Source organism: Panthera tigris, chromosome A2 (genome assembly GCF_018350195.1).
Source record: "Panthera tigris isolate Pti1 chromosome A2, P.tigris_Pti1_mat1.1, whole genome shotgun sequence".
NCBI classification, from domain to species: Eukaryota; Metazoa; Chordata; class Mammalia; order Carnivora; family Felidae; genus Panthera; species Panthera tigris.
The window spans coordinates 130,535,993-130,608,081 of record NC_056661.1 but is presented as its reverse complement, the minus strand read 5'-3'; the positions used below and the strand labels follow the sequence as shown (position 1 = coordinate 130,608,081).

Sequence of the window (72,089 nt, the reverse complement as noted above, 5' to 3'; positions counted from 1 at the left end):
AAGACAAATACCATATGATTTCACTGATACATGGAATCTAAAAAAACAAAACAAAGGAATAAACGAAAAAGCAGAAACAGACCTATGAATACAGAGAATAAAATGATGGTTGCCAGAGGGGAGGAGAGTAGGGGATGGGCAAATGGGTGAAGGAGAGTGGGCAATACAAGCTTCTAGTTATGGAATAAGTCACCTGGGATAAAAGTACAGCATAGGGAATATAGTCAATGGTATTGTAATCATTGCATAGTGATACATGGTAATTACACTTGAGGTGAGCATAGCATAACATATAGACTTGTAAAATCACTATGTCGTACACCTGAAACTAATATAACATTGTGTATCAACTATACTTCAATAAAAATTAAAGTGTTGATGTGTATATACACATACATATTCACACACATACACACTTCTAGGTAAGCTACTTAGCATAATTGTTGAATCTTGGGGTAGGGGAATACTATTATCATATATATAGATAGATAGATATATAGATATATATACACACACACACACACACACATATATATATACACACACACTATATATATATATGTATGTATATAATGTATATATGTATATATAAACATATATATATATATATACATATATATATATGTATAAACTGAACAAATGGGTTTGATTCAGATTTTCCCCTGGTAGCCACCTCTCCACAAGAAAATAATAGTTTTCCTACACTAAAACCTGTAAGTTATTTTTCATCTCCATGTGAATTTTCATTACCCTAGTATGAAATATTGAAAATGAGACATTATTATAGAAATACTACATAACTTTCTCCTATCCAGCAGTGTTTAGAAATTTCAGAATGATTTTTGAAAAAAGATGTGATATTAGGTCAGCAAACTCAGTCATCTGTTGAATGCAAATGCAACTAAAAAGCCTTGCATTCTCCCTTTATGCTATGAAGGCAGACATTCAGCAAATCTCGGTAACACATCTTAATATCATCAAAAGCAGACTTGGAAAATTTCTCCTTTCCTATGGAAAATTAATCCCCTCCAAAGAGATCCTGTGGGTTTTCACATGGTGGTTTTGTAAATGTTAGAACAGCACAGGTAAGAGTAACAGGAAATCTAAAAACAACAACAATAACAAATAGCAACAATAAACTGACTTATACAATGAGAAAATGTATTAGTTCACATACGTAAAGGTCTAAAGACTGACAAGGGTCAGGATAAACTAAACGTAAATTACTCCAACCTGTTGTGTTGCGATGCTCTTATATCCACCTGCCTTCCTGACCCAGCTTCATCCTCAGGATGGTAGCAAGACTGTGGCACCAGTTCTAATTCTCACATCTCCAAAGACAGAGAAAGGGCAACACTTCCACAACTGTACCAGAAGCACCAGGAAAAAGCATTCAGATGCCTTGTCACTTTATTAATCATGTGTTTTTGATGCTTTGCCATCTGACACAATGCTGACCTTGGAGGGTACTAGCTAATTCCTGAAGATAGCAAAAGACTGGCCTGCAAGTACTTTTTACATACAAACCAACCAATCCTAACCCCTACCCTCAATCACCTCTTTTACTGAGCTCTTCCATTCAAGGCCATTATTCCCCTGCCCTATCACCCCAGGGCTGCTACAGGACAACTAAGGATAGACCCTAATGCCCTAGCACCCACTAAAATTATTCAAACTGGCCAATCCTAAACCTGCTTATACTGCCTTGTCTGTTCCTCCATATGGAAATCACAATAAAGGATCTTGCTCACATTTTCCCCCTCATTCCCTCTGCCTGACCAAACCTGATGCTTTCCCCATGTGGTCCCCCATGGCAGTGTGTGCCCCCTCCTCTTGGTATCTGTAAAATAAACTATCTTTTCAACAATCTGTTGGCCTCACCACACAGGAATAATAATTTAAATCTACATTTTTTAAAAGGTCACTATTTCTGCCTTAGTTGCTAAAATTAGACCACATACCTACTCCTGAACCAATCCTTAGCAAAGAGTACAGAATTACACATAGACATGAGTGTACCAAAACTGTGTGAAAGAGCACTCCTGAGTAAACCCAAAAGGGTACTACAATATATTTCATATTTTTGATAGCAATACAGGGATACTCAACATCTGCAGGACACCACATAAACTGTTAGCTCAAGGTAATTCACTAGTTCAACATTACATCCCATTACATTCTTTTCAATGATGTCATATCTTTGAGAAGCTGGGTTCTTAGCAGTTACTGTTGTAAGAAAAACAAGTATGGCATGAAAATCAATACAGCTGAGGTAATGAAGGTGGTGATATATAATCTGATTCCAGGTTGAAGAAGCTGTGCTTGGAGCTGTGAGGTATTCTTTTCTGCCTAGAGACATTATGATAAAATTACTTAGATACTAAGGGCCCTGGGAATCAAGAAATTTGGGAGTCTCTAACTTAGACAAACAAGACCCAAGTTTGGTTGGGGTGAAGTCAACTTCCCCTCAGGAGCATGGGCTTCATGGAGCACATCCAAAGAAAATTGTAGTTCTGTCAAGGAGGAAGAAATAAGTGTCTACAACAGTGTTCTCCTTATGGAATTACTATTATTTCTCTTCAAATTATCAGGTCTGTTTCCTCAGCTAAATTGTTATGAAAGAAAGAAAGAAAGAAAGAAAGAAAGAAAGAAAGAAAGAAAGAAAGAAAGAAAGAAAGAAAGAAAAAGAAAGAAACCAAAACACTTTATCCTTATAGTTTAGGTTGCTTAAAACAGTCTGAAACTTTTCTAGAAGTCAAAAAAATTTCAGTTATGCTTTATTACATGCCAATTATATGCAGATACATTATATTACCTCTAATGTCAACAATAATCCTAAGAAGTATATATTGCCACCATTTTACAGATAAGTAAAAACAGCCAAGTAAGATTAAAGTCATTTAGCTAGTAAATGTTGGGGCAAGTCTTCGTGGTTCCAAATACGATGTGATGCCTTCCCATCTTAATTAGTACATTTTTGAAGCACTAGTTCACTTTTTTGCTTCAGATTTTACTAATTCCTCTGTGAATGCCCTCCCCCTTTATCCTATGTGACCCCAAACTCTTCTGATTGGTTCTCACTTTAAGCCTGTTTTATACTGTCACCTTTAATGTTCTATTCAAAATACCCCCATACCTGTTTTTATGGTCCTCTTTCTACTCCATCCCCCAAATTAAGATTTTCCTTAAAATTCATCCCCACTTTCTTTTTCATTTCTGTGTTTGTAATTCTCAAATCTCTAACTTCTGTCCTACTATATTCCATACTTCTAACCGAACATTTCCATTTGGATGTCACACTTTTACACAGAATCGACATGTCTACACTGATCCCATCGCCTTCCTTCCAAAACCTGCACTTGTCCTCAGTCTCCCTTTTTATGATCACATTTATCCCAGACATCTATTCTTGAAACCTCAAAACTAGAGTCAATATTCCCTTGCCTCTCACCCTCCCCAAGTTCATCCTCACTATGAATCCATCAAGCTTCCCCTTAGAATCAACTTCTCCTTTATTCTTCTTTATAGTTTTTATTTATCTTAACAATTTTATTGTTAACATCATTATGAATTATGGATTATTTAATTTATAATTGACTAAATATTTCCTTTATTTTCTCACTTACTAAAAGAAAACAGGTTAATGCTTAGTACCTACTTCTAGGGTTCATAACAATAGGGTATAATGGTGCCATGACTCTCAAAATAGGTAATAATGCTATATTGGCATGAACTATAATGAAGAACAGTTTAATTTCCTTATAAAGTAAAACTTTCATATAGAGGTATATAGGTATAGAAATAGAGATGGTACTCAATTATATGTTAAAAGAATGACAGAATTAATTTAAAATAGTTCCCTTGGGGTGCTTGGGTGGTTCAGTCATTTAAGCTTCTGACTCTTGATTTTAGCTCAGGTCATGATCTCACGGTTCAATGAGTTCAAGCTCTGCATCAGGCTCTGTACTGACAGTGCAGATTCTGTTTGGGATTCTCTCTCCCTCTCTCTCTGCCCCACCCTTGCTTACACTCTCTCTCTCTCTCTCTCTCATTCTCTCTCTCAAAATAAATAAATAAATAAATAAATAAACAAACAAACAAAAACTAAAATAAATTGGTTCCCTTGTTTTCTTTAAAGGACCTTCAACTATTTGAATTATTACATTGTATTATTGTTCTCTGCTTTCCTCCCCAATATTATTTTAATAAATATTATTGCAATGTTTGAAGTGTGATTTTAAATCATCTATAGAAAAAATTTAGTGAGTCTACTTCTGTTTAATTGATAATGTTATCTTTTGTCAGATTAGTTTTCTGCATTATATTTCCATTTTTGAACTGTCAGCATTTTAAAATTCCCCCAGTAATTAAATATCTATTGGATTACTGCCTTACAAAAATATGTATTTGTTTTTCTTACCTCACATTTACTACTCATTAGGAAAATGGATGCTGTATATGATACTGTATATGATCTAATCTAGAAATTAGAGTAGATCATTTGCTTTTTACAAATCTCCCACAATGCACCTCATTCTGGTTATGGCTAAGTAGTATTTCCCTCAATTCTGTCATTAACCAGAGGTGCAAAATTAGATAATATACAACTTCAGAGGGCCTAGGCCTCTTGAATTATAAAATGAGTGTACTTTTTAATCCTAATGACATTTTTGGAATGAAGGCGCTGGAGGAGAGCTCTCTTTCAAGCTCTAACAAAGTCTTAATTAAATGAAATAAAATTTAATGTCACTTTATTAATGACATATGATCCATAATTTAAAACTCTAATATAAAGAGATATTCTTTTGAAGAAACCAGGTATCATCAGACTTTCTCTTTAACATTACCTGTGCCCTTTTAAATGCCTTCAAATTTTGACTTCCAAGACTAACATGGTTCTTTTAGGATTCTTCTGTACTGATCAGATAATTATATTTTGGCTTTTTCAGAGTATAAAGACAATGGACTTTGAGGTCAAAAAGACCATGTTTTTAATCCTAAACTTTCCATTTAGCAAGGTGCTGATGAATTAGCCTCTATGAACCTCACTTTCTTCGTATATAAAAATGAGAATAATATCTACTTTCAAGGGTTTTTATAATTAGATAAAAAACAAACAAACAAACAAACAACTCATGACACAGGAAGGCACCTAGCTCTTCTGGGTACTCAGTAGACATGTCATAAGTATAACACACCTGAACAGATTACTGGCACAAAATGTGAAATGAGGTTACGACATGGAGCTTTTGTAAAGGCCACAAGAAGAGCATAAAGCCAAAGTTATACAATTCATCTTTGTCTGTTTTTATCCATCCATTGCAATTAGTCAATAATTTGCTGAGTGCCTTATGTGTGTAAGACTGGGTGCTAGTGCTAAAACTCCAAAGATAATATATAAAGAAGAAAAAAAGTAGTTGTAAGAACAAATGCATGAGAATAAAATTATAAGAAAATGTAGTAAGAAATTCTTATTCTGGATACTTCATTACACTGACCAGATATTTTGGCCTTATGTGGTCATTTTTCTATTCAAAAATCACCTGATCACACCTCAAGACTTATGTGTACATTGTACAGACTTCTGGTTTTCAAACTGAGGTCCTAAAAGTCAGTATTACTCTAAGGAACTACAAAAAGGATAAGCAGGTAGGAATCTGGTTCCTCACTCCTCACTCCATCCCACTGCAACCAAAGCAGTCCCAATTTTATCGTTTTTACATAACAGGGTTCAATAGCTTATTGACAGAAAAGGTTGTCCAGAGGAAACAAATAAAGCTTGAAAGTCACTGATAAGAATAGTTATTTCACTAAAGCAAAATACTCGAGTTAAAATACCATATAATGGTGCACATGTAATTTTTGAATTTTAACAAGAGTATAGTGAGAAGATCTCTCTGCACAAGTAACATTTGCTCTAAGACGTGCAGAATGAATGAAAAGAAATAACTATTTAAGAACTCAGGGAACAGCACTCCAGATGGAAGGAATAAACAGTACAGAAGCTCTGAGTCAATAAAAGGTAGAAAATAGTTTCAAGGAGAAAATAGGCACCCAGTCTGGCTAAAGCATTATAGGTCAAGAGGACAGTGGGACAAAACCATGCTGGAGAATGAGGTAGGTTTGAAATCAGGCAGGACCTTGACAGCTACTGTAAAGATTTCGAATTTTTTCTACAATGAGAAATCACTGAAAGACACAAACAGGGAAGTCTTTTCAAAAAATTACTGTGGCTTCTAAATGATAATGGATTAGAAAGGAAGAGAAGGAAGGAAAAAAAAAAAGAAACAAGGTTAGAGTACTGGTATAGTTAAAAGGGGAGAACATGGCATCTTGGATTAGGGTGATAGTAATGGAATTGCAGGTATATATCTTGAAGGTAAAATCTTCACAAAAATTTTGATTAATTTTGGTTAATCCAATTTTGGCAATGGATATGGTGGGTCAGGAAAGGGAGGAATCAAAGATAATTCATCTAACTTTGTGAGCAATGGGTAGGGTGTCATTTACTGAGATGGTGAAGACTGGAGGGGAGACAAGTACAGGGTGGGAAATCAAGAGTTCTGGTTTGGCTATATCAAGTATGAGATGCCTGTTTGACAACCCAGTAGATCAAGTAGATAAGTAGATATTGTAATAATAACATTTCAGAATTATTGGGTACTTCTTCTACATATGAGGTACTATTCTAAGTGCTTTGTATATGTCATTTACATTATGATTTACCCGTCAATACTTAAGAAGTACTGTTAATATTATCCTTATAATAAAATAAAGATTTATTTTATAAATAAGAAACTCAGATGCAGAGATGCAGAGAAAGTAAGTAACTGGATCAAACAATGGGTATATGGTAGAGCTGAAAACCAAACCCAGATGGTCAGGCTCCAGGGCCCATCATTTTAACTTCTACCCTCTATGGCTTACATGACTGAGGCCCAGGAGAGTAGTCCCAGTTGTAAATAGATATTTATGAATTCTTTATTAATGTATAAACTTTTTCATTCATTCAACATGTACTTATTGAACACCTGCTATGTACCAAGCTCTGTTCTAACGAATAAAACAGATGTTCAGATCATATATTCAGATCAGAAGGCTCGTAATACATCAAATGGTGATATGTATTACAAAGAAAACTAAAACTGTATAAGGAATATAGGAGTACCTGGAGCTTATATAGCATGACCAGGAACAGGCTCTCTGAAAAGGTGACATTTGGGCAGAGAGATGAAGGAAGTATAGGTGTGAGTCATGCATATATCTGATCGGTAAAAGCGTCACAGACAGAGAGAACAGTCTCTCTGTCTTAAGTGCAAAGGCTCTAGGGCAGAATTAAAAAGAATACAGAGAATGAGACTGGTCCCGGTGAGTGAACTTGTTCTCTTAAGCAGAGATGACCTAAAGCACATAGAACCAAAACTTGAAAAAAAGCTGTTTTCCTACCATTGTTTGACCGTGTGCCCCTCCAAAGAGAGAAATGCCAATCCAGAGCCCATGTCTCCCAGATAAAGATGTAAGAGAGCCAAGGAGACATGGGAAGCATTCTCCATTGTACCTCTCCATGGCTGATGGGGCAGCTGTTGGTAAGAGGAACTGGGAGTGTAGTTTCCAAATCGGAATTACTACAAACCTGTGGGAGAGGAAAAGCATCTAAAGAGAGAAAAAATAAATGGCCACAGATACTTTGAACAACTCATGCCTAATTTTCTGGAAGGAATAAACAAGAGAATCCATGCCCATCTGTGCTCTGTTTTTAATTCTTTTGAAAGTTCTACTTTCTAGTACTATGATCTAATGAGGGCCCTTAAACTTGTTCTATCTCTTTAAGGGGGAAGAAACAGTTTGGGAGCTGGGAGGTTAGGGACAAGTGGAGAGTATAATAGAAAAGAGCCACAGGCTCCCCCTAGAGGTATGCATGCCCCAGTTTGCCTAACCAGTTTTCTGCCTTGTTCTATAATGACTCAGTATTGATCTTAAAAATATTCTTAGAACTAGAAATATACCACACTCCCTCCATTGTTTTCCCTTTCCACCTGACCAAGATTAAACTTTCCCCTACAATCCAGCTCTGAAACCATGCCTTGCTCACTTCAAGATTTGCTGGCAAATTTCTTGGATGCCAACTGCCTGCCTGCCCGGACATGCGAGATTAGTGATCTTGAATTATCTCTCACTGCACGTTCTCACTGATCACTGTGTTAGACTCTCCAGAAATGACTGTTTGCCTACTTGTTGCCAGAGATTCCAGATATCATTTTTGCCTCATAGGCTGGATTTCCTCCCAGCACCTGCAACTCTTTTTGTACCCCAACACCTGCTCCACTCCAATTGTTGGATCTAATTTCAGATTTCTGTTCCTCCTATACAACACCATCCTGTGGCAGTGGATGAGCACTAACTGGCCATATCCTAATCTGCATCTATCTCTATTCTTGGAATTGATTTGAATATGTTATTTACCATTAATGAAAACAGTATAAAGCAACTATTACTTTAAATTGTGAGACCCTGGAAAGCAACGTTATGTTCTAATTGCCTTTAATCTGCAGGACCTAGCCCACCACCTGGGATATAGCAGATGCTCAGTAAACATCTTTGGATGAACAAAACAAATGAATGACATTTCCAGGCATGTACAGACTAAGCTAAATGTCATGGGAATAATAGCACAATCCTGACTATCTGACTTTATTTTTGAAGTAATTAATATTAGACCAGTGATTTTTCCAAATTTTAATCCATCAATCTAACTTATTAAAGGCTTTTGCTACTGCCCTTTCTCAAGAAAAAGCAAGAATGGTCAACGTATAATTTAGAGGTTCAAGGGCTTATATGGTCCTTGAGAGAAGAGAATTTATTTTTTTAATTTTTTTTTACGTTTATTTATTTTTGAGACAGGGAGAGACAGAGCAGGAACGGGGGAGGGTCAGAGAGAGAGGGAGACACAGAACCTGAAACAGGCTCCAGGCTCCGAGCTGTCAGCACAGAGCCCGACGTGGGGCTCGAACTCACGGACCCTGAGATCATGACCTGAGCTGAAGTCGGACGCTTAACCGACTGAGCCACCCAGGCACCCCAAGAGAAGAGAATTTAAAGGAATGAGGCTCCGGGCACCTGGGTGGCTCAGTCGGTTAGGTGTCCGACTTCGGCTCAGGTCATGATCTCACAGCTGGTGAGTTCGAGCCCCGTGTCGGGCTCTGTACTGACAACTCAGAGCCTGGAGCCTGTTTCAGATTCTGTGTCTCCTCTCTCTGACCCTCCCCCACTCATGCTCTGTCTCTCGATATGGAATAAATGTTAAAAAAAAAATTAAAGGAATGAGACTCACATAGCTTTGAGTAAACAGAAAACTAGTTGCAAATGACGTACAGTATCATTCCATTTTTGTGATAAAAAGAAACTAACAAGCTTGTGCTGGTTTATGCTTAGAAGAAGTCTAGAAGGATACTGATGAACCATTAAGGAAGACTCCCTTTGAAAAATGAGACTGTGGCATGACAGGGTAGGAACAGGGCTATCTGCATTGTTTCATTTTTATAAATGACTATTATTTTACATTTTTTAAACATCTAACCATTCTTTTCTTCTTCTCTACCAACAGAGAAGAAAAAATTTTTAATTTGATAAGAAACTGAAACCACATGCTAAAAAGTACTTCTCATAATCTTCAGGCTATACATCTCTGCACTGATGTACACATGTAAAGTCTCTGCGCTCAAGTGCCATGCTTTGAGAATTGTGAAGAGTTTATTGCTGCCTCGTTTGCACTTTGAGAAAGTTGTATGGCATTTCTCAACATGATCACTACAAATTGACTAACAACACTACCACAAACCTCCTTGGGGCGGAGTGAGGGGAGAGGGATACAACATAGCACACAGCCAGGTAAGAATATGGAGAGAAAAGAACATCTGAAAACATACCTGAAACGGTGGTATCCTGTATAAGCATTAATTTATTCACAAATGCTAGGCTATATTTAACCATGAAAATTAAGAAATGAACAACTCAGGACACCTGGGTGGCTCCGTTGGTTGAGTGTCTGACTTTGCCTTGGGTTATGATCTCGCAGTTTGTGAGTTGGAGCCCCATGTAGGGCTCTGTGCTGACAGCTCAGAGCCTAGAACCTGCTTCAGATTCTGTGTCTCCCTCTCTTTCTGCCCCTCCCCAACTCCGTCTCTCTCTCTCTCTCTCTCTCTCTCTCTCTCTCTCTCTCTCTCTCTCCCTCCCTCCCTCCCTCCCTCCCTCTCAAAAATAAACATTGAAAAAAAAGAAATGAACAACTCATGAACTTAAAATTGTGTGAGAAGAACCCATTTCCATATAGGAACAAATATGCACAAATAATAGAATTGTCTTTAAATCTTCATAATTTTCCTCTTGTCTGTTATTTTAAGCTTTCCTACAGACATTTTCAGACAAACAGATCTCTGTTGTATAGAAATCTAAAGGAAATGTGGCTGTCCTTTGAATCTTAACACTTACTTTAATTTAATTAAGAATTCTTTGTCTTCATTACATTGTAGATAGATTTTTTTCAGTCCTAACCAATTTGTGGTACGGTGTTCATGTCTTGATCTACATTTGTCTTGGTATTTTGACTGAGAAACAAGTGATTAAGCCAAGAAAACTCTAGAAATCAAAAAGATTGGAGTTAAAATCTCGACAGGGTATCTTTTAGCTGTGTATTTCAAACAATGAATGTATTCAAGTCTCAGTTTCCTTGATTGTTATATACTTAATAGTAGTGCCTACTTAATTGGGTTGCTATGTGGATTCCCTGAGAGAATACAGGTAAAGGGCCTGGTGTGCAGGAAATGTTTACTGCTAATATAACTACTCCCCTCAACTAGAGAATGTAACTTTTGTATATGTTTATTTCTTTGGAGAGAGAGAGTGAGCAGGGAAGGGCAAAAAGAGAAGGAGAGGGAGAGAGAATCCCAAGCAGGCTCTGCACTGTCCGTGCAGGGCCCAATGCAGGGCTTGAACCCACAAACCGTGAGATTATGACTTGAGACACAATCAAGGGTCAGATGTTTAACCAGCTGAGCCACCCAGGCACCCCAGGATAATGTAATTACCTAATGTTCATTAGTTCACACAGGGATATTATATTGGTTAGTCTTCATCTTAAATAAGTAATGCAAAACATATTATACAAAAATAAAAGTTTTTTTTTAAAAAAAGAAAAACTTTAGCTAATTGTTTGAATGCTTTAAAATACCAGAGAGAAAGAAAGAAAGAAAGAAAGAAAGAAAGAAAGAAAGAAAGAAAGAAGCCTAGAAATACTTGCTTCTTAAAGTTTAAATGTTGGCAAGAGATACATAGATGAATCACTGTCTCTGAAGAGGCAATAATATACCTCCCCTTTCATTTTGACTGATTTACTATGATCCAGGCTTCTGAGATATCTACTCCTTCCCAGCAGGCCCCCAAATCTGTTCTCAGTGGATCTAAATTAGAAAGAAACAAATAAGACAGGCAAATGTAAACAAAATTAGATGACAGGGTTAATTTCCATTTCCCAAGCCTGGAAATAGTCAGCTGCCTTGTTCACATTCTCCTCCACAGGCAGCTATGTCCTCAAGAATGGGAGAGAAATTAGAGTTTCCCTCCAGCAGTTGGCCCAGCTGCACTCCCCAGGATCTGCTGTTTCACTGTTCCTGAGGTATGGAGTGAAATGTTATACCCTACAATGGGAGCCACAGCCAAAAATTTCATCACCCAATTTGATGTTACCAAAGATTCGATAAGTGGGACACAAAAGACCCCAGCAACCTTATCCTTTTGAAGCATACTTGAGGAATTTATACACAAACACATTTCTGATTTGTGGAATTCTCCTTTTAAGATTATAACAAGATGGCTTTTGTGAAGTATTTTTTTAGGCTGCTAGATATTTTTGTCTAGAAGTAATCACCTGTAAGATCTTAAGGTGGGCAAATTTATAAATTTCTTCCTTTAGCATCTTAAAAAAAAGTCACGTGTTCTTTTTTCAAATTCCATAAATTGACAGGCACATTGTTAAGTTAAATAACATCAGCCTTAATAATGTGCTTGTCAACCATAGGATTATTATTCTAAATTTTACTTTCTTCCTGAGAGCATCATGAGTGATCAGTACAATATATCTGGTGTCCAGAAGTTTACTATCTTCCAGGATTTTCTTGGATATTCTATACAAATTATTATAAAAATAGTAATAGTGGCTAACATTTATTTTGCAATTACTGAATGTCAAATACTATTATAAGCGCTTTATATAAATTAGCTTATTTAATCTTCATAACAACCCTACCACGTAGGGACCATTATCATTCCCATTTTACAAAGGAGAGAACTAGGCACAGAGAGTTTTAATAACTTCCCACAGTTACCCAGCTGGTAATTGGGGAAGCCTGAATTCAAAACCCAGAATCCTGGTTCTAGAGGCTGCACTCCTAAATTCTAGGCCATGCTACCTAGCTATCCACAAACAAGTCGCATGTGTGATCAGACCAGGGTCTGAGGAAGGTGAGCCGTATAGTGTTGGTATTTGGTACATCACAAGCTCTGCTAACCTCCACTTCCACATGACTCAGTCCCAAAAATGAGCAAAGAAGAAAATAAAAGTGCATTTCAATGATGTCTGCTTAAAAACTCTAACATTTTCTGAATAGTATATGGTTTTGCCATTTTGATTCACATATCTACCTTCTAAGAATATAGCAGTCAGACAAGCATTCATTTTTTAAAAAATTATTCTGAATTTTGTAAAAGTCCAAGATACAACATTTTATCCAACATATTTTGAAACCATAAAAATAGCATTAATATTTAAGATCAATTATTCTGATTCATACTAATGCTCAGAGACCTGAGGCTCAGCATACACTCTTCTCAACATTTCAGGGAATCTCCAAATCCTTGGAATCTTCCAAATCAGAGGTTGCTCACATGCACACCCACAGGTTCCAGACAGGTAGGTTTAATATATAAATTCTGTGAAGTATAATATGATCAGGAGTGGGGGAACCTGTGATCAACTGGAGAGGGCACACCCTTCTCAGAACATTCAAATTCGATTTTTTTTTAAATATTGTGTCAGTTACATAAAATACGACGGAGACTATATTCTGCTCTAAATGGAAGAGCATAGCAATGTGCCTCCTGACCTGTCCAATCTTGTCAATACATCTGAAATGATGTACTTTTTCATTGTAACCATTTGTTTATTAGTTATAAATTCCCCCAATGTAAGTTTCCTGAAGGTAGGGGCACAGTCTCTCTCTTTCATCCTCACATTCATTTAATCTTCAAAAAATAGTCTCTGAGCTCCTAATAAATACTATTATTCTAGAAGCTGGGGACCAACAGTGAACAAAGCAGGCATACTCTCTGTACTCATGCCCTGATGATCTTATTTTAGTAGGGAGATAGAGAATAAATTAATAAATAAGTAAGGAAAATTAGAATATGTTCAATGGTGATAAGAAATATAGAATATAAAGTAAATAGGGCAGAGGATTGTCTTGTGGGAGTGAGGGTTGGTATTTATAAACAATAGCAGAGAAGACCTCACCAAGAAGGTGACTTGTGACTAAAGACATAAAAGAAATGGAGAGTAATACATGTATATATCTGGAGAAGAGCTTTCTAGACCAAAGGAACAATGAGCACATATGTCCTCAAGTAGGAAAGTGCTTTGCCTAACTGACAGCAAATAGGCCAGGGTGGCTAAAGAGGAGGAAGCAAGGTGAAGAATGAGAATGCATAGAGAAAAGTAAGAGAAAAGGGTGCCATTCATTTAGGTATTATGATGATTTTGGTTTCTTCTCTTAATGAGATGGGAAGCCATTGGAGGAGGTACATGATCTGGCTTATGTTTTAATATCACTCTGGCTATTATGCTGAGAAGGAAGGTAAAGGTATAGACCAAGGGGACCAATTAGTTAGGAGGGCACGGCCATAATGAAATGTGAAAAAAAGGATGATGGAATGGACCAGGGTAGTATCAGATGAGATGGCAAAAGGCTATGAGATTCTCAATATGTATTTTTTAATATATTTTAAATGTGGAACCAATGGGATTTGCTGATGGACTGGATTTAAGGTGTGAAAAATGGAGAGGAGTCAAGATTTTTGGCCTGAGAAACTGGAAAAAGGAAGTTGTTAATTTACTGAGACAGAGAAGACTATGGGAAAAATAGGTTTGTGGTGGGAAGGAAAGGAAGAATCAAAGCTCAACCCTGCACAAAATTCACAATGCTATTAGGTGCCCACTGGGGATATCTAGAAGCAATTGAAAATTTATGACTCTGAACTTCAGAGAAGAGGTCTTAACTGGAGATATCAATTTAAGATTGTTCAGAGCATAGGTGGTATTCAAAAACACAATATAGGAGGGACCCCTGGGTGGCACAGTTGGCTAAGGGTCCAACTTGGGCCCAGGTCATGATCTCTTCACTCGAGTGAGTTCCGGCTCCACGTCGGGCTCTGTGCTCACAGCTCAGAGCCTAGAGCCTGCTTTAGATTCTGTGTCTCCCTCTCTCATTCTGCTCCTCCCCCGCTCATGCTCTCTCTCTCTCTCTCTCTTTCTCTCTGTCTCAGATAAATAAACATTAAAACACACACACACACACACACACACACACACACACACACACACAATAGGTTAGAATTACCAAGAATATTATTGTAGAAGGAAGACAGGTCCAAAGACTCAGAACTTGCCAAGGTTTAGATGTCTGGGAGATAAGGAGAAACCAACAGATAAAACTGAGAGGGTCAAAGTAAGTATAGTACCATGGAGATGCACCACCCAAATTTTCCTTCAAGGAAAGACTTGTTTCCCAGTTTAAGAAAGTACAGGCAACAGACAGTCACAGCTATCAGATACTTTAGGATTAGCTCAGCAGCAGTGACCACCTTGGCCAAAAGCATGTCCTTCTCTGACAAGCCTACTTGAGAAAACAATATCTTCTTTATTGAAAGCCTATTTTGGAAATTTTTCCTTAAACAGTCCTATACTTAGTAACATTGAAGGACCATCAGATGAAGAAATTTAAATAATAACCCCTAATCAAATTCAGCTCTCTTCCTTTTATGAATTGTAATATCTTTAAATAGCTCTTTAATTCCAGTAAGCTTTACATTTTATATTTAATTAGTAACTATAAGTACTTCCCTAAATATTTGGGAGGTTCTATCACTTCCCCGGTCATGCAATTATAGCAACGGAAGCAAAAATGCAGATAGGAAAACTTCAAATAGTTTATTTTACCCAATTGCAATTATTTGCTAATTCGTCTATATTTCTGATACACAGTCAAAAACTATGCATCTTTGTATCTATGGTATCTAAGCATGTGCTAGTTCTTGGTTTCTACTCAATAAACCCTTGATTGATTGACTGATTGACTAATTAATGTGTCCTTACAGAGCAACTGAGAAGAAAAAGAATTTTAATTTTACTTTCTTCTCCTTCTTTATAATAGAATCTAATAAAGAATGAAATGGCAGAAAAATAAAAAAAGAGGCGCAGGAAGCATCAAGATAATATACAGTTAATTAATGGTTGATTATAAGATTATCTCTTTCACACTTTCTCACTTACATATAATCCTAAAGTGATGCATGGTCAAATAATTTGTGAAACAGAGCACAGTACACCACCAGTATATGCACCATCCACCAGAATTTAATCACAACTGTTGGAATGTTTCCTTCACTTTTGAAAAATTGTGTTTCACATCTATAACTTCACACATTTTTATATTAATTGAAGTTATGTATTTCTAATTGATCTTTTCTACTCTTCACATTTTTTATAATTTAAAATGCATTAGTTGCCATGGAAAAAATGTCATCAAGTAAGAGCAAACCTTGGTGATATCCACACATGAAATATGAAATCAATTAATAAAATGGCTGTGCAATTTATAATAGTTACTTAGAATGGGCTACCTGACCTAATGTGAAATAAATATTATATAGGGGAGAGGGAGGGTATAGCCACCCACCAGAGTTTTTTCTTCTAAAATCTCAGGTGAGTTCAATCATCATACCTTTGTAATATATAAGCTTATTTTGGTTTTCTTGTTTTGTTTTTTCAATTTGTTTTATTTACTGGAGGAGGGGAGAGGGAGGGAGAAAACACATGCAAGCAGAGAAAAGGGATAGAAGGCAAGAGAGAAAGAATTTTAAGCAGGCTCCATGCTCAGTGTGGAGCCTGACCCAGGGCTCAATCTCACAACCCTGGGATCATGACCTGAACTGAAATCAAGAGCTGGAAGTTCAACCAAGTGAGGCACCAAGGCACACCTATAATCTTATTTTGGATACATTTTGCCACATGAATCATCTCAGAGATGGTCCATAGTCTCAGTTAACTTCAGAAAAAAGGGAAAATGAAATTAAGCAATCCAAAGACCGTGTAGAGCTCCTCTGTTCCAGGATCTTTGTCTCCTTCTAACCGTGCCTTACACTGAAGTTCTTTTCTCCATCTGATGACTCCTTTGCAGATGCATCTCACTCAGCTCAGTAGAAGCCACAGGTAGATAACTACTCAGGTGATAAGACTTTAAGGCATCAGGAAGATCTCTATATAAAAATATTGTCTCTCACCCCATGGTCTCTTGTGCATGAAATTCTACCATTTACTTCCATTTTTTTGAGCACCATCTTCCCTAGAAGATCCCTCTTAACCCAACAGATCTGAACTGCAGGAATTTGAAAGCAGAACACATCCCAGAGATCCTAATAGTTTAGAGATGAGTAAACTTGAACCCCTAAGTGAGGAAATATTTTTGCTAGTATCAAAATCAAGTAAAAAAGCTGAGCTAAAGGGGAATCCCTGTCTCTTAGCATGATAATAACCCTGGAGCCCTGGAAGCCTGAAAAAGGAGTGTGCAGAGAGGAGAAATGAGTGAAAGTAATTTATTTGCGAAGTGATTCCAGTGAATAGGGGTGAGGAACAAGGTAGAGTAGGAAAGAAAAGAAAGTCAATATAATAACCCTTAGTGAATGGTTTGATATGGAATACCACACAGCAGTGAGAAAGAACCAGGCACTAGCCTCCAATATAGGTGAACCCCATCGGCATAATATTGAGTGTAAGAAGTCAGACTCAGATCAGGATATGTATCTATATAAAATTCAAAAACAGAAGGAGCACAAGCTAACCTTCTGAGGTGCTCAGAATATATCTTGAACTTGGTGATGGCTACACAGATATATACATACATAAAATTCATAAAGCTATATGCTTAAGATTTGTGAAGCTTGAATAGAGACTTCTCCAAACAAGGCATCCAGATGGCCAATCGACATATGAAAAAATGCTCAACATCACCCATCATCAGGGAAATACAGATCAAAACCACAATGAGATACCACCTCACACCTGTCAGAATGGCTAACAGTAACAACTCAGGCAACAACAGATGTTGGCGACGATGCGGAGAAAGAGGATCTCTATTGCATTGTTGGTGGGAATGCAAGCTGGTGCAGCCACTCTGGAAAACAGTATGGAGGTTCCTCAAAAAATTAAAAATAGAACTACCCTACAACCCAGCAATGGCCCTACTAGGTATTCGTCCAAGGGATACAGGTGTGTTGTTTCAAAGGGACACATGCACTCCAATGTTCATAGCAGCACTATCAACAACAGCCAAAGTATGGAAAGAGCCCAAGTGTCCATCGATGGATGAAGGGATAAAGAAGATGTGGTATACATATACAACGGAATATTACTCGGCAATCAAAATGAATGAAATCTTGCCATTTGCAACCATGTGGATGGAACTAGAGGGTATTATGCTAAGCAAAATTAGTCAGAGAAAGACAAATATCATATGACTTCACTCATATGAGGACTTTATGACACAGAACAGATGAACACTAGGGAAGGGAAGCAAAAATAATATAAAAACAGGGAGGGAGACAAAAATATAAGAAACTCTTAAATATGGAAAATAAACAGAGTAAGGTTACTGGAGGGGTTGTGAGAGGGGGGATGGGCTAAATGGGTGGGGGCATTAAGCAATATACTCCTAAAATCATTATTGCACTATATGCTAACTTGGATATAAAAAATAAAATAAAAAAAACAGATTTGTGAAGCTTTATGTCAAGTGTGCTTCAATTTTTTTTAAAGAGAGAGAAAGAGACCATGAGCAGGGGAGAGGGCAGAGGGAGAGAGAAAGAATTTTAAGCAGGCTCCACACTCAGCATGGAGCCCGACACGGGGCTCAATCTTATGACTGGGAGATCATAACCTGAGCCAAAATCAAGATTTGGATGCTTAACCAACTGAACCATCTAGGCACCACTGCTTTAATTTTTCTAGGTCTTTTTTAAAAAGAATGCTTTATTGGGTTGACCAACACTGTTATTTCATTGTGTTATTTAGAATGAACCTTAAAAGTGCTCACCTGAGGGGAGCCTGAGTGGCTCAGTCAGTTAAGTGTCCGACTCTTGGTTTCGACCCAGATCATCATCATCTCATTCATGAGATCGAGCCCTGTGTCAGGCTCTGTGTTATCAGCCCAGAGATTTTACTTGAGATTTTCTCTCTCCCTCTCTCTCTGCCCCTTCCCCACTCACTCTCACTCTCTCTCAAAACAAATAAAAAAACATCTTTTTTTAAAAAGTGCTTACCTGAGGAATGAGAGGGAGAAATATTTACCCATCACACCCCAGTGCACATCAATTTAGGTTTACCTGATGGGTATTAATTTCCCCATACCTGGATGAGTGCCAAGTGGCACCCCCAGGTGTCCACACTGTGGACGCAGAAAAGCCCAAGGCAGAAAACAAGAAATGGACAGCTCATGTTTGAGATGGGGCACTGGCAACCCAAGATATGGAAGTGTGCTAGCAACTGTTCTCCATGGCTATGGCAGTCAGAAGTAAAGCTGAGGAAGATGTGAAACACCAATCAAGATATGTCTGATCCACACAGACTTCCCATACATGCCAGGGACATGGTACTATAGGTGAAGCATAAACGACAAATCCTGGTGGGTGTAAAAAGGGTAACCCTAGTGAAAACAATGGACAAATGATAAGAAAACATGATTATATCTCAAATAAAATATATCCCACTTGGTCTTGTGATGCTTTTTTTTAAATTTTTTCATGTTTATTTATTTTTGAGAGAAAGAGAGACAGAGTGTGAGTGGGGAAGAGAGAGAGGGAGACACAGAATGAGAAGCAGGCTCCAGGCTCTGAGTTGTCAACACAGAGCCTGATGCAAGGCTCAGACTCACAAACCGTGAGATCATGACCTAGTCCAAAGTTGGATGCTTAACCGACTGAGCCACCCAGGCACCCCGGTCTTGTGATGCTTTAAATTCATTGATCCCCATAGGGAAAAGCACTGTATACGTATGGGAAAGAGAGAGAGGCGGAAGGGGTGGTATTGCATTCTTCACAGCCTTCCCTTTTCACAACGAGGCACTAACTAGTAGGTCCAAAATTAGAGCAAGATCAATATCAGTGGAGATAAATTGACCAATGAGAAGATGCCTTTAATGACGGAGTAAGAGAGCTGAGAAAGAGTTTTAGATTAATGTCGGGATTTCCCAATAATCAAATACGCTGCAGTGCAGGCACTAAAACTTCATTAACTACTTATAAAAGTTCCCTTTCGCAGCAAGTAACTTTGAGCACTTTGTAACTTTCTTTAGAGTAGGGGGAAGGACTGAGAAATGTGTTCCTTAGCAATAAAATTAAGTACATTTATATAAATTAGTCTCTCCAAGGGATCCCAATTATATTATTGCCTTGACTCTCTAGCAGGACTCAGCTGCTAGAATAACACCTTAAATCTGCTATAGCAAAACTTACCACAAGCAGAAAAAAATAAGAGGCTGTGTGAATCACACAAACCTATGTTATGGATACTGTTCTTGCCTGACTGTAACCAACCTCTATTCATCCCTTCCTCCTTTCTGTCAGGTAGCCCTCTTCCACAAACAGCACACATAATTCAGTCCTGATATGACTCTTATATAGCTTAAACCAAAGAGAACATTCCATTTTCCTAGGCTCTATTATTAGTTCAGTGTGTCATTCGAACATGGTACACCAGCATTTCCTCTTCTTCCTTCGAATGTTTTTCTGGGTGATTAGAAAACCAGAAACTGAGGGGTACCTAGGTGGCTCAGTCGGCTGAGCATCTGATTTTGGCTCAGGTCATGATCTCATGGTTCATGAGTTCAAGCCCCAGTTGGGTTCTGTGCTGACAGCTCAGAGCCTGGAACCTGCTTCAGATTCTGTGTCTCCCTCTCTTTCTGCCCCTCCCCCGCTCACTCATGCATGCATGCTCTCTTGCTCTCTCTCTCTCAAAAATAAATAAAAACATCAAAAAAATTTCTTTTTAATTTAGAAAAGCAGAAACTGTGGTCATCATCTTGTTTACAACCTGAGGATGCACCATAAATATAGAGGAAAGGAGAGTGAAGAGAACATGGGCTGAGGCAATGATGAAGCCCAAAACACCTCTCGACTTGTAATATGGGGCCAACAATTGTCTGTGTTCTTTAAAAGAACTCGCCCTGTGTTTTATGTTGTTGCTGACTCATGTATTTTGCTTTGTTTTGTTTCTATTTTTAATAACTTTGACCCTTCATCAAATAAAGACTGGATGAGCCAAATACAACTGCTTCCATGAAATACAAGCAGGACACCCTGGCATTTCCATTCACTAATGAGGTTTATCATCATTTTCTGTAATTTTTGGAGTTAGATGGGATATTTCCAAATTAATTAGAATAAAATAAATTTATTTTCAGATAACTGACTTGCTTACCTATTCCTGTTTTGTGCAAATATTGTTATAAATTCCAGTTCCAGTAAGGGGCCGCTGAAACTACCCAAATTCATCCAAAACAGCTCTGAGGTTCTTATCTGCGGCAATATCTTGGCCTAGAATTTCATCTGAGCTAAGAGACTAGACAGTAAAGGAAGTTGCATTATTCTGTTTTTCATTTGTTTTTAAACAATCTGAGTAACTAAACACATATAAGCATGATTCTGGGTAATGATTGAGTTTAATGTAAAAGGGAATTTTGTTTCTCCTCTTTATTGCAAAGCTTTTCACTTAGGAATTTTTTTAAATGCTGTTAAACTAAAGTAGAACAAACACCAAAAAGCCTCTTACCACCAAATCCTTATTATAAGTGTGTGTATAATACATATACATGTTCATATATATATGTATATGCAGTTATATGTATTGAAATTATTTCTAACTGGACATTAGTTATCTGTTAGTTATCTGTTTAAAGGGTTTTACAAAACCACTAGCTTTAAAAAAAACTGCATTTCACATATTTTTAGCATGAATCAGCTCTGGTTTTCCATTGTCTTTCTCTGTGTCCTTAAATCTCTAATTGTGCATTGATGTTTTGGTAGAAAAGCAAGTTTTCTTGATGTCTTCAGGAACTCACAAGTCCCTCCTTCACTTTGTATGTCTCTCTGTGCTATGCTTTTACCTGTTCTTCTATGGTAATTTAGAAAGAGGATATTCTAAAGTTGATTTTTAGCAATAAAGTTTTGCTTTCTCAATGGCCTGCTTTTGCTTTACTTTAAAACAACTCAATACAACATTATCTATTTTACAGATTTCTAAAAAGCTATTTTGTGTTGTTGTAAGTATGAGTCATTACCACTTCTATGTGAAGAAAAATTAAGATGCTGAAATAAGTGAACATATTGGTCATTTCTTCTGCCTCCAACCAAATGTATAAAATTGGTAAGTGTGACTGATAAACTAGATTGACTTTAAAATAAACAATAATTTCACTTTAGAGCTCAGCTTAGAAGGATATCCCTTCTGGCTTCTCAGAGAGAATACAAGTGATAATTATAGTTCGAATAGACTAGGTTATGCTACATTAACAAGTAATCTTGAAATCTCAGTGGCTTAAAAAAAAATCTCAGCTTATTTTTTGCTCACACTATATGTCCATAGTAGCTCACCTAGGTCTGCTCTTCATTGTCCTCAGGAGTCTGACTAATGGAGCAGCCACTGTTTCGAATGCTGTTAATCCCTTTGGCAAAGGGAACAGAATGTGGCAAATTACCCAGTGGCTCTCAAAGTATCCATCCACCTAGAAGGTTTTGTTCACATTTTAATGACCAAAGCAAATCTCCTGACCACTCCAAGAAGACAAGGAAATGTAATCCCAAAATGCCCTGCAGGAGAAACCAAAAATAACTGGCAATAGCATTAATGACTACCACACCACCACACATAAATTCCTTCATTTTCCTGCTACAAATCTATAAACTTTCTTCTCCAGCCATCTTCTCATCCTTCCCTACCATAACAGAAGTCCTTCCTCTTAACAAGGTTTACCCTTCCTCATCTGCCCCTATCATCTCAGGACCCAGCTCTATGGATTATACCCTCTCTCCTATATCTTCAACTGCTTGTGTTCTACCTCCTCCCATTAGAATTTATATTTGCTTTTTCTAATTTAAAACATAATAATTCACCCTTCTCATTTCTTTTTCTCCCAACCATCACTCTGCCTCACTCCTCTCACAGTCATGTTTTTTAAAAGGGATGCATACCTTCCTACAGCCATTTCCTCAACTCCTATTCACACCTCAACCTGCTAGATCTGATTCTACATTCACCACTCTATTGAAACCACTTTTACTAAAGTCACTAATGACTTCCTTGTTGCAAAACCTCAAGTGCACATTCTAGTTCTCATATTACTCAAATCTTGGCAGGAACATCCACTCCCTCCTACTCCTGAAAATGCTTTCTTGATTTGACTTTGTAATACTACTTTCTTGACTTCCTTCCTACATCTCCAAGGGATTCTGTCTCAGTCATTCTGAATGAACCTCATTCTCCACCTGTTCTTGGGCTCTTGCTCTTACCCAACATTAGTCTCATCAACATGGGTGATACCATTCATTCCCATGATTTCAGTTATCATCTATAGACTGAGGACACCCAAATCTGGCCACAAAGTACTGGTACAATTTCAGTTATCCTGCCTACAACACTACCCTTTCAGTGCTTGCCTCTGTTCATGCAGCAAATATTATCTAATTTCCAGATATAACAGATCTGATTCATAAGAAACCAGTCAACTTTGAAGCCAAAAATGAAAAAATAAAAACTAAAATATAATCTTTTATTAGCACTTATCTAAATAATAACCTATCTGGTATGTTTGTTTAATATCTCTTTTTCCCTGGGCTATCAGATAGTGATAATGGCCCCTTCTCTCTCTAGGGCCTGACACAGTGGGTGCTCAATAAACAGTTGCTAACTATTGTTGAAATTCCAACTTCTCACCTAAGTATCACCCTTTTCAAACATCCTTTCTGGATAGTCTGGTATACATATGCAGGTGTATCAGAGTGCAGGGCCTACTAAAAATTGTCCTATCTTATTACACAGAACAATATGCTGCTATTCAAATAAAAAAAAAGATAAGCCACAATTATTAATCTGAATAGACTAGGCTGCACTGCAATAACAATCAATCCTAAAATATCAGTGGCTCAAAAGAAATCAGGTTTATATTTTTTCAGGCTACATCTCTACTGATGCCTTCCACCAACAGAAGCTGCAAGACAAGTGTTATATACTGAATTATGTCCTTCAAAATTTGTATGGTGAAGCCCTTAATATAACTAAATTTGAAGATAGGGCCTTTAAAGAGGTAACTAAGGTAAAATGAGGTCAGAAGGGCAAAGTCCTAATCCAATAGGATTTGTGTCCTTATAAGAAGAGGAAGAGACACTAGGGGTATATGTGCACAGAGGAAAGGTCATGTCATGGCAAGAAAGCCACTTGTAATTGAAAAAGAGGGGCATCAGGAGAAATCAAACCTACTAGCACACTGAATTTGGCCTTCTAATCTCCAGAACTATAAGAAAATAAATTTCTGCTATTTAAGCTGCCCAGTCTGTGCTATTTTTAAATAACAGCCCTAACAAACTGATATGAGCAGTAAAAATTAAAAATTCACTGGTGCCAGTAATCCTATTCATGCTGGGAAGCTGCCCTGCTCCTCTGAAGTTCCAAGGATCAACACAAGGAGCAATTTTCTTCCATTGTCATTGACAAGAATGTGATGAAGGACATGGTAGATGATCTCGCTTTCCAGATGAGACCCAAGACCTTCCAAATAGTCATTCTACCCATTAAGACCACTCTTCTCCTGGGGATAGTACTGAAAATGCCTGAGGGAGCAACCCGATAGAAGGCAAACAAGACCTAGCAACAGGACATAAGCAGATCTTAACTTGAGAGGGAGAGAATTGCCCTGGAGGATCTAAATATTCCTCCCCTTAAGAATTTTTTGAAATACTCCATTTCCTCACTAATAGGAATAATAAAAGTGTTTGGCCCTTGGTCATAGTCCACTCCATCCCTCTTCTGGCCTACCTTCTTTTTTTTTTTTTTTTTAACCTTCTTCTTCTGGGCTTCCTCATGCTTCTCCTGACTGTACAGGCTCTACACTGAGACATGCTCCACCAGTGTCACCCGGGGAAACCTTATCTGTCTCACTGATCCCTTTCAGCTCTAGATTAATGAGTTAGTTTTTCTACACTAGACTTAGCAAATCACACCTCCAATTCTGGGCCAAAAATTGAATGCTGTCTTTTAAAAATAGTAAGTTATCATATGTTACTATATACTCTGTCACTGCATTTGTACCAAAAATATGACAACTTTTCATTCTGCATATTCTTATATAAGGCATAGATATTACCTTAATTATGCTACAAAATAGAACAATACTATTGATACATTGTCCTTATAAGGTCATCTACATTGAACATCAAAAAGCAAATGCTCTGACAGATCAATTTTTTGAATCCTGTGATAAAATAGCAATGATTTTATTATCACTAATAAAAAAAAACTGAAATATGCAGTTATGATTTCCTTTCCTTGGAAAGACAGAAGAATCTCAATCTAAATTCTATCTATGTGAGCCCAGACATAAGGAATGTGACCAACAGCAGTTATCATGAAGACTCTTTCAAATCAGCTCCCATCTGGTTCTGGTGAAGTCTCTGGTTTACTCAGAAGGTACTATTGCCTCCCAAAACAGACTCAGGAAACTCCTGGACCAAAGAAGATATAGTTTGATGGAACAACAGCTCTGGGGGTGGGATACTGGGGAAAGCACCAAGCTTCCCTGATAAAATACTTGATTTATTATCAAGCTATTGTTGACACATCTCTACTCTTTGAAAGTTATCCTAGAACTGCCTCTAATCCCGGTGCCTGCTGCTCCCTTACCTATTTTGCTTCCTATTTGTCTTCTCATTTTGTCTCATAACAACATTATTGATTGTCGCTTTCTCTAGCCCATTTCCTTTTTTGAACCTTCTGTCCCTAAGAGATTGTCTAGTGTGTCCTCTTTGTCTCACAAGTGGTTCAGGTAGAGTTCAATGACTCACATGAATCTACCTGTCTCTGAAATCATTGCCAATGCTATCTTTCCATAAATTCCTTACCATAGTGTCTTGGGTAACAGCTGTTCATCCCCATAACTGTGGGGCAGGAGAGAAAAAGGGTGCTTTATTATGACTGACTTTACTTTGGTGCTTTTCTTTCTATCCCTGGCACTCTACTCTGAAAAAGTGGTTTCAGACATCCTTCCCCTCTTCCTAACCAGGGCAACAGTTTCGGGCTCACATCCTATCCCAGCTATCTCAGCCATGACCACACACTACCTACCAGCAATGTCCCACTCCTTCTGCCAAAAAACTCAGCCACTTCTGCCGTGAGTTATGTCAGTAAAATTAACATGAATCGTGTTTCCTTTTCAACTTTGCTTACATCAGTGACTTTCCATTTCTCTAAACTCTCTTGCACTTAAACCCATGTTGTAATGTTGTAGGCCATTAAAGCAAAAGAAAACAAACAAAATAGCTTCAGGGTACTACTTCTTAAAAGCCTCAAGAATGAGGTCAAAACCAGAGTTTTGAGAGTGGCTCTTTGGAGGGGATCTGCGGTGGCTCTTATCTTGAAGCACATACAAATTGTCACCCCACCTCAGAAAGAAGCATCACATAATAGCTCCTCTCTGCAGCCGCCTCTCTCAGTTGTTGCCTCCCCTGCAATGCTGCCTGCCACCTTGCTTCTGCAGGACCTTGGAGGAGGTCTCTGTCCCTTCCCTCAGAGGCACCCATTTCAGGTTGCCATCTCACAGTGACTGAGGTTTTCAGCTGTCACTCATTCACTCCGTGCATCCAGGAGTGTGATTACAATGCAGTTCTCTCTGTGAATAAATAATGTCGATCTGCCAGTTTCTGAATTTGCCCTGTGGAGGTCAGTCCCAGAAAAACTTTTTGCTCTCTCTACAAAGCTTCTTTACTCAGACTTGTGCAAATAGCTACTACTTATTATCCCTCTTAGTAAAGGAAGGAAGGAGGAAAATAAAGAAAAAACTATTACATACATGGATCTGAACACATATATTGATATCTGAAGCCAAGAAGTATGCTACGTGTTCGCACATGCATTTTTATTTTTGCAGAAAATAGGTCTGATTTGAGCACTGTTCTGAATCCAAAATCCATATTCTTCTGAATATATCATGCAGCGAGGCATCATATAGAGCTGATGTCTGTCCCTTTAAGAAATGGAGGAAGAAAAATACGGGATGAGCGGCCACTGGGCTAAAAAGAATTGTGTGTGACAATTCTATGGTTATTCCAGTTTCTCACTAACTTTGCTTCAACAAGTCTCTTGTTCATTTATCTTTTGCCTATATAGTATGATCTGAGGGACCAAAAAACGTCTCTTCCACCTTTTGATGCCAATGCCTGAAACTTTAGCCTCACTCCCCTCCATTCTACTTGGATAAAGGATCTGTAGTCATCAAGAATTCCCACGTAAAATAAAATGTTACATCGATCCTGGGATATATTCGCCAATAGTCAACAGTCACCTGCTTAACTGCTTAACTGATGACTTAACTGAATGTGTATTTGTTTTACTATTTGATACAGTGAACCTCAGTAATAGGGACTCACTAGATAGCTTACTTTTCGTGAGGAGGAAGAAAAAGAAAAGATGGAGGAAGTGAAAAATCTAAAGCCCAAGGCACTAAAGAGGTATGAGCAGCTTGGAGAAAACGGTCAAGGGCAAGTACAACCCAATTACCGTCAAGGTGGGAGAAGGTGGTAGAAAGAGAAAAATAGAAGGGTACCAAACTCCATTTTAGCCCAAAGGACAACCCCACCCAAACTGATTGGGGGAGAGGAGCTAGAACAACTAGCAAAAGGGAAGAGAAACTGGGCACAACAGCCTCCTGACCTTACCTCTATTACAGAACACATACCATTCTCTGTTGAAATTGTCCATTTATTTGCCTGCACCAACCTTTAGATCATGGGTTTTAGAAGACAGGAGCTCTGTGCCTGTTTCATTTGTGTGGGACCAGAGCCTCGTACACTGCCTGGCACGCAGCAGAGGTTCAATGCATGTTCAGAGGATGAATGAATGAAATCAGTTTCCCTTCTTCCCTATTTCTCACACATAAAATCTTTGCGGTGAAGAACCAGATATACTTCATATGTGATGGAACTTCAGTTGTGTGTTCAGGATTCTTAGAGGTTCTAGGACTCTTTGATAAATATAAACTGTGTCATTTATAGAAAAGCAAATATTTTTCCCTAGAAATGTGGTAATGTCCAACATCTAACAAATACTGTTTTGGTGATAATTATTATTATTTGTAATCAGCATTTTACTAATTTTAGGGGTCTTTATTTATGGTTAAGCATGCTTCCTTACATATTCTAATTTTATATAAATCATTTAAATCAAACTCTGTCCTGACATCTACTACATTATACTTTAATATACATAACACAGATGTAGATGAAATATAGCTAATGATTCCAAAACAGTTCCTCTAGACACGCTATATATTTTAAATTTAATTTCCTTCTTATGTACCAGGGGAAAATGTATGAGTTTTTTTCCCATGCATCTCTCTTTCCTCATTATCAAAGTGTTCACACGGAATTATTTTTAAAAGGCAGCATTTAGTATTCAATCAAATAATAAGGAGAACGTGTTCCTTCCCAGTGGTTTAATAATAATTCTTGCATCACCAACCCTGAATATTCATGTTATGGAAATGTGTCCTACTTCTATAGATTTCATCACTGTCAGCTGGTGCCACAGCAGAACACAGGAACAGTTAGTCAGTCTAAATACATTCAGGATTTCAGCAATTACCAAAATGTCTTCCCTGACTTACTATCAATAATTCAACTTTTGAGGAATATAATACTGAGACAAAGGAGGCTAACCAATAAATATTCTGCTATTTTTCAGAAAACAGCAATCTAACTGCACAAAATTGTGATATCACTTGACTCAAGTCTTACTTCAGCTATATCTGTATGACATAAAGATGACTGAGCAATTCAGTGGGGGAAATAAATCAATCAGGACAGTTGTTTTGGTTGTTTTTGTCTTTAGGTAAAGTGACTTATAGCATATTTATTTTCCCCCATTTTGCTGTTAGAACACAGCTTGTCAATGATCTGATATTCGTCATCCTCATTCCTCAAAACATATATTAACCAGACTTTACCCTCCATTCTGTTGGCAGTATGATCTTGGGCTAGTCACTTACTCTCTCTAGGATTTAGTTTACTCATCTGTAAAATGTCAAAGTTGGATTGGGTTGGGGTCAACAAACTTGTTCCATAAACAAATAATAACTATTTTAGGCTTTGTGAGACATACAGTCTCTGTTACAACTATTTAACCCTGCCATTTCAATGCAAAAGCAGCCACAGATAATATGTAAATGTATGAGCATTTCTGTGTTCCAATAAAATATTAATTATAAAAGCAGGCAGGCAGCAAAACAAGGTTTGGCTTTGTACAGTAGCTTGCCAATTCCTTTCAGAACTTTTTCAAATCCATGATTCTACATGTTAGATACATATAAGGCCCCTTAACACAAGGGGAAATGAACTCATCTAGTCCCTCAGTGACTTAGAATTAAGGAGCCTAGAAATTCTCTGCTACAGAAAAATTCCTTTGAAAAAATCAAGTAGCCCTAAGTAAACCCAATTGATTAACAGATGGACAAAGATTCCTCAATTCTGGCTAGTCAGCACACCTTTTATTGGTACCCCAGGATACAGACTCTATGAAATCCAGGCCAAGTCTCCAGGATGTTTCTTGATGAGGAGAGAATATGCTTACAAAAATGACAGGATTTCACTCCAGGTTTTGTTGATTTTGACTGCACTGAAGGAACTAATCAGCAGTAAAACAAGTATTAGGTCACACTATAGTTTCAAACTTAGAGGAAAAAAAGAGAACCACTTTTGAATCTCTATAGAGCACCTATTTCACTGAGTAGCCCAGGTGGGGAAAAGTCTCAGAAGTCAAGGTCATAAATTAATCCCTTGTGAATGTCTGTCTATGAAGGTCTGTAGCTTCATCCTATTCCACCACTATGAAACAACACACACACGCAAAGGACACAGCTTGACATTGCTTGTCTGTGGAAACCTAGTAGATAAACTCTATGCTGAAAGATGATTCTGTCATATTCAAATAAGTTTACAATGTTTATAGGAGTATGATAACTGCCCAAGAAACGTGTCCACAACAATCACAATGATCAAGAATCCCAGAATACTAAAAGAAAGGACAGAGTCCATTTGGTTTACAGCAGGGTTTCTTAATCTTGGCAGTACTGATATTTGGACTGGATGATTCTTTGCTGCAGGGGGAAAGACGGCCTTTGCATTGTAGGATGCAGAGGGTATAGATGGAGTAAAAGTAACTCCTTTTCCCTTCCCTCAGTCATAACAAACAAAAATGTTTCCATACACTGATAGATGTCCTGGGCTGGGGGAGGAGAAGGCAAAATCACACCTAGTTGAGAATCTGGGATTACAGAAACGTAAGATATTGAATTTGCCATAAATCATCATCCATGCTATAGGAGTCAAGTAGTACCCCAGACCAAAACTGATATTCACAAATATTTTATTACAATGACTTCCCAGGTCCTTTCTGACTATGTATCTCAGAATACCCAGACAACAATGAAGTGGAGGGGACATTATCTGGAGAAAGAGCACGACTGTCTTTGTCCTTTGTCCTTAGCATTATCTAACCCTTGCCCAGTGGCAGTGTTTCCAATTCTAAATTTTACTCACATGGAAATCAGACCCAACTCACTATGTATCCCGCTTAACTCTTAGATTATTGTTCATGATTGCTTGCTCCAGTTACTGGTAAAAAGACCTACAGAGCCTTAGGCCATAATTCAATGGCCTAGCATGGAGAGCCTGTATGAATCTGGGTTCTTAAATCCCTAATCTCAAACTTTGTCCCAGGACCTGCATCTCTTTTAATTCCTGCACTACCTAAATCCCTGTCTGGCTTCCATAGTCTTCTTAGGCAATACTGCCTATACTCTAGACCTCACTTCTGGGTCCCTACTACCTGCTACACACTTCCCAGCTACCACAAACTATTTGTTGAGACTTCACTGGGTCATTTCCTGCTAACATCTCTTTTCTGTCCTTGTGGGTAGAATCTTGTGGTTCTACTCTGTTTCTGTGTTCCACTTATCTCTGTTCTGTGGGGTTTCACTGTTGGGTTCTGGCTATAAAATAAAATCGTTTATTTCAATGGAATAATAGTCATAGAGGAAAGAGGGGAGAAGCAGTTGTGTAGTTACTTCCAAGGCATCCCACCTTGAAAAGCTTCTTGGTATAACTTGACAACCAGAACTCTGATTATTAAAAGAAAAATCATCACAAGATATACTGTTATAGATATGAGGCCTTCCAACATCCTAAGTCATGCAGAAGTTTCTACTAGTCTCTAATATTATAAGTAAAGAGAATAAAATCATAAAGTCACTAAGGTAAAATGACCTATGAATGGTTCTTCTCTGCATGGAAAATAAAAATAGTAGAGGGGCACCTGAGTACCTCAGTTGGCTGAGTGTCTGACTCTTGATTTCAGCTCAGGTCATGATCCCAGTGTGTTGGGATCGAGCCCTGTGTTGGGCTCCGTGTTGCTTAAGAGTCTCTCTCTCTCTCTCTCTGCCCCTCTCCCCAATTCATGCTCCCTCACTCTCTTAAAAATAAAAAAATAGAGAGAGAGATAATAACAAATGGAAACAAAATACAAGATATTAATTTTAAGTCTTGCACAAAATCATATTTAACTTCAATATGAAGGGCAATAATATTCATTCATGTTCAATTACAAATGTAGGTATGTATATTAATGCACCCTTGTTTCAACAGTCACATGTCTAGGAAGAGTTTACTCTTCATAGTGATAAAGATCACTAAGAATGGTTTAAACACAAAAATCATTTTTAGTTCACCTCTGAGGTGAGATTAAGGACAAAGTCTGCTTTCTTGCCTTGTGCTGCATACAATAAGGACCAATCCAAAATATCTGAATTATAAACATCCTAGACAGTGCAGCCATAACCATAGACATGTAGAAACCAAAAGCTGGCAAAGAGAATAGCATGGGCCAGGATCCCAGGGGGTAGGGGGCTGGAGTGAGAGCAGAGACAGAGGGGGCTCACCCAGCTGAATGCCAAGAGTATGCAAGGTTGGCTGCTAATTAAATCCTAATGACAGAGGTACTTTCCCAATGCTCAGGGGAGGTTACTTCCACAGAGGCATCTAGGATGGAATCCAGCAGTAGGTAGAGACGATGGCAATGCTACGGTTCAAGGAAAATCCACCTGGTTGGAAGCACATCCCTAGCCAATAGCTCAAAGGGTGTAGATAGTGAAAGGAATAAGAAATGTGAGATTGACAAGTTCTAGAATGGCCGTCATGCCTCAGTCAAACATCATGGGTTCCAAATCAAGTCTTGATGGGAAAAGAAGTACAAATCATCAATAAGGTCACAAATCCAGGAAGTCAGTTTCTAGAATCCATTCACTGTAAAGAATGAAGCTCTAGTTGAGTCTTATTCATTCACTCATTTATCCAATCCTTTGCTCACTAAATGCATACTAATAACATCTACAAAACAATGCTAGACACTGTTACTAGCCCTATGGATTCAATGGAGAAAAATAAGCATGGTCCTTGTCCTTACTCAAGAAGAGCTTTGCTAGAAATGTTTGGGGCTTAAGTAATTGTAAATATATAGGTTAAAAAAAGTTTATCAAGATAAGGCAGTAAGTGCTAGCAAGATTAAGCTGCCTGTGCCTTTGAAAGAAATATGCTCCAGGCCACAGACAGCCAAATTGGTAGCAAGAAAAGAAATGTGGTCCCACTACCTTATACATAACAAACGGAGGGGCGCCTAGGTGGCTCGTCAGTTAAGCATCCAACTCTTGGTTTCAGCGCAGGTCGTGGTCTCACTGTTCTTGAGTTCAAGCCCCACACTGGGATCTGTGCTAACAGCACATAGCCTTCTTGGGATTCTCTTCCTCCCTCTTTCTCTGCTCCTCCCCTACTCATGCACTCTCTCTCTCTCTCTCTCTCTCTCTCCCCCCCCCCCCCACTCTCTCTCTCTCTTTCTCTCCCAAAGTAAATAAATAGGGGCGCCTGGGTGGCTCAGTCAGTTAAGCGGCCGACTTCGGCTCAGGTCATGATCTCGCGGTCCGTGAGTTTGAGCCCCGCGTCGGGCTCTGTGCTGACAGCTCAGAGCCTGGAGCCTGTTTCAGATTCTGTGTCTCCCTCTCTCTGACCCTCCCCTGTTCATACTCTGTCTCTCCCTGTCTCAAAAATAAATTTTAAAAAGTTAAAAAATAAATAAATAAATAAATAAACTTAAAAAATTTTTTAATTAAATAAAAAATAAATGGAGGCCATGATTATGATGATGATGATGATGATGATGATGATGATGGTTATGTAATTGTTTCAGGCTCTGACCAAAAGATTGAAATCATATTAGTTATTTAAACACAAAGAAATTAATAAAAAGAGTTGTTAATTTGGTAAAAATTATAAATTAGGTACTAAAAAGATAAAAAAAAGAACTCTAGGGTATCATAAATACAGTAACTGTAAAACATAGCTGCCATCCCTAACTTTGCAGCAACAAAGAAAATTTGGAATTATAAACAGTCAGAAGCCTGGAGGAGAGACTTCATAGTGCTGAAACTCATACTTCTGAGGAGGTGGGGATATTCAGAAGGGTGGGGAACCTGAGCTCAGAAGGAGAAGTCTTAAAGGTCTGGGCCTTTAAGAGGGGGAGGGGTGCTGGGGTCTCTAAGGACTGGCTCTATGGCCATTGGGGAAAAGCTATGAACAGGACTCAAACTGCTGATAGTGGAACTCACTGCTGCTGCAGGGGTGAAGAAGTGTTGCTGAGGTGTTATTCATGGGAAAAGAAGGCCAACAGAAAGTAAATAGGAAGAAAAACAGAAACAACAGCAAAGAGGAAGGAGCATGTTCCATCCACCTCCTCCAACTTGCAATCTCTCTCTAGCACCCCCCACTGTCAGAGCTTAACCAACTGACAAATCAGAAACATGACTTGTAGACACCCAGCCCAGTATCAAAAAGCAAAATATGGAACAGTGGGTTTAAAGCTGAGAGATGATAGTTTAATAACCAGTCCAACCAAGGCAAGTTCTTTATGTTTTTGAGACACAGTTTGTCAAATTAGGACACTAATGTCTACCACAAGAAGATGTCTTAAGAATTAGACAAATGTATATAAAGCACTTTACACAGTGCTTGACAAAATCCATTATTTCACAATTAATGGTTTCCACTCCTGATTCATCCTCCCAAGTACATCTGCCACCCCCTTAAACAACGACTCTGTAGAACTCCATGTGTGGCCTCATCTATTGCCAGAATATGTCACAGCAGGAAAAATCTATTTATAAGACCTCAACCAACAGGGAGCTCTTCTAAGCTGGGGACCATATTTGGCTCTTACATTTTCATTTCCATTCCTCCCTGTCATTCTGGAAATCTGGCAAAAAAAAACAAAATCACCTATATTTCCTTGCCCTTGCCACCATCAATTCAATAGATCAGCTTTCCATTAAGATATATTCAAATTCCTTCAGTATACTTCAAGAAAAGTTCTAGAAAGATTTCAAACTTGATTCAACACACTTTACTCTAAAGAACAGTATTCACTATCTTGTGTCCTGAAAGAATCGCATGCCCAAAAAGCAAACACAGGAACCCACTACCATTTTTCTAATGTTCTCAATCCCGCGGCAGCATTCCAGACAACAGAGACCTTAAGACTAGGAAGGAGAGTTATTAAAGGTAGAGTTGATGCTTTATGGCACATTTTAGAAACAAAAGTCACCATGTCCATGAATGGCCTAAAAACCAACTCCTACATAAAAGAAAAATACAGCTCTTCTGCTATCTTGCCTAAAACCATGGGTTCTTAATAGTTCATTCCCTTCCTGATCCAAGGCTCATGTGGTTCTATCTTTATTAATTATAAGACCTTAGGATATTTTCTTCAACCTCTAAGCCTCATTTAATTAAAATAGCATTCTTAACATTATCTCATAAGTTTGTTGTAGGAATTAGATAAAACAATACATGTTCGAGGCAAGACAGGAAACAAGGAGTAGTTGTTTACTGGGTACACAGTTTTAGTTTTGCAAGATGAAAGAGTTCTGGAAATCTCTTGGACAGCAATGTAAACATATGAACTGTACATTTAAAATGGTTACAATGGTAAATTTTATGTTCTGTGTTTTTTCCACAATTTTTAAAACTGTTTATTAAATTAATGTATGACTAAAAAGTTCCTATCACATGCATAGGTGCACACACACACACACACACACACACACACACAGAGAATAAACATTCATTACTCATCACAATGCCTGGCACATCATAAGCATTCAAATATCTATAAGGTTCTGTCTCTTTCCCCTTTGAGCTTTCCAACAATCTCCTGACTTGAACTTCACCTGCATGAATTTCTAATTTCTCCCCCTCTGAACACTGTATAGGCTTATTTACATTCCGTCCAGTGCTGTTCCTTAACATTTCAGGGTGGGCATGCTTTATCTTGCCAAGTAGATTGTCAGCTCCTGCAGAAAAGGAACCATCTTTTATATTTCTTCTATGTTCCCCTCCATGTCCAATTTAATCTTTGCATTAACTGTTGAATGAGGGTCTACTTAAAATGAGATGGACTCTCCCAGAGCCAAAACATTCAAGTTACCCCTGCCTGCTCTTGGGCTTCCCACTCATCATTATCAATCCACATTTATTTATCGATCTGTTAGCTTATATTAGGATAAGTGGGGAAAAGCAATGAACAGGGAGATAGAAAGAAAATAAAAAGATATATAAGACATGATTGTTGTCCTCAAAAGTCTTTTTACCTATTTTCACAAAGAAAACATAATGATATTGGTAAAACTGCAAGGAAAAATGCTAAATGTCCACTGAGTGTTAACAGACAATACGGGAATTCAGCAAGCCATGGAGACTCCAGAGGAAATTCAATAGGAGATTAGTTTTTGAAAAACTTAAGTACTAAAGTATATATTCTTCAGAGTTAAGATGATTCTCCAAGGGGTAAAAAGTATATCTGTCTACTAACTCTAAATTTGAGATAAAATTATTATATATTTTCAGGAAAATAATAATAACAACAATTTCCATGCACTCCAGTAGTGTCCAACAGACATACTATCACTAATCCTAAAAGCAAGGGGTGCATCATCCCTATTTATACGTAAGGAAATAGTGTGAAAAAAATTAAGTTACCTGCTAGTTGATGTAGAGATAGTAAGTATTATATTTGAACATATCTGTCTGATGCCAAAGCATGAATTCTTCCCACTATGCAACTCATTCATTCATCAAACATTTATTGAGAATTTATTCTGAACAAGCATTACACTAAAGATATTAAATTAAAGAAAACACGATTTCTTCCTTCAAGAGACTCACGGTTTGGTGAGAAGGAAATTACATAAAGAGACCACACAAAACGTGCTGAGTCCAAGAACAGAGATACACAAAATGTTATGGAGCATGTAGGAAGGAAACCTAACCCATCCTGGGAAATCCTAAAAGGTTTCTTAGAGGAGTAGAATTCTTTAAGTCTTAAGGAATAAAATAAACAAAAGCTTACATTTATGTACTTACTAGGAAGATACTATTATTATTCCTGATTTACAGATGAGACAATTAAAGCACAGAAGGGTGAGCAACTTTTCCAGGCTTCAAGAGTTTATAAATAGGTGGTAGAACCAGGATATGAATCTGTTCTCTCTTAATCTCTATAATTTGCTGCACACGAATAAGAGTTTGCCAGAAAAGTGAAGAGAAAAAGAGCAAGACAAAGGCAAGAAACTGCACTGTATGGAACAATATATAAAGCATAATATGGCTAGAGCAGAAAATCACGAGAGGAAATTAGAGAATTATGGGCCAGGTCACAAAAGATCTTGTGTAACATTCTAAGGATCTCATAATTTATCCTATAAACTATGGAGAGATATTAAAAATTTGTACATTAATAAATGATTATGGGGGCGCCTGGGTGGCTCAGTTGGTTAAGTGGCCGACTTCGGCTCAGGTCATGATCTCGTGGTCCGTGAGTTCGAGCCCCGCGTCAGGCTCTGTGCTGACAGCTCAGAGCCTGGAGCCTGTTTCAGATTCTGTGTCTCCCTCTCTCTGACCCTCCCCCGTTCATGCTCTGTCTCTCTCTGTCTCAAAAATAAATAAACGTTAAAAAAATAAATAAATAAAATAAATGATTATGTCAGCTATTTGAAGGATGGATGTGAGTTAAGACTAATGGGAAATGGGTTGTTGTTGTTGTTGTTATTGTGATAAAAAAGAAAAAAAAACACATTAGATAAATTTACCCTCCTAACAATTTTTAAGTGTACAGTATGATAAAGAGACAGTTTTAATATTCAGCGAAGATGAGAACCTAAACTTGGGTGGAGAGAGTAAGATGGAAAACTTGGAAATAATACATGTCTAGATGGCAGAAGAGGCAAAACTTGGTGATGAACTAGATGTACCTATCTCCCTACCCATCAGACTTGCCTGTTTTAAATAATCTGTCCAAGAAAACAGAAAGCATAAATATATACATGTATCATTACGGAATTGGCTAGGCATGGTGCTAGGCACAGGAACATTAAGAATGAGTAAGACACACTTCCCATCCCAGACGGACCTATATTCTGGAGTGGAGGTGGAGAAGAAGGACGAGTGCAATAAAGGATTATGTGGTTATAAAAGAAATAGGTACAATATTTATTAGGGATCCAAGGCTGGAGTGGTTAGCCCTAACCAGGGGATATCAGAGAAGGGCTGAAGGAGGATATGCCTCAAATTGAATCTGAAAAGACACTTTCCAGTGGATCACATATTTGAGGTGAATGTTTCTCCAGTGGCAAAGTGGCAAGAATACAGCAGAATAAATAGTTTCAAAGTGAAGTAGGTGAGGAGGGACAAGATAAATACGTGGACCCCTGAAGGCATCAAAAGCAGAACAGGAATTTATTGGCTGCTAGTTCCTCCATTAAAACACCTAAGCACAAGAAGGCAATTGAGGTCACAGAAGAATGAAAGTAGGAGACAAGATAGTGATCTACAATAAAACTGTAAGAAGTGCTGTGGTTTTATAGCACTATCTGTGGCCACGTGATCACACTCCATCTAGCCCCACCTGAGGTACAGAACTGATGCTCATTATGCTTGGCGAAGTGTATTAGTATATTAGAAGTCTATTAGTTCTACCCTAGACTCTAGCATTTCCTATAATGATATCCTGTAGGATATCATCTTGAGATTCACAGTTAGGGGTCTGTGCATCAGGCACTTCCTACCGCTCTTCTAAAGGATTTTAAATTACCTCATAATATCTTATGTTTGGAAGCCTCACTGCCTCAGTCACAAGTATTGATATTGTAAGCAAAAGTACATTTTTTTAATCAATGTGTTTACATAGACATTATTTTTCCTAAATGTAATGCCTAACGTCTAAAGGACAATATTATTTATAAATACAAACTCTCAGACTTGAAGAAGAACACCTTTGTTTAACCTGTTTAATATGTAACATCTACATATTACTAACACTTCTACATTCAAGAATCTTCCTGGAAATAATTATTTATCTCTTTCCAAAGTCAAATTTCTACTGCTGTCCCGAAGAACCAATTTAAGAAAAAGGGAAATTCCGTTACTAAAACTGATCACAGACTTTCTAGCTCATTAAATGTACTGTCTTCAATACAGCAGCAGAGGCTATAAATCTAGTTCTTTGTGAATAATCTCAATATTCCTTATAATGAGGCTTAAAAGTGTTTTTTATTAAGAAAAATAAAATTATTTAGTGGAAAAAATATTTAATAAAGTTATTTTAATTAGATGTACACATTAATCATGAAATTTTACAGGATAATTATAATGATATTTCTCTACTTATTATGATGAAACTTGTGAGAATGGTTAGAACATAAACAGATAAGAGAGAATATGCAAGTCGGTATTATTTGGGGTAATTTTAAAACAATTTAATAAAGACTGCATCTCCTAGGATAAAATAATTCATTACATGAAGGTGACTTACTTGGAATTGGGAATCAAAAACTCTTAACTTTCACGATCAGCCATGATCCATCCAATCCCCACATCCAGAAGTACCAAATCTGTGATCACAGGCCAGACTGAAAATAGATGGCCAGAACTTTCACATATTTAATACCTGCAATAAAATAAACTGGAGTTACGACATCAGAAGACAGTGGGCTAAGGGCTAACGTAAGTCCTGCCTTTTCACACCTGATAGCATGTTTATTCATCCCATTGTACCCCTCCTATTGCCCAGAGGGAAAATAAAGTGTCTGAAGTTTCAACTGGGAAAAGATGACTCGCCCTGAATCTTTTTGAGTAGCTTATTAGGGTTCACAATGCTTGTGGACTGCTACTTGTGTTTTATGTGTGGGGGCTGTGGTCAGGATGAAATGAGGCAAAAGACTGAAAAAACAGAAAATAAGTGGTTCTATAGCAGTCATATATTGAAATGACAATGTATGTATCATAAACCTTTACACAAACATTTTAGCATATGGTATACAGGTTCTAAGTAATGTATATGCAAAAGAAAAGGCCTCTAGTACCATTTGACTAGCTTCAACACTGGAAAAATACAAATTAATGATCTCATAAATGTTTCAAAACTGAAAACACTCCTTTCTCCCCAACAAAGGAAAGAAACAATTTCTGGTAATAAATCCTACCAGATATTTTAGTGGTGGTGCTATTTCTATTGCTTCTAAAGATGTATTTTTAATTGTCTTACAGATATCCTTAATCATACAAAAAGAAATCAGAAACTCCCACTTGTCATAGAAAGCCATCAAAATAGGCAATACTATTTCCACTGCTAAAAGTATTTGAAATATATACCAGCATACCCGACATGTCAACTGTTTCCTACAATGTCTTCTCACCAAACTGAGGTGTTTTCACAAAACAACAGGATTCAAGACAAACAGAAGTAGAACTGCTGTGGCAGTAAAGCGTTATCTATGGAGGAGCTCCCTCTCTGTGTCATGCAGGCTGATCCTTACTGGTAGCAATGATAACACTAATATAATGGTCATACCCATTTAATGTTATTTAAGTACCTCCAACTGACATCTAATGAAATAAGGTGCTTTTTTCTTATAAATTCTAATTAGGTCCCCTTACTTCTTTCCTTTCTCTCTCACACTTTCCCTTACTCCAGCTCTCCATCTTGTCTTTTCTTTTGCCCAATAGTAAAAAATGGATGCTAATATGTCTACATGTACTCCAATCTCTACCTCAGGCTGCATTAGAATACCAATGGATCTTAAACAGAATAAACCTGTCACCTCTCCAACCCACCTATCAGGAAGAAAAAAAAATCCATTTCTTCTCTATGTGCCTGCATCAAAAATTTAGGCAGGTCACCTTTCTTGTTATCCTCCCACATCCAGTAACTTGCCAAAACCCAACATTCTTGCTAAAAGCCTCTCAAATCTGTTCATTCCCCACCCATCTCCCTGTGTCTGCACAATCTGGGGCCCCACAGTTTCTTCCTTGTCTCTTCAGTGGTCCTCATGCCTTCACTCTGGGCCCCTCCAACTGCTTTCCACATTGCAGCTAGTTATCAATGTAAAATGCAAATCTGGTCAAGGTACTACTCTGCTGGAGACACTTCAATGGCTCCCCATGTTCTTAGGATAAAGTCTTGTGTGCTCATAATATATGTTTTTATAATCACACCTCTGCTTATGTCTTAACCTCCTTTCTCCTTAATGATTCTCACAAAAATAGCCTGTGTTTTAGCCATCATGAACTACAGACAAGTTCTGAGACCTTTGCACCCATTGCCCCTCTTAATTAGAAAACTCTCCCTGTCATATCCCTGCCTTTAACATAACTGATTTTGAATCAATTTAAAGGATTCGTCTCAGATGTTAGTTCCTCCAGGACACCTTCTCTCCTACCCACTTGATGTTCCCATAGAAACTGGTTGTCACCAAAATGGGTGTTCATGTTTACCTTCCCCAAAGGTTAGTAAGTATTTGTTGCAAAAAAAATGAAAAAATTCAAGTCATTTTGCTGCACAAATGGTTTGACTATAGTATGTGTATATGCAGATCCAAGATAATTAACAATGTATGAAGCTGCTCAGCTTTGCATCCCACATTCAAATATTTGGACATACATACACCCAGACCATTTTAACTCTATGCCATTAAGGGTTGAGATGGACCTTATCAAGGTCTATAAATATAAAAACACATGGGTTTATATTTCTAGAAAACCAAGTCTTGAGTTTGCTAGATCTAATTTTATTAATATAAAAGTCAACCTTTATTGTTCCAGAATCATCTCAGTGACACATAATTGTCTGAAAGCTGATCAACTGCTTCCTTCTCAGAACAGTTAGGTGGGCACCTGGGTGGCTCAGTCGGTTAAGCAACCAACTTCAGCTCAGGTCATGATCTCAGGGTTCATGAGTTCGAGCCCCATGTCGGGCTCTGTGCTGACAGCTCAGAGCCTGGAACCTACTTCAGATTCTGTGTCTCCCTCTCTCTCTCTTCCCCTCCCCTGCTCATGCTTTGTCTGTCTCTCTCAAAAGTAAACATTAAAAAAAATTAAAAAAAAAAAAAAAGAAACAGTTAGGAACTGTCTGGTTAACAGAGGGTAGAGAATCATCCAGCTCTAACACTCTTAATGTTATCCAAATCTAAACAAGTGTGATAACTAGAAGCAAACTCAGTCAAAAGGAATATCACTTTCCCAATGATTAACATGAAACCAGCTATCTAACAAAAAAATATTTTCAAGCTTAAAAATAAGCTTTATTTTTTTTTTAATTTTAATGTTTATTTTATTTTTGAGACAGAGAGAGACAGAGCATGAACGGGGGAGGGGCAGAGAGAGAGGGAGACACAGAATCAGAAGCAGGCTCCAGGCTCTGAGCCATCAGCCCAGAGCCCGACACGGGGCTCGAACTCACGGACCATGAGATCGTGATCTGAGCTGAAGTCAGACGCTTAACCGACTGAGCCACCCAGGCGCCCCGTAAAAATAAGCTTTATTTTAGAACAAAAAAATTAGAACCCATTTGAGGTGACTCAAAACTTAGAAATTCATAATGTTAATGCTTAATTCTGTGATAAGCAATTGGCATCAAGATAAAGTATTTTTCCAATTTACAACAACCTCTTGGGTAAGAAATCTAAGGTTCAACTCTCAAACACAATATTTAAGCTTTGGTTTTGAGTGTGATACATGGGGAAGGGGGTAATGTGTGAATATTCTGTGCGTGCCCTGATGGTTCATAGGTAACAGGTCTGGTAAGCAAAGTTTTAATTAATCTTGCCAGTAGAAGAAGCCATAATCCACAAAGACTCACCCTCCCTGCCAAGCTGCTATTCTGTATTTTGTATGGCTGAGCACAGAATACTGCGCTACCTTATTAAGTGTAGTTGCTACTGGATATTCCACCCAGACTCCCTCCTTCCCTCGACTGTCAGATATACCATCTGTTGACAGTTCACAGTCGTGTCTCTTGGTCACAAGGAACTACCTGACTTAAGGTTAAGGCCCCTCCCAGGGGAAAACCAACAGTCAAGGACCAATTCATACAGAGGAACAAAGGCTCCCCTGCTTCAATTTGGAACAACTCTGAAGGGACATCCCAGCTCCAGAGCTCGCTACAGATTCCATTGATGTTGCACTATATGCCAGCTTCTCCCTCTTCCCAATCCTCTTTCTCATTTCCTTTCAGGTGCATTTCTGGAGACCAGTTCTCAAAAAAACTTTTACATGCAACTCTTCATCTCAGAATCTATTTCCAATGCAACCTAATCTAAGACTCTTCCATACTTGTGTAATGCAAATACAGCAGTATATAGTAGTTTTGCTGACTTCATCATAACTTTGCCTTGGTCTTCCATTAGAGATATGTATCTATTAATTGAGACAGAGGCAAGATCTGGAACTTAATCTATCCTAACTGATTCCAGTTGCCTTTTAATTGCAACAAAATTTAGGAACCAACTCATTGGCATTAAAAGCTACCTAATTTCTACCCTTTATCCTGAATAATTTTGAACATTTGCCAAAAGTTGTTGGATAATTTTATCATCACCCAATTTTAAGAAGGATAATATTCTAGTGTCCTCAAAGAGATGGGAAATGTATTTTATTGGACTTATAAGGACTCAGGTCTTTTCTGATAAAAATGAAAAGAATTAGAATAGCATTTAGTTCTCATGTTCTCAATCTTTTAAGATCTGCTTTTGAGGGGCGCATGGGTAGCTCAGTCAGTTGAGCATCCAACTCTTGATTTTGGCTCAAGTCATGATACCAGGGTCAAGGGATCAAGCCCCACTTTGGGTTCAACAGTGAACATAGAACCTGGTTAATATTCTCTCTCTCCCTCTTTCCCTCTCCCCCACTTGCACTCTCTCTCTAAAATAAAAAACAAATAAAATAAAGCAAAACAAAACAAAATAAAATACTCTCCTTTTAAAATGAATGAAACGTTGCCATTGAATCAAATGACTCTTTTATCCCGTCCACTTCTCAATCCAAATGATATGAAAGGATTCTAGCTTTGGAGGTCTTTGTCTTTTTGAGTTTTGTTGTTGTTTTGGTACTACCATTTTGAAGAGTACAAATTAAATCACCTGATCCACCTAACAGCAGTCCCATTTGTCTCAGACTTAAGCTTCTCTTCCAGAGCATATAGACACAAAGAAAACTCCTAAATAGATCAGAGTACAACAGCAGACAGATTCAGATGTGCCATCTTTTTAATAAAATACAACTTTTATTACATGGTCAGAGTTTGCCACACAGTAAAGGCAACTTGCCCACAAAAATCAAACTTCTGTCATGAATAGAAACTTTTCTAAAGAAGATATCCAGATGGCCAAAAGACACATGAAAAGATGCTTGATGTCATTCATCATCAAGGAAATACAAATCAAAACCACACTGTGATACCATCTCACACTGGCTAAAATTAACAACTAGGGAAACAACAGATGCTGGCAAGGATGTGGAGAAATGGAAAACCTCTCGCACTGTTGGTGGGAATGCGAATCAGTGCAGCTGCTCTGGAAAACAGTATGGAGGTTCCTCAAGAAATTAAAAATAGAACTATCCTATGACCCAGCAAATAGCACTACTAGGAATTTATCCAAAGGATACAGGAGCACTGATTCATAGGGGCACATGTACCCCAATGTTTATAGCAGTGCTTTCAACAATTGGCAAATTACGGAAAAAGCCCAAATGTCCAGCAACTGATGAATGAAGAAGATGTGGTTTATACACACAATGGAATACTACTCGACAATGAGAAAGAATGAAATCATGCCAGATGGAACTGGAAGGTATTATGCTGAGTGAAATAAGTCAGTCAGAGAAAGACAGATATCATATGTTTTCACTCATATGTGGATCTTGAGAAACTTAACAGAAGACTGTAGGGGAAGGGAGGGGGAAAAATTGTTACAGAGAGGGAGGGAGGCAAACCATAATAGACTCTTAAGTACAGAGAACAAACTGAGAGTTGATGGGGGGGTGGCAGAGAGGGTAAAATGGGTGATGGGCACTGAGGAGGGCACTTATTGGGATGAGCACTGGGTGTTGTATGTTAAGTGATAAACCACGAGAATCTACCCCAAAAACCAAGAGCACACTTTACACACTGTATGCTAGCCAATTTGACAATAAATTATATTTTAAAAAAATGAAACTTCTGTTTATTTAAGTATAAATTCCTGCCAAGTACAGAAGAATCACTAACTTGAAAGTGATTTCCGATAACTGAATGACAAAGCCCTGCTCTTGTTAATGGAAAGGAACAGATGCAATGGGGTCAGAGACCCATTCTTTTCAGGTTTTCTGGAAAAAGTAAAATGATATTATGTCTTTCCCTTTCCCCTTCACTTCTATTGAATCAAATCTAGACCAGTGTTTCCAAATGTTTACACCATACACCTTCTGAGGGCAAATATTTTCAATATTCACATATATGTACATAAAATATACAAATTATACCCATGTTATTACTGTGCTAGTAGATACATTTCAAAAATACAATAGTAAAAATATTTTAAAAATGAAAAAATAAATAAATTTAAACTTTATATAAATAATGGCCCAAAATTCTTTCTTCACATTAAAATATTCTTAAGAATAATTTTAACAATTCAGTCAACAACAGATGTTGGTGAGGATGCGGAGAAAGAGGATCTCTTTTGCACTGCTGGTGGGAACGCAAACTGGTGCAGCCAATCTGGAAAACAGCATGGAGGTTCCTCAAAAAATTAAAAATAGAACTACCCTACAACCCAGCAATTGCACTACTAGGTATTTATCCAAGAGATACAGGTATGCTGTTTCGAAGGGGCACATGCACTCCAATGTTTATAGCAGCACAATCAACAATAGCCAAAGTATGGAAAGAGCCCAAAAGTCCATCCATGGATGAATGGATAAAGAAGATGTGGTGTATATATACAATGCAGTATTACTCGGCAATCAAAAAGAATGAAATCCTGCCATTTCCAACCACGTGGATGGAACTAGAGGGTATTATGCTAAGCAAAATTAGTCAGAGAAAGACAACTATCATATGAGGACTTTAAGGTACAAAACAGATGGGGAACCTGGGTGGCTCAGTTGGTTAGGTGTCCGACTTCAGCTCAGGCCATGATCTCATGGTCTGTGAGTTTGAACCCTGCATCAGGCTCTGTGCTGACAGCTCAGAGCCTGGAGCCTGCTTCTCATTCTGTGTCTCCCTCTCTCTCTCTGCCCTTCTCCTGCTCACTCTCTGTCTCTAAAATAAATAAGCATTTTTTTAAGTTAAAAAATAAGATACAAAACAGTGAACATACGGGAAGGGAAGCAAAAATAATATAAAAACAGGGAGGGGGACAAAACAAACTCTTAAATATACAGAACAAAAGGAGGGTTGCTGGAGCAGTTGTGGGAGGGGGAAGGGCTAAATGAGTGAGGGGCATTAAGGAAGCTACTCCTGAAATTATTGTCGCATATGCTAACTTGGATGTAATTAAAAAATAAATTATTAATAAAATGTAAAAAATACTCTTAATAATTTCGAAGTAGAGATTGATACAATCAAATATACATAATTTCTTTTGATCTTTGCTTACCATTTATTGATGCTGGGATTCAAAATCTAGTTCTGAATTCAGTCATTGTTATCATAAGCTAACAAAGACAATGCTGCTCAAAGATAAATAGATCCAAACAGATGAAGCTGTTTGAAGATCCAAACATTATTGGCTGCATTTATTAAATCATGAGATTCATTTTACAATCCTTTGAGTGATTAGTATTATATTCAGTCCATAGTTTTTGTTAGGAACTTTGAAGTTTAATTAAGCTAAAACTGGGTAGTACCATATGTTTATGCACTTAACCCGACATACAAACACTAAAATAAACTGTTGTATGCTGAAAATGACCTCATAAATATGGACACTATGGTTGGCTCCCACTCTTCCCTAGAATTGCCAGGGGACTCTTCAGAGCACATGACTGTTTGACATGTGGGCACTACAGGGCACCAGTGTAAAAACACATGGTAAATTTCAGTAAATCTGTATTTATTATCTAGGGGAAAGTAATTATAGAAAGAATTTGAATATTTTGTTGCCAAATTCTCAAGCAATCCAGGGAGAAAATCTCTGACCTAAACAACAGATTCCAAGGAATTGCTTAGAAAATACAATACCACAAGTTTAACCAGTATCTTTTTTTCAGGTTTTTCTTCCCTGAGTAGCTAAGTATCTAGGCAGTATAATAAACAGTGTCAACATGTTTCCAGTTCTATACACTGCACATATTTTGCTACCCACATACCCAAAGCCAAATAGACTTTTATGTTCAGAGTTTAACGTATTAACTCACTCAGAAATTAAATGAAAATAGTTAATTTCCCAGAAAAGCACAGTATGAAACTTAGAACAATAATAAATATGAAAACTTACTTTGGTCTAAGACTTAATCACCCAGAAATGTACAGTACAATGACTTCATATTCACAAATTTGTTAAGATCATTACAAATGATGGCAGGAAGCATTTTGTAGGTATTTCATAACAAATTCATTTTAAGGACACATCACAAAAGCTTGACTAAGTTTATATACTGATCCTCAGACTATAAACTTTTGTTAGTCTAAATAAAATATACAGAACCATTTTTCATCTGTTCACTTCAGCCTACATGATAGTTTATGAAATAGTACAAGTTACACAGGCTGATAATAAAATATGAACAATATAAACAATATATCATGTATATTTATTTATAAATATTAAAAAGTTATTAAAAAGGTTTCCTTTTCAGAAATAGAAAAAAAGTATATTATTTCCTTCCAATTTGAAGGAAAGAAAGAAAGAAATACTAAGAATTCTTTCAGAAAGATAAATAGCAGTGCCCCCAAGACTTGAAATGAACCCTTATAATAAGCACCAGACTACTAGCATAAGATTTTGGGGTTGTGAAAGGAGGAGATAAGAGAATCAGAGAATGTCAGGTTCAGAGAAAACCTTTAAGGACATCTACTAAGTCAATCATCCTTGTGAAGTCTGATTCCTCTCTACAACATCATGCCAAGTAATCATTAAGCTAGCCTATTCTGATCAAGAGTTCACTGCTCACCAACACAGCCAATTCCCTCTTAGAACATTAGAAAGCTTTTCCTTATATTGCGCTAAAACATGCTTCTGTATCACTCTCACCCACTGGCCAACCTGAACAAGTCCAGTTATTTTTTTTTTTGTATGTCTCCTATGGAATGAATCACCAAAAATACTGGTTAGTCTCGCTGAGTCTTCTCATTTACATCCATAGTCTTTCAACTACGTTCTTCAACTAACAATTCTAGTCTTAACAGAGTCCTGGTTAATATCCAGTTTGTTACTGTTTCTTGAAAAGCGGAGAACCCATAAAAACACCATTTTGCGAGGTATGGCCCAAACTGGAAAGAGCAAAGCAGAACTTACCTTTCCCATTCTAGGTACTACATATGTATTCCTGTAACCCAAGATTATACTCACTGTTTTCATTGCTATGTCACACATGTTGATTCAAACTGGGCTTTATGTAGATTAAAGTATAAAGTCTTAGTTGTTAATTTACTCAATATATGTTTACAGAATGCTGCTACACAAATACCATATTATTAGGGGCAGTAAAAGAAATCAGTGAGATATAACTGAAACACCGAAGACCCTGGGCCCAAGTCCCAGTTTACCCAACTATAGCTGTGTGGCAAGAACACCTGTTAGACCTACTCAGTTTTCATAATAGAATAACTATCTTGCTTGCTGGTCTCAGTTCTAAAGCATATGGGTGGGCCTTTTGCCAGCAATTTAGAATACCAGCACTCCAGGTTATCTAGCTCCCTTCCAAATACCTACTGAGAGAAGAAATGTTTAGGAAAAATAGGTCCAAGACCTTACATACTCAATCCTTGGTTAATGTTGAATCACAAGAAAGCTATATATTAGGAACCCACCACACACCTTTCTAAGCACCTTCAGTGAGTTGCATTTAATTGTTTGTCCTAATCTTTAACAGAAGAATGTTGTAAGAAGTAACCATGTTACTTATGTTTTAAGCTGAATGGGAATGTTTTAAAACTGAGGATATTGCCCATTTTATTATTCAGAGTCCCTTTCACTCTTGGTTTTCTCTGAGGAATGGGATGCTTCTACATTCTGAAGGTAGAAATCATCAGAATAGTTTTATACATTTTTAAAAATAAGTTTTAGAGAAAGATCAGTCTATGAGAAATAATGAGGAAAAATGCCATTTGATATATGCACAAATGGCAAGAAATATTTGTATTTTCTGTTTCATCAATAACTGAAAAAGGGATCCATAAGAGTAAGACAGGTAATTCTAACTGGGTCTTATTAAATATTTATTGTTAATTAAGTTAAAGATCATTATTCAATTGCCCTTATGTTTCCTCTTCCCAAATAATCAGCCTCCGTAACATTTTCCCCAATGAAAAAGGTTCTAAGATCAGGTAAACCTAAGAACTACCTTGAGAACTTGTTTTAGAAATTTGCATTTTTAAATAAACTACCTATGTAATTGGGAAGTGCACCACAGAACACATGTTGAGAATACTCTTCCAGGACCAATTTTTGGATCACTTTAATTAACTCTGCCACTCACCCTCAGGCTCTCTGCTGTCTCTCTAGATCCCTTTTAAAGCCTGGTGACCAAAGAAAGGTAGATAGAGTACTCTCCCCAAGGGTCCTCCTACTAAAGCACAGCAGATAAAAGGAATAGGTCTTTGCTCTTATATAGCATACTACATTCTAGAATTGATAGGTATACTTACAAAAGCAGTGCTTCAATTATGACTGTCAGATTGAGGTCAACTAATTTTGACTATCCTGAGAAATGAGAGCTTAAAATGCATGAAAACAGGCCCAAATCACAATCAAACTAAACTGTGAAAAGCACTTATAGGTCTTTTTCCTCAATTGAACCAGTTGCAATCATTTTTTAAAATAACTTATTCTACTTTTAAAATAAAGAATTTTCCTTTGAAGGAAAAATCTGCCAACCTCCTTGAGTAAAATCTTCTTCCAGAAAGTAAGATCACTTTGTCATAATTTTTACTAAGAACTTTAATTCTAATAATACCACTTTAAGAATATCTACAGACAAGTAGCCTGTTGGCATAATGGACTCATGGAATAGATTTATAAACAATCAAAATATTACAGGCAAGAGTAAAGAAACTTTATTGTTGCTCTCCAGCTCACCATTTCACAGACAAATAAATCATTCCATGACACAGCGACTGATGTTATACCATAAAGTTCTGTACCTGGACCATCTATATGATTTAGCAATAGAAATAGATTTAAAAACTACAAGTGACCAATCACAATATGTCAACTGAAAATTCACAGTAAATGTCTACATTAAAGGTTCAGGTACCCATTCAAGTTTCCAAGCTGAGTTTACAATCATCACTTCCCAGCTATTGCTTACTCTGAAAACTCTAGCTCTATATATTCTATCATGTATAAATTGACTCTAGATAGACGGCATTATCAAATGAACAAGTTGAAATATTCAAAGCAGAAACTCAGGGACTGAAAAATAAGTGATTTACTCAGAAAATTACTCGGATATAAATTTTATAAGTCTTTAGATTCAAGGGAAATCAAGCTAAGACCAAGTGGAGTATGATTCATTCTCCTATGTCATTTGCATTTGCTATCTGCTATTTTTTAATTTTATAAATTTCATGCTATTTCCATGGTTACCAGCTCTTAATCATAGTGAACACCTGGTCTATACAGAGGAGTTAATATTTCCTTATGAACTGCATATACTAAATTGTTAATAATTTCTCTATACTTTGACAGTGACTAGTTTAAGTTTCTGACCTATAAGCAAAGATTTTCAAATGGTTCTTTTGACTTTCTTTTCTTTCTTTTTGAATTTTATGTATTATATGGACTTCAGTGGTTTTGTGAGAGTTGAGATTTGCCAACACATCACAATCTATATTCTCTGACATGTAGTATCTATACCTAGGAGTAGGTATGTTTCTCATCCTGGTCAGACATACTCTATTTAAAAAAAAGGTTTTTTGTACATATTCATTAAATCTAAGCTAAAATCAGTTGACAAATGAGGCAAATACTGGTACTCACTCATTCACCAAACTAGGGCGTGGAGAACAGTACACAAATACCTATAACTCCTCAGTGATTCACCACGGATAGGTTTCCTAAGCAACACTAGAGCACCTTATTTCACAGAAAATTAAAATGGCATTTGATCCTGTGGACATTTCCATATAAAACCATATGGGTTTGTACATCAACTAGACTTTAATTAGAAATTTTTTTAAAGCATATGTTCAATGATTAATAGTAAAGACTTTGTCAGATTTCCTAGGTTCATATCCTGACCCTACCATTCAGTAGTTATGTAACCTTGAATAAATAATTTAACTATGTCTCAGTTTCCTCATCTGTGACAGGGGATAATATAGTATCAGCTTCAGAGAATTATTTTAAGGAGTAAAATATTTCACTATTTTAAGAAATTAGATAATTTGTACAAATTCACAGAATAAGTAAGTGGAAAGATAAATTTGGAGCCATCCAATGGCCTCTCCTAAGACAATGCTCTTAATCAGTCCATTAGGATGAATAAAGTGCAATATACAGAAATAATCTCACAACTTTTCAAAAGTATAAAATTTGTCCCATCTAAGAATTCTTAGTCTGCTCCTGGAAACCCGGCAGTGTAGGTAAAATTTGAATCTGTCAGTACCTGTGGGTGGGGTTCCTCTACTTCCCTGGACATCACAGATGTGTGTGTATAATTGATTCCCACTGATTACTGAGGTTCATTGGTGGAAGTGAGTGACACATCCATAATGGGCTCTAGATGGTGCATGGAACAATGGCATTTGCAGCTTGCCCATACACCTCTGTAAAATCCTGGCACCAGACAGTTTAGCCTCAGCAGATGTTTTTTCTGCAGCAGCTGACCAGCTCTGTAAGGTCCAGTTTATCTCATCCTGTTAACCTAATGATTAATTAGCGCTAATGTAATGATATCACTGATAAATGTCCTATTATGGATGTAAAATACTGACCAGCTCTGGGTTGGTCTTTTTTTAATTATGAAGCTCCAATAAAATGCCTCTATTAACTTGGCTTAACTCAATTACTAGTAAGAAAATCTCAGTCTTTATGAATTCCCCGACACACATACCAATGACCGCAAAATCCTGATGTCAACTCATCCTCCTGCTTCTGATGGATCCCAGAAGTGCCTTCCTTCAGGGCCTACCAATGACTCACTTCCAATAGTTATAAAATAAGCAGAACCACTTCTCCATTCTTCTCTGAAACCATTTCTTGGTAACTACTGACTTGGTAAATTTTCCCCTCCACCACTCTATTTTAGTAAAGGATGGTATAGGCTTAGGTTCTCTTGAATTGAGACACTAAATTCTGAATCTGATAACCCTAGATACTTAATGCTAAGGAGGAACTATACAGAAGTCTGAAGAAGCATTCAGACAGCTTGAGAGAGAAAATGGAATGTGGCAATGCTTCAGAAGAATTGTGGTTCATGTTGCTTCCAAATATGTTCACAGGGAGAACTTGTTGCTGGCAGATGCTGGGCACAGAAGAAGCTGCTCATCTCTCTAGCACTGCTAAGGAAATGATGGGTCTCTTTTAGAAGAAGGACTACATATGTATAACATGGCAGTTATTGTCCCGATCTATGATCTAGACAGAATATCTAAGTCTGAGTTACAGCTAGATAAAAATAGTTCATTAAGATGGTTTTTAGGCATGTTAAAAATCAAAAAGGAGGTTGGAGTCAAAGGAGTTGAAGATATTATTATATTTATTATATTCCAAAAATTAATCCCTGCCTCTACATCACTTAATACTAGTAATCCCTGGGCTTACATTTCAAATTACAGTGTCCCTCATAAACTAATGAAAACCATTTTTACAACCCTTGACTTATAAGTCAAAGACAAACTTTAAAAAGGAACAAACATGATTTTTTGTAAGCTATTTGACAAAATAGAGCTCTTTCATCTGTGGACTAGAAGCAAATGAATTCTAAGCAGGAGTTACAAGGAGAATATTTGTCCTCTTCAGACAGTCGACCTTACTGAAGCCAAGGAAGTAAGGTAAAACATGTTGGTACCATGTTCAACCACTGTGTGAAGTTCCGTTTCTCAGGCATAATATAGAAGTCTTTCTGTCTGTCCTACAAGATCTGCAATTAATTATCCCATAACAATCTATCAAAAGTCATACATTCCTCTGAGCCCAGCATCTCAATTATTATAATTCCCTTTTAGCAAAGCTTATAATGCTGCCTTTTACTTTGCTGTAATTTATGAGAAAAGCAGTACAGAATTACAGATTAGCTACTGTAATTGGAAACAGAATTCAAAACAAATTAAGAGTGTTTGCTCCTTTGTTTGTTGCATTTTGTTAAGGCTACCCTAGAGATCATTCCAGCCAAATGATTTCTTAAGGCTATTCGCCCATATCGAGACCCTCTTAAACATAATTTTAAAACTTCCGGAACTCAATATGATGAATTAATGATACAACACCACCTAGGTGGATAATATGTTTTAAACATAAACGTAATCCCCAATGGGTATGAAATAGTTCAATAGAAAATGCCATCAGGGCAATAATTGGATGTTTTTTGAAACAACTACCACAGATTTAAAGTAGTAGGGGAATGTGTCTAATCAGTCCTCAATCCAAAACCTAGGGGGCCTAAAATGTGTCTGCATCCAAAGTTTCCACAGCCAACTTTTATTTATTATGTGCATCTGCAGAATAGCACATTCACAATAGAGAGAAAACCACATCCTAGAGACCTCATATTTCATGGATGTAATTAACAGAAACTAGTAAGAAATTAAATAGTTAATATTCAATGAGGGCTTACTACATGCCAGCTACTAATTCCAGGAATTAATTTATTTAATCTTCGTACAATACATATCAAGTAGTTACTATTATACCCAATTTTATGAATAAATAAGCTAGTAAGCAGCAGAGGTAGGATTCTAACCAAGCAGTCTGACCCCAGAGACCTTAACTCTTAACCACTAATCAGAGATATATAAATACAATTAAAGGAGGAATTGAGAAGTACTGATGTCTGGTCCGTTTTTCAGTCACTTTAAAAACATTTCATTTAATCCTCACACAACATATTTTGTGAAAGAAAACTGAGTCTCAGAGAGATTAAATAAATCCAAAATCCCAAATCCACAAAGCCACCAAGGGAAAAACTAGTATGCCTTGTACTATAGCATATTATCTCTCTGCAACTTTAAGACTAAACTGAGTGGCAGATATAAAGGCAGAAATCTCACTTCAATCTACATATCAGTGCTGTCATAAGAAAGTGACCACTGGAGCCTATCTGGCAGAGAGTTGGCAGGAAAAAGAAACGAGTCTGTAAATAGCCCAAAACATAAAACCAGCACACTTAGAGGAAGAAGTTCTAAATCATTAAGACACTGCGGTGCTAGTGTGTCTGTATATATGTTTGTGTGTGTGTGTGCGTGTGTATACACATAGACACGTGTGTGTGAACTCTTTGTTGTTTTATTTCATTCTGCTCTCAACTACACCTTTCATTTTGTTCATGAAACCTGGAATGGTTCTCAACTAGGAACAGTATCTGTAACAAAAGAGTATTTGGCAATGTGTGAGGGCAGCTGGTTGTCCTGGTGCCTCGGTGATTCTATTGACATCTAATGGAAATGGGCTAGAGATGCAAAAGATCCTGAAATATTGTGTCTGCACAACAAAGCACTGTCCCACCAAAAACGCCAATACCATTCATCCAACATTAAGAAGTATTTAAAGGAAACATTTCAAGTATTGGGAAGGAAAAAATACACGATTCAGGTAGACTTAATCAACATTTGTTGTCACGATCCTGATGCTCCTAATGGACGGAGGAAGTAAGTAGGGGCCATTACAGACAGGTTCTTGAACAAAGTTGTTCCTGTTTTAGATGCTACTACATCTTATATATACATAAATGTAAATTCTTGTTAATAGTATCATGGAGCAAATACATAAGACTAAATTTTGAATGAAGACTCAAAGTAATCTCAGTCTAGATAATCAAGTATCTTCATACTTTAGCCCAAATTCAGACTTCCTACTTATAAGGTAGTTTCTACCATGAACAGTATAAAGGCAAGTAAATATTAATCAAATTACAGTCTTATACTAGCATCATTTATTCATTCACAAAATATCTCCTAATTATCTATCATGCTAGACACTGTTGGAGAAGCTGGGAACTCAGTAGTAAATAATAGGACAGAAATATTTCCTGCCCTTCATGGAATTTTCACTTTCCTGTACTTGTTTACTTACTACGTATATAAACAAATACATACATAATATAATTTCAGTTAGTGATAGGCACTATGAGGAAAAAATTAGGCAGGAAAGTGTACAGATTGGAATGGAAGAGATAGTTTTTGTGATGTGCTCAGGGAAGAGGGTGACATTTGAGCAGAAACTTGAACGACACTGAGAAAACAGCCATTAAAAAGTCGGTGGGAATTACTATTTAACATGGTACTGGAAGTCTTAGCCTCAGCATTCAGACAACAAAAAGAAATAAAAGACATCCAAATCAGCAAGGAAGAAGTCAAACTTTCACTATTTGCAGACAACATAATACTCAATGTAGAAAACCCAAAATCCTCCGCCAAATAATTACTAGAACTAATACATGAATTCGGCAAAGTCGCAGGATATAAATAAACGTGCATAAATCTGTTGCATTTTATACACCAATAACGAAACAGCAGAAGAAATCAAGGAATCGATCCCATTTGCAACTGCACCAAAAACAAGAAACCTAAAAATAAACCTAACTAAAGAGGTAAAAGATCTGTACTCTGAAAACTATATAACACTTATGAAAGTAATTGAAGAAGACACAAAGAAATGGAAAGACATTCCATTCTCATGGACTGGAAGAACATTGTTAAAATGTCTATACTACCCAAAGCAATCTACACATTTAATGCAATCCCCATCAAAATACCAACAGCATTTTTCACAGAGCTAAACCAAACAATCCTAAAATTTGTATGGGAACCGCAAAAGACCCTGAAGAGCTAAAGCAATTCTGAAAAAGAAAAACAAAACTGGAAGCATCACGATTCCAGATTTCAACCCGTATTACAAGTCTGTAGTCATCAAGACAATATAGTACTGGCACAAAAACAGGCACATAGATCAGTAGAACAGAATAGAAAACCCAGAAATGGACTCACAACTATATGGTGAACTAATCTCTGACAAAGCAGGAAAGAATATCCAATGGAAAAAGATAGTCTCTTCAACAAATGGTGCTGGGAAAACTGAACAGCAACATGCAAAAGAATGAAACTGGACTATTTTCTTATAAGTTCAAAATGGATTAAAGATCTAAATGTGAGACCTGAAACCACAAAAATTCTAGAAAAGAGCACAGGCAATAATTTCTCTGACATCAGTCATAGCAACTTTTTTCTAGATATGTCTCCTGAGGCAAGAGAAACAAAAGCAAAAATAAACTATTGGGACTACATTTAAATTAAAAGCTTTTGGGGGCACCTAGGTGGCTCAATAGATTAAGCATCTGACTCTTGATTTCGGCTCAGGTCATGGTCTCACAGTTTGTGGTTTCAAGCCCCGCTTCAGGTTCTGTGCTGACAGCACAGGGCCTGCACAGGATTTCTCTCTTTCCCTCTCTCTCTGCCCCTCCCTCCACTCACACTCTCTCTCTAAAGATAAATAAATAAACATTTAAAATAAATAAATAAATAGCTTCTGTACAGCAAAGAAAACAATCAACAAAACTAAAAGGCAACCTATGGAATGGAAGAAGACATTAGCAAGTTACATATCTGATAAAGGGTTAGTAGCCAAAACCTATGAAGAACTTATCAAACTCAACACTCAAAAAGCAAATAATCCAGTGAAGAAATGGGCAGAAGACACGGACACTTTTCCAAAGAAGACATCTAGATGGCTAATGGACACATGAAAAGATGTTCAACATCACTCATCATCAAGGAGATTCCAATCAAAACCATGATGAGATACCACCTCACACCTTTCAGAAGAGCTAGAATTAAAAGAAACAACAGGTATTGGCAAGGATGCAGAAAAAGAGGAGCCCTCTTACACTGCTAGTGAGAATGCAAACTGGTGCAGATACTCCAGAGAATAGTATGGAGGCTCCTCACAAAACTAAAAATAGAACTACCATATGATCCAGCAATTGCACTACTAGGTATTTACCCAAAGGATACAAAAATACAGATTGGAAAGGGTACATGCACCCTGATGTTTATAGCAGCGTTATCTGCAATAGCCAAATTATGTAAAGAGCCCAAATGTCTATCATCTGATAAATGGATAAAGAAGATGTGGTATATACATATGGTGGAATATTACTTAGCCATCAAAAAGAATGAAACCTTGCCATTTGCAGTGAGATGTATGGAGCTAGACCATATTATGTTATGTGAATCAATATATAAGTCAATCAGAGAAAGACAAATACCATACGATTTCACTAGTCTGTGGAATTTAAGAAACAAAACAGATAAACATATGGGAAAGGGGAAAAAAGAGGAAAAAGTGGAACAAACCACAAGAGACCCCTAATGACAGAGAACTGAAGGGTTATAGAGGGCAGTGGGTGGGGGATGGGCTAGATGGGTGATGGGTATAAAAGAGGTCCCTTGTTATGATGAGCACTGGGTACTGTATGTAAGTGATGAATCACTGAACTGTACTCCTGAAACCAATATTGCACTGTATGTTAACTAAACTTTAAATAAAAAGTAAAAAGAAAAAAAGAAAGAAACAAAGAAAATGCCCGTGAGAAAAATATTACTGGCAGAGACAACAGCAAGGGCAAATTCAATAGGAAACAACAAAGATGGCATATTTAAGAAAGAGCAAACAGATGAATGTGATTGAAATGGAATAAGCATGGGTGAGTGGTGGACTGACATCAGAAATGCAGAAAGAGGCCAGAATGCATAGGGTTTTGTGAGCCTTGATAAAGAGTTTGCACTTCAGCTTAATGTGTTGGAACTGGAGAGTTTTAAGCAAAGGAATAAATTGATTTTTGTTTTTAATCACTGGAGTAGTAAGAAAAAACAGAACTAGAATACCATACGACTTTGATACTAGGATTGGAAAAAGGTCACAAAAGCATATATAGCAATTCGGGTGTTAAACTGCCTGCCTGGGGTGGGTGAATGGTTAGGGAAATTTAACCAACTTTATTTAAAACTACTTGGGGGCACCTGGGTGGCTCAATCAGTTGAGCATTTGACATCTGCTCAGGTCACAATCTCACCGTAGATGAGTTCAAGGCCCTCATTGGGCTGGCTGTTATCAGTATGGAGCCTGCTTTGGATCTTTCTCTCTTTCTCTTTCTCTTTCTTTCTTTCTCTCTCTCTCTCTCTCTCTCTCTCTCTCTCTCTCTCTCTCTCTCTCTCTCTCTCTCCCCCCCCCCCCCACTCATGCTCTCACTGTCAAAAATAAATAAAAACATTTATTTAAAAATTAATTAATTAGGGGTGCCACTGTGGCTGAGTCAGTTGAGCATCCAACTTCAGCTCAGGTCATGATCTCACAGCTCGTGGGTTCCAGCCCCACGTCGGGTTCTGTGCTGACAGCTCGGAGCCCGGAGCCTGCTTCAGCTTCTGTGTGTGTGTCTCTCTCTGCCCCTAACCCACTTGCATTCTGTCTCTGTCTCTCTCAAAAATAAACATTAAAAAAAATTTTTTTAAGTAATTAATTAATTAAAACTACTTAGGCCCAAAACACTGCTGCGCAAACTTCTGCCACCCTTTTTCAGATGATTCAGGTCATTAAGTGACCTCTTAATATTTTAAAGAAAAAGCATTTTACCACCACAGACTCTTGAAACTTAAAACCAAACCATTATCTTCAATGTTGACACATCTAGAAACAAGCCTGCAATAACACTAACTTTAAAATAGTCTGCTGACTTTAGGTAACTTTAACAGACATAAAAGGAAAAATAATATCCCCAAAATGTTCACACTAGAAAGCAAGAGAATATCTTGTAATATATTTCAAATATACTTGGTTCGAAAGGTACAATACTAAAAGTTCAAAGCAAATGAGACAAAGACAAAACTTTACTAAAACAATCAAGTTTAGAGAAGCAATGCTACCAATATTACTGTGTAGTTATCCTCAAACTTCTACTACGCAAGGGGACTTGGTTTGGTTTACTTGGCACTTCTTGGTCTCATGAAACCTTGTTGGCACATGTATCTATTCAAATAATTATGATTATCCCACTTCACTGCTGGGTTTGTGTTAGGAGACAGGAATATAAAGTTTTGCTGTAAGTTTAGAGAGGTTGGTAACATTTAGGAAAAAGCATAAGATGCAATACAAGATTACGTGCTAATTACGGGCACCGAGCTGAATGTACCTGCTACACCGGAGAGACTGACTTTCAGAAAGCGGAGTGACTTCATCCCTAACACACATCATTAATAACTTACCATGTGACGGTGCCAAATAAATAGCCGAATCAGCAAATCAGAGTTCAGAAAACTGGATGACTAGAAAGTTTCATTTAAGGACTTCACAGGTACTAGCACTCAAGAGTATCTTTCAGAAAGGATTGACTTACATATGGAAACAATTCACTTACGGTTTAAAAGTAATAATTTCGTATCTTTTCATAAATGTCTGGGGGCAGCTAGGGTGGGTATCATAAAAACATAATTGAAAAGAATTATTAACATTCTTGAACTAATGGGGAAACTCAATCCTAGAACCTTCATAAATACTAGGTATCTTCCTATAAACCCTTTTTATTTTCCTAAACTTTTTTTCCCTGCAAACGGTTTTAACATTTCCCAAAATGTCTAATTAAACGTGTTTTCCCCTCTTGATTAAAAAGAATTAACAAAACGTCATAAGGTACATTTGGAAGATGGTGACAGGGGATTCCCTGCTTCAAAATGTTGGAAGCCGCTAGTTTAAAAGCGCCCGAAACAGATGACTCTGCTCGGGTGCTATTTTCCCGCTGTTGTGTCTCCATTTCAGTCTAAGAAAAGACATAACTATGTGTGTGTCTCGAAACCTTAGATAGGGTAAAAACCACCTACTGTCATTTCTTTATCACATTTTTGAGAGAGCATTTGTACAAACCCACTAAACCACTTTACCAGTAAAACTGCGCCCTGTGAGGAACACCCGCAGGGGAGCTCCTCCTTGTCTCCGGTAGCGCGTGCTCGTCACTCCCTCAGCCAGTTACCGAGGAGCGCGCCGGCGCATCCTGGGAGACATCGGCAGCGGGGATTGTGGGAAGTGTAGTTTGGAGACCCCGCCCTCCTCGCCATTCCTGTAATGGCTGCTTCCCGGAAGGTAATGTAGGAACTCGTCTCCAAAGGATACTTAGGGTTGCCTCAGTGTATTTGTAAAACAAGGATATTTGCACCTCTCCGGGACAAAGCAGGGGTTCTTTTTAAAATCTTAATATCAAATCCTGGCACAAACTTGCTCTGGATTCAGTTTATTTTTAGCTTTTCCTGTGCCGGCGAACTGACCAACTTTAAGTCTAGTTCCCCTGCCTGAACAAACTGTTTCCTCTAGTTATTATCCATTCCTCTCTTTTCCGAACGACTTCCTCCTTATGCACTGTGGTTGTATCTTTAAAAAATGATGATGATGATGATAATGCTGATGATAATGATGGTGATGATTAATTCTTAAATCCTACCCTTTTCTGATACTAGGCTCTGTCACGTGGAACCTCTTAGCCTCAGCATCCGGAACTCCAGGAAGGGAGTATTTCGAATCAGATAGAATTATACATAAATACTTTCTTTGGTAAGTGTTACTAATTCCCCACAACTTCACAGACGTACATATTGGGTGACTTTTGCCAGATTTGTCTGCATTTCCTGGGTGGGAGAAATCCTAAGAAAATGTAATTTTTACTCAACATTTACTCAAAATACTAGGATATTTAAGTTTCCGAGTGTCTGGTGTGTTTTCTCTTTGTTCTTAATTATGTTCTGTTCAAGTTGCTTAGTTGATTTACACGGGGTTGGCATGATAGCATGTGGAAACATTGCTGGAGTCAAGGAATTATCATGGGAAGGGGGGATTAGCCTCAAATGACCTTCTTTAAACTGTTTTATAAACTTAACAGTTTTTTTTCTACCTTTAAAATGGGGAAATGGGTCTGAAATTTAAATTTAAAAGGTTATATGGATCGTTATTTATGTATTCATGCTGTCATTTGAAAAGGTGGAACATTTTAATGATTCCTTTTTGTTTCCATGTTTGATTTCTAGAAACTTTCTGCCCTCAAGATTGAGATACCTGAGAATCCCAACATCATGGCTTCAGTTTCAGCACAGTTGTTCTTGGTCCTCATTTCACTGCTTTTGGTGCTGCCTGTTGTTGAAGCAGTAGAAGCTGGAGATGCAGTCGCTCTCTTGTTAGGTGTGGCTCTCAGCATTACAGGCATTTGTGCTTGTTTGGGGGTATATGCACGAAAGAGAAATGGACAAATGTGATTTTGATGGGCCTTCTGAATCAGACCTTGCCCAGAAAACCATTGTGAATTATTGAGGTTAAAAACTGATCTTTAGTGTCTGAAAGTTCCCAAGAAATAGGGTATTTTCACATTTTTAATTGTCTCCCTGTAAATGGAAGCAAACTGATATATGTTAAATGGGAAAAAAAAGTTTCTTTCACAACAAATAATGCACTGAAAAAAAGCAGTCTAAAAGTCATATATGTTAGTTAGAAAGAGGCTCAAAGAAGTCAGATGACCGAAATTTACATATTGTTTCAAAGTTTTGGAATTCTCAAAGTGCATGAGATAGGAAGAAGGAAACCCTTACCCAGAATCCTAGGAAATTGCCACTGCCTCCTGCATCACTGAGGAGACTTTTCTCCATATTTTTATTAGATTTTTGTTTTGTTATCTCCCAAGTTAGTATTGTACTTAGGTATCAAATACATCCAGAAATTAAAATTTTTATTTCTTTGGTTGGGGGGAAGAGGTAAGAAAAATGTACTCAGTGTATCTAATGTTAAAATGGAGAAAATATTTAATGTAAAAAAATACTTTATATGGACATTTAAATGGAGAAGAGATTTAATGTTAAAAACCTTTATATTAACTGAATAACATCTCTATAGTGAGAAGTAGTATATTAAATACAAACCCATTATGTTGTAAGTTAATGTGTGATATTCATTTCTGTTTATTTCAGGCTGTCTTTACTTTCTGTGGACTTTTATGTCAGCTAGGTGACTTCCTTTAAGTGATCACACTAGCTTGTAGAGAATACTATCAATCATAAGTGAGAAATGGGCAGTATCAAGGTAGAAGTCCCTGTTAGAGACTCCACAGATACAAAAGGAAAATGTAATGGCCTATACTGGTTTATACACTAACCAGATGAGCATACCCTCTCTGATCATACTACTCAAAGTGTCCTCAAAGTAACAATATCACCTAGGGACTTGGTAGAAATGCTGAGTCTCAGGCCCCATTCAGACCAATTGGATCAGAATGTGCATTTGTTTCAAGAGCCTAGAATAACTTGTATGCATATTCAAGTTTAAGAAGACTACTCTAACCTGCTTGAGCCCAAGAATCACCTGAAGGACTTGATAAAACTTTCAGATTCCCAAATCCTCCTAGTTGCATTGTAATTTGAGGCTGGAACCTGGAGTTCTCTGTTTAACAAAGGCCCTTGGTGATTCTTTTGATTCTGTAGATAGAGCCAATGGGGAATAATCTGAGTGAATCAAACTACTTTAGGGTCCTGAAAGCAGGTAATCAAGTTTTTACTAAAATAATGTATTATCCAATTTCTAGTTCTCCAGGTGACATTGGGAGCCTGAATTTTGATTGAAAACAGGCTGTAGCAACCTAAAACCCTCTTTATAGTGTGTTCCTGCAGATGAACTCACCTAACTTGCGTGAGGGATTGGGTAGAAGATACAAGGAGTGAGGGAAAGCCATGCTATAAAGACAGAAACTGAATGGATCTGTGTTTGTCGTAGCTGTTTTATTTTTTCACAAGGGAATGCACTAACATGTTTTGTTTTGGTAAATTGGCAGTTATACATTGTGTAATTAATAGAACTTCAACATAGGTTGTAAAACAGTTTGCCCTATGTCATAAACCAGCACATTGGTACTGGTGTAGAGATGCTGCTGCTGCTGCTTTGTATGTCTGAACTTTTCCATTGGCGTTGGGAGAAATCAAACTTAAAGTACATTTGAAATCACAGTGCATTAGCCATTTAATCACCTCCAGGTACTATTTTTAAAACGATCAAAATAAGACTGCAGGCAAATATTCTTTAATGAACATGTATTTCCAGAAGTGCCTAGAAGGAATTAGGAAACCATTTTCTTAGTTTCCCCTTAAAAAATAGAGAATTATGAGGTAGCATTCAGGAATTTTGATGGATATACTGAAGAGTACCTTCTCTATTTTTAGCTGCTTTTCTACCTAGGTTGGGTTATATGGGTTAGCCTGAAAAGAACGGAAACCTATAATGGCTCTTAACCTTTTTAGGGCCACCAACTCCATTGAGGATCTGATGAAAATTGGTCCTTTTGCCTGGAAAAATGCACATACATGCTGGCATTTTTAGATTAATTTCAAGTAGTTCACAGAGCTGAAGTCCATCCAGAACTTCCAAATTAAAAATATGTGCTTGATGGGTTTTTTGTTTGTTTGTTGTTTTTTGAGGTTCTTTCAAATTCTGCAATTTCTTGATTTGCTCTGATGGATAATAACTGCTGTGGAGCAGTTATAAGAAGAATGGGATTAATACACATCCCCCAAGTGCCAGCATGATTTATAGATGTCTAGTAAATGCTCTGTGCATGTTAGTTCAGATAAGTTCAGTTACCGAGGCAGAAGACTAAATTGAAATCAACAAGAAGTGCTGGTAACCCACCCATTTCTCTAATGCCAAACATCAGTGCATTTCTTGCATCTCTTCTTTCTGGCTGCTTTCCAGAATTTTTTTTCTCTGTTCATAGTTTTCAGAAGGTTGACGATGTGTCTTAGCATGAATACGTTTGGGTTTGTCCTGTTTGGGGTTGGCTCAGCTTCTTGAACCTATGGGTTTATGTCATTTCCCAAATGTAGATGATTTTCAGCCATTATTTTTTCAAACAGTATTTCAGCCCCATGTACTTTATCTCCTTTACTCCAGCGACTCCAGTGACCCAGTAGTTAGATCTTTTGCTGCAGTCTCACTTGCCCTATAGCTTTTTTTCTTTTCAGTCTTTTTTCTCTGTTCAGACTGGGTAATTTCTAGCGTTCTATCCTCAAGTTCACAGATTGTGCCCATGTATTTTTTTAGTTCTAAGTTTTCCATTTAGTTTTCTTTGTAGCTTGTAATTCTTTGCTGAGACTTGCTATTTTTTTTCATTTGTTTCAAGCATGTTTGTAATTGTTCTTTGGACTTTTACGATGGCTGCTTCAAAATCCTTATCAAGTAATGCTAACGTATGTGTCATTTCAGTATTGGCATTTGTTGATTGTCTTTTCCCCTCAAACTGAGATCTTCCTTGGAATGATGAGCGATTTTCCATTAATACCTGGACAATTTAGGTATGGTATTAAAAAGACTGGGTCATCTTTGAAGGTTGTATTTTAGCAGGTCTTCTCTGACCATGCTGCCTCAGAGCAGCGGACGTTGTTGCCTCAGTACTGCCACATAGAGGTAGAAGTCCAGGGACACCTCATTACTGCTCCTCTTGTGCCCTCCCCTGACCCGGAAGGTGGGGTGCCATGTGGCTACTGGGTGGGAGTGAAAAGTCCAAACTTCCTCTATGGTCTCCGCTGTCTCGTGGCCATGTCTGAGCCCAATGACATTTCTGGGTTGCCAGCTTCAGAGTACCTAGTAAACTATGAGGAAAAAGAAAATCCAGAGAATTCACCACTAGGTCTGGCTCTGGTCCTGAGGTCCCTGGCTGGTCTGCCTTCTTTCTACCTTTCAGAATCTTCTTATGTTTGTCTTTTATACATAATGTCCAGGGTTTTTAGCTGTACTTAGTGGAAGAAATAGGAAAAAGGATGTCTACTACATCTTCCTGTAAGCAGAGGTCTCCTCAGTGCATATTTAAGAGTGAATTTTCTGGAGAGAGAAATGTCAGGTAAAGAATTGATTCAAAGTATTTCATTTAACAGACCTTTGTCCTGTGATCCACATCTGCCCTTCCCTCTTCACCCATCCAGCATATTATTTATTTTTGTCTTTACTCAATAAGCTCAATTAGAGAGTATGATGACAATCAAGAATGCAGGAGTACAGTTGAAGTTTGAAAAAAGTGATCTGTATCTATATTTTGTCTCAGCAATAAGAATGTGAGGGCAGCTTCTTGAAAAACTGATGTGATACCAAATGTACCAACTGAAGGAACCAGGTAGGCCCAGGAAATCTCAAAAGCTAAACATCACATGCACTTTTACCCTCTTAGGTTTTCTAAGCTCTGCAGAAGCTTGTCAAATGCCATTTCCAAATTTTGATGTAGGAAAGATGATGTAGCTATATAGCCTGAAGCACATAATAAAGGGAGAACTCTGAATACAAACCATCTCCCTTGCAAAGACTCAAATATTCTTTTTGGTGGTATCACAATATGCATGAAGAGCCTAAGCTCTGAAGTCTAACAGACATAGATAACCAGGCTCCATTACTTAAAATTTGATGTTGAGCAAGTCATTTTTAAATTTCTGTCTCCCTCTTTGTTAAATGGCAATAATAACACTTTCTACCTCATAGATGGATGAGGAATACATGAAGTAATAAATGCAAAAGACTTGACATGCTTGAGATTATTATTGGTATTTGGAGATATTTTCTAGACATGGAAGGAATTAACTACTCAGTAAGCATCAATTTTGTATTTATATGTTAAAAGAGTTCTCTTTAGAAAGTTACATAAGCAAATCCCCTATTAAACAGTCACTATATATTTTGACCTTTTCCCTGAGTGTTGTCTTTATCATAATTGACTTCGACCATTATAGGCTTACAAACTGATGAAACTCAAAGACACCCGTGAAGAAAATTTGGCTTCCCTAAAGCTTCCCCAAATTTTGAAGAGAAAGAAAAAAAATTGATTCTGTTTTAGTAATTCCTAACGTGTTGACCATGGGTCTTTACTAATTGACACAAAAGCTTAGCAGTAACTGCTTGGTCATTTAAGAAGATTCAAGGACTTCTGGTTTTGCTTGTTCAGGAAAATAGATCTGGTCTATATTCCATCAGGAAAAGAACTCTGATAAATCTCATCTCCTTAGAAGTCATAAAGATAAAAGCAATATAGAATGTGTTCAGTGTTTCCCATGGTAGGGAATAGAGCTGAAGCCCTGACTGAGACTTACTAATTCTAGACAGGATTTTTATTCTTAGGTGAGAACAGGGCCAAATCAATAAGTATGTGTATAAAATGGCATATTTAAAATTTTTCTAATTTTTAATAATTTAATTTTTCTAAATCATTTATGTGATTAAATAATAGACATCTAGCATCTAAATGCAAAAGACAGAGACCAGAAAATCACAGAAGACATCTAGCATATAAATGCAAAATAAATAATAGACATCTAGCATCTAAATGCAAAAGACAGAAGACCACAAAAATGTGATTGCTGCAAAATACTAAAATGTGGTTTAATTTCTCATTGATTTATAATATCACAGCTATGATACCCCTCTCACATATTTCCACTGAATCTATTATATATGGGTGATTAAAATTTTGAAAATATTAGTTGGCACTTGATAATTTGAAATGAAATTATGAAATTTTATATATAAGAGGGTTCATTATTTTTAAAGGACTAATCATGTAGCACTTTGTTAAACACTGGGATTATAAATACCATATTTCTCAATATTAATCAAGATAATTATGCCCTGGATAAATGTGCATAAATCACTTAACAAAAGAATGTAAAAGCAGGCATGATCACCAAGAACAGAAACTATACCATAGTCCATTTCAGATGATTTGTCAGAACAGCCCTTTTCATTTTTCCACAAAAAATTACCAGAGCATTTCGATAGCAACATAAAACAATTCTGTGGGTCCTATAATGACATATGCCTGCTTCCACTCGTTTAATCAACATTTTTCAAGACATCATCACTGCAATTTAGAGACAAAAAAAGTAACTACCAGGCAATTGACCTTGAGCCCATAATTTAACCTAGACAATTTCTTCATCTGTAACATTATTTGTGCAAACTCTAAAAAGGTTTCCTAGTGGTAGAATTCTGTAGCTCCATAAAGAGTTTTACTAATTTCAAAACTAATAAAGTGGAATGTGTTAAAAATATTGTAATTACCCATTTTAAGTCAGCAGCATGAGGAGCTGATTTTCCCTTTGAACTCCACTAAAAACCATAGTCTAGTCATTTGGTACAGTTTTGGATGTCAATTGAGTGAAGCGGGGGCAGCTCATTTTCTGTACTGAACAAGTATGATTAGAGATTGTCTCAAGAAGGAAGAAGAAAAACAACCGTAGCCCTGCCACTCCCACTCACAGCAAACAGCCCACATGCTAATTGATGTCGGCCTGGCAGTATCCAGAAACAAGCAACCTTGCAGTTTCGTGTGCTCAGTCTTTTCTGGCACTACTGATGGGACTCCGCTAACAGCCACCATCATCCCAGTGGCCAAGACAGACAGATGAGAGGATGCTGAGCACCTCCCTCTCCCTCACACTCCACCTCCAGGCCATGTCTAGGTCTTATGGAATCATCTCCAAGTTGTGCCTGGGATTCACTCACTTCTCTCCATCCTCATGGCTCCTACCCAAGTTCAGACCACCATCACACAGGCACCCCAGCTGGTCTTTTGACCTCCCACTGTAACCCTCTGTGATCTCTTATAAACACAACTAGAACCCCAATTTCTCCATCACCTACCTTACACTGTAGCTTTCAGCTGTATTGTTTTTCACTTCCTAGAAAGCATCGTGTGTGTTCCCTCTCTCTCTCTCTCTCTCTCATTTTCCATACTTCCTCTACTTTACAGATCTACATGTTACTTCCTCTGCCTGGTGTAGTTTTCCCAAGTTCACCTGCCTCATTCCTACCTTCCTAGGTTTGAACAGCACTTCTTTAGGACCTCTTCCCTAACCCTTCCTGTCTGAAATACATATTCTGTGTGCTCACACAGCATTCTTTACATCCCTTATCAATAAGGCACTCTGTATTTGAATCTCTGTTTGCTTATTTTTATCTCAACCAACTTCAACCCCATCTCGGTATTCTAAGCTCTTGAGGTCAAAGACTGAATTACTGACTATTATATTCCTGGATTTTAGCACAATGCCTGGCATATAGAAATTACTGCTCACTCAATCTTTTATAGAATGAATATGTGATAACAGAGTTAATGTAGCAAAGGGACACCCCAGCCCAGAATACATAGTGGATCCTAGCATCCCTTCACTAACCCTATATGTGCCCTTACTGTACTCAGTACAGCTATACCAACCTTTCAGATTTATATGGGCTAGGTCTGAAATTCAATGCAAGATTTTATCATTTTTTTGGACATCTAATAATTATAGAATATGATTTAATAAGTATTAACATGTATTCTAGTTAGCTGATTTGAATGATTATATACACTATTTATAAAAGCTTGCATTGTATATGCATATTTAATGCTTTGTTGTTTAGAAATGATCTACCATTCTGAAACACAGGATGATCCTCTCCTTCATCTCCTTCTCATTCTCTTACTCATGCTATACTCCAGTAACACCAGACTGCCTGAAATCAAATGCCTTGCCATACCTCCGTGTTCATCTTTCATTTGCTTTATAAAGAAGCCTTTCCCCAAGAAAGCCATTCCCCAAAGAAGTTAATGATATCTATCCTCCAGAATCCACAGTGTATTGTTTATACCTGTAGTAATGTATTTCATGCAACCTTGTTTTATAGTTATTTAGATACTTATTATCCCTTTTATACCACTACCCCTACTACCCTTTCCCTTCCATCCACCTATCCTCCATCACCTATATCATAATCTTAAAATCAAGATCGTGTCTTTTAATTAGTGCAAGTACTCACACACCCTGTCCATGCTGTTAGATGTTCCAGTGGATACTTGTTTCTGTATTTGTGGATGGAATTCAGTTCCTAAAAACTCCAGAAGAACACATCAATATAGTAGCATTGAATAAACAGGTCTATATGCTGACGGAGATATAATATTGAAGATAATATTATTGCTTTTTTTAAATGTTTTTATTTATTTTTGAGACAGAGCATGAACAAGGGAGGGACAGAGAGAGAGGGAGACACAGAATCCAAAGCAGTCTCCAGGCTCTGAGCTGTCAGCACAGAGCCTGATGTGGGGCTCAAACTCCCGGACAATGAGATCATGACCTGAACTGAAGTCGGAAGCTTAACCTACTGAGGCACCCAGGCACCCCTATTATTGCTTTTTAATAACACTATCAGTATGGAGTTTTCCTTGGTTTTTTTTTTAATGTTTATTCATTTTTGAGAGAGAGAGAGGCAGAGAGAGAGGGAGACAGAGGATCTGAAGCAGGCTTCACACTGTCAGCACAGAGCCCATCGCAGGGATGGAACTCAAACCATGAGATAACTACCTGAGCCAAAGTCAGATGCTTAACCGACTGAGCCACCTGCCTCGAACTCTATCTTTCAGAAAGCAGTTGGCAATTCATATTTACTCTAAATGTCATCCATTGAAAAACATCCAATGTGAAGCAAGCACAAGACAGTTGTCAAACACTGTAGTTCTTAGATGATGCTATAGGTGATATCAAGTGACAGGTGATGTTAGATGACATGTGATGTCAAAGCCTGCATTTCATTCAGGTGAAAAATCTTAATCAGAAAAACATTTAAGAAGAGGAGAAAAGATACCTGGAGCCCCAAGTCCTTCTACGTTTCCAAAGAAAACTCTCAAATAAAGAGCTCCAAATAGGGTCCCACTTCTGATCCTTAGTCATGGCAAGTGGACTGTCACATAGCCACTCCATAATTCCACCCTGCTGTTCTGCTGGATCTTTCACTCAGGTCCTATGACTTTCCACTTCTGAAGAGTAAATCAATTCAGTACCAGGTGTGACTAAAGTACAAAGAAGCAACAAAAATCATCTTTTTTAATATCCACTTGTTAATCCAAATATTTGGGCCTCTGTAAAATAGTTCTCTTAGGAAAATGTGGACCTAATTTTATTTTGCTGCCATTTTTCAAAGCACATTTGGTATTCATATTTGGCCCATGACTTGCTCCTTCAAATAGCCCCAGTGAAGAGAAGACTTCATCATTGAACTTTTGGTTTTAGAAATGAACCAGAAGTAAATCACAGCTAAGCCCTGTGTATGAATAAGCAAGGTGACCAGAAATAGAAAGAACAACCACTTGGTGAGCTAATTCTCAAATTGTATGAGAGCTCTGTGCTCTTGCATTTTACAGATGAAGACACAAAAGCTTGACCTAGGGAGGTCAAGTTACTTGGAAAGTAGTTATACAGTTTGATAAAATGAATGACAAGTGACTTCAAAGTAAAAAATTTTTTCTGCAACTTATAAACCAAATTATTGGGTTATTACACAATGTAATGTACCACTTTTTTGACTAAAGAAATTATGAATAGCATTAAATAATGATATAGCATGATAACAAAATGACCCATACTTCACCTGCCCTCAACGTAGAAAACTACTTTCACTTTTTTTGCAGGTCACCTTCCACAGGCATAAATTTAAGAGAACTAGAATAAATCATACATACCATTTTTCCAGTTTTTTTGTTTAACCTTTAAGTATTTCATGTATATTTTAACAACCAAATAATATTCCATCCCATGTACTTGTCATCACTTATTCAAAATCTATTCCTTTAGGGGCGCTTGGGTGGCTCAATCAGTTGAGCATCCGACTTTGACTCAGGTCATGATCTTGTGGTCCATGAGTTTGAGCCCCATGTCAGGCCCTGTGCTGTCAGCACAGAGCCTGGAGCCTGCTTCGGATTCTGTGTCACCCTCTCTCTCTGCCCCTCCCCAGCTCACACTCTGTCCCCCCCTCTCTCTCTCTCTCTCAAACATAAATAAACATCAAAAAAGATTTTTTTACATCTATTCCTTTAATAATGCTGGACCTATCAGTGCTTTCCAACATCTTGCCATTATTGGTAACACCAAACTGTAATAAGCAAAATAAGTCATTCTTAACAAGTGCCAAATAGACATTCATGTCCTTTGAACCTATGGTTCCAACTTAGAAATTAAATTTTAAATATTAATTTTCATATTATAATTCATCAGACATAAATATGTACAGAAACATATTTATAAAGTATCTGTTGTCCTGAACCTCTAAAGAAGCCATGTTTTCCAAACTGGAAGGTAATTAAGGTTACTATGCAGTAGCCTACTAGAAATGCTAGAGGTCTAGGATTATAAAAGGCTTTGAAATCTAGGTGTAGAAAGGAAGGTTTCTATCCAGGGAAAGAAGATGACAAATCTCTTTTAGAGAAAAGGCTCAGAGTCACTGTACACCTTCATGATAAGTAGTCGATAAATGGGAGCATATGAAGTGAAAGTAAAAATCATCATATGTTCTTGAGTATTCATTTTCAAAATTATTCTTATGGTTTTCATAATTGAAAGTAAGCATTACTTGTCCAATGACCCCTACACTTATTATTATTAGTGATCAGTAATAATGATAGTTATCGAGAAATCTTATTAATTTAATTGTTGTTACAATAATAAGCACCAAACCATACAGTGAAGTGTTTCTTTCCTCAGTGCTGTTGCTACATGACAGAAGTATATGAAGAAGTTTATGAAAACACAGCTCAGAAAGGCTGTGTGATATAGTGAAAAGAACACTCAACAAAGAGTCAGAGGTAAGGATCCTAGTTCTGGCTACACGGCAAACAGGTTATAGGGCCCTGGGCAAATCACTTACAAATTCACCTGAGCCTCATTTTCTCAATCTGTAAAGGAAAACACAAATGAGTAGAGGGGTACCTGGGTGGCTCAGTCGGTTAAGTGTCCAACTTCGGCTCAGGTCATGATCTCATGGTCCGTGAGTTTGATCCCCACGTCGGGCTCCGTGCTGCCAGCTCAGAGCCTGGAGCCTGTTTCAGATTCTGTGTCTCCCTCTCTCTCCGACCCTCCCCCGTTCATGCTCTGTCTCAAAAATAAATAAACGTTAAAAAAAATTAAAAAAAACCCACAAAAACAAATGAGTAGAAATGGTCTACTGAACACACCTATTCCACTTACAGGCATTTCAAACAAGAATTCCTCTTTGATGAAGGATGTGCAAGGTAAAGTAAGCCTTGGCAAGCAGGGTACCCAGAAGTGGGGCCAGCCTTGAATAGACAGAAGTAGGCCCTTGACAGATGACATTACTTAAGGAAAGACAGCAGGAAACACCCAAAACCAAAATGCCTACGGGCTATACTCTCTTCAGTATTTTTGTGATATCTGCAATTCCACTGTTAATGGTGCCTCTTCTAGGTCTTGAAGACTTCCTCTGTTGAATGTTAATATGACTTGCTGTCTGCCCCTTAAACTAAAAAGAAGAACCTCAAAATGGGAGTCCAAATTGGGATTAGACTATTGAGATTGGGACTAGGAAGAGGACGATGGATAAAATTTCCTGGGGAAGAGGACAAGGGTGGTCAATGCTCCCAAATACATAGACAGTTAAACTGTATGACTGAGGTTTGGATCTGCTTAAAAGAATGTCTAATTTTTTGCCTTACAGTCCATTAAACTAATCATGTCAACCTAATAGCAACAGTCTTAAAGCAGAAAATTTGTCTTTTTATTTTGTATTATTCTTGAACAACCAAGATAAAGCATATAACACAATACACATTCAATACACATTTCTAGGTTGACTTAAGGACTCTGTCCACAAACAAACAAACAAAAATCCAAATGG

The 72,089-nt window shown here is 37.5% G+C and overlaps 1 protein-coding gene and 1 long non-coding RNA gene across 2 annotated transcripts; one reads left to right on the top strand and one right to left on the bottom strand.

Annotated features, from left to right (window-relative positions):
* Positions 1-26,475: 26,475 nt before the first annotated feature.
* LOC122236455 lies at positions 26,476-59,383 on the bottom strand. The gene is made up of 3 exons (XR_006214525.1): positions 59,303-59,383; positions 38,549-38,683; positions 26,476-26,609 (listed from the first exon to the last, which is right to left on the bottom strand). It is a non-coding gene; the product is annotated as an uncharacterized LOC122236455 (long non-coding RNA).
* A 46-nt stretch (positions 59,384-59,429) lies between these two features.
* Positions 59,430-61,332, top strand: SMIM30 (small integral membrane protein 30). Its single transcript, XM_042970270.1, has 3 exons — positions 59,430-59,501; positions 59,873-59,966; positions 60,437-61,332. The coding sequence occupies exon 3, from the start codon at positions 60,482-60,484 to the stop codon at positions 60,659-60,661; it is 180 nt and encodes a 59-aa protein (XP_042826204.1). The 5' UTR covers positions 59,430-59,501; positions 59,873-59,966; positions 60,437-60,481; the 3' UTR covers positions 60,662-61,332.
* The last annotated feature ends 10,757 nt before the right edge of the window (positions 61,333-72,089 follow it).

Excerpts from the sequence above, each read along its gene's own strand:
- SMIM30 (XM_042970270.1), top strand. The coding sequence starts at position 60,482 with ATGGCTTCAGTTTCAGCACAGTTGTTCTTGGTCCTCATTTCACTGCTT.